The sequence below is a fragment of the Malaclemys terrapin genome, chromosome 23 (genome assembly GCF_027887155.1).
Source record: "Malaclemys terrapin pileata isolate rMalTer1 chromosome 23, rMalTer1.hap1, whole genome shotgun sequence".
Taxonomy (NCBI): Eukaryota; Metazoa; Chordata; order Testudines; family Emydidae; genus Malaclemys; species Malaclemys terrapin.
Genome location: NC_071527.1, coordinates 17,522,637 through 17,589,703, shown reverse-complemented (window position 1 = coordinate 17,589,703; position 67,067 = coordinate 17,522,637). Strand labels below are relative to the sequence as shown.

Below are 67,067 nucleotides of genomic sequence, written 5' to 3'. Positions count from 1 at the left end.
AAAGCCATTGGAATGCAATAGTGTGGTCTAGTGGGTAGCGCAGCGTAGGGGGAGACAGGACACCCGCGTGGGAAGCTGGGTGAGCGGGGCCTCCGTTTTCTCCCACCTTGGGGGACTTTAGATTGTAAACTCTGTGGGGCAGAGACTGCCTCCCACTGTCTCCCACCCCACAGAACGGGGGCATCGATGCAGCGCCTGGCATAATGGGAGCCAAGTTCTCGGTTAGGGTCTCCAGCACCATTGTAATGGCTATAAAACCGACCACTGGCAAGGCCCATGTAACAGATCGATAGCAGATGATCGATAGAAAATAACTCCGCGAGGGGATGGAAGCCAGCTGGGTTCTGGCAGGGGCATGTGACCAGTCCTGTGGGGAAGGAGCTCCTTCTTAACTCAGACAGGGGTCTGTGCTGAAATGTCCCGGGGTGGCTGGCGCAAGAGTGTCACCTTTCTGATTCATTATTAGGTGTTTTACGGTAGCACCAAGGAGCCCAGACATAGCCCAGGACCCCATTGTGCTGGGTGCTGTACATTATGTATTAGGTGTTTTACGGTAGCACCTAGGAGCCCAGACCTGGAGCCAGGCTGTTCTAAATGCCATAAAGCTGAGGCCGGATCCTGCTCTGTTCCCCTCCGTAGGGATCATTAGTTACTAGCTGTCCATGTCCCCGTTCAGCTGGGGAGTCCCTGTTATTGCAGCCCGCCCAGGTCACACCCACTGGCCTTTGAGATACCCCCGGTTTGACCCTAGATGTCACATGCTCTGGGGCGACCCAGGCTGAGCGAAAGGTGTTCCCGCCAGCATGCTCACCTCTGGCCATGTGTCAGGAAGAGAGAGGCACCCCACAGCCGACCCTGGGCTGAGGGAGGTCAGGCAGGTGAAGGATGTGGGCCTGGCAGCGTGGCCTAGTTGGGGGCAGGGCTGGAAGCCAGGACGCCTGGGTTCTATTAGCAATGGAATCGGTGCGCCCTGCTCTTACAGGCATTTTCGGTGCACCATCGTTGTAGGATTGAGTCACCGTTCTGGTGCTCAGCTGTTGAGTCACAGATGCCCCTCATTCCTGACCCCCAGCTCCCCATTATTCCACCCCCGGACACCCCAAACACACTCGCAACCCACAGCCCCCTGCTATCCCTGCCCTGGGCTCCCACAGCCCCCCCTCTGCCAGTGCCCCTCACTCCCAACCCGCAGCCCCCTGCTATCCCTGTCCTGGGCTCCCACAGCCCCCCCTCTGCCAGTGCCCCTCACTCCCAACCCGCAGCCCCCTGCTATCCCTGCCCTGGGCTCCCACAGCCCCCCCTCTGCCAGTGCCCCTCACTCCCAACCCGCAGCCCCCTGCTATCCCTGTCCTGGGCTCCCACAGTCCCCCCTCTGCCAGTGCCCCTCACTCCTGACCGCAGCCCCCTGCTATCCCCGTCCTGGGCCTCCTGAACAGAGACAGCCAGTCCTGCCCTACTCTGACCTTCCCTCTTCTCAGTTTCCCATTCATCCTTCTCTGCAGCCAGGCAGCATTTGGCGCAGACCAGGACTCTAGAGCAGAGAGCCGCGGGGGAAGAGGAGGCCCCAGCGCTGGGCTTGGGTGCCGGTCCTGGCTCGAGGGAGCACAGGGCCCGGTCAGGTCCATCGCAGGCCCAGCTGGGAGGGGCCCCAGGAGCTCGTATTGTTTGATACATACGAATAAAAACTAGCTCTGACAGGATGGCTGGAAACAGCCGAACGCCCAGGGCCCCACCCTGCTGAGACAGGGTTTCCGGAGCTGCCACTTAATCTCAGTGCTTTCTAAAATCTATTTTTAGGGTCATCTTTAACTGCTCCAGAATCAAGAGGCCGGCAGTCCTGGGGCGAGAGGGGAAGGGGAGGGCTGAGTCCAGGGGGTGGCTGGGGGGGGCTGAGTCCAGGGGGTGGCTCCCAGGGCTCCTGGTCTCAGAGCAGACTCAGCTCCAGGGGAATCTTCCCAAGGAGGCTGGGGTTTAGGTGAGGGGGCTTGGGATGATGTGTGTGGGGGGGTGCTGATCAGATGGGGTGTCTGATTGGATGGAGCAGGAGGGATCTCTGATCAGGTGGGGGTCTCTGATTGGATGGGGTCTCTGGATGGAGCAGGAGGGTTCTCTGATCTGATGGGGCTCTCCCATTGGAGCAGGAGGGGGTTCTCGGATTGGATGGGGGTCTCTTATTGGATGGAGCAGGAGAGAGGTCTCTGATCGGGGGGGTTCTCTGATTGGATGAAGCGGGGGGGTCTCTGATCAGGTGGGGGGGTCTCTGATTGGATGGAGCGGGGGGGGGTCTCTGATCAGGTGGGGGGGGTCTCTGATTGGATGGAGCAGGGGGGTCTCTGATCAGGTGGGGGGGTCTCTGATTGGATGGAGCAGGGGGGTCTCTGATCAGGTGGGAGGGTCTCTGATTGGATGGAGCGGGGGGGGGGTCTCTGATCAGGTGGGGGGGTCTCTGATTGGATGGAGCGGGGGGGTCTCTGATCAGGTGGGGGTCTCTGATTGGATGAGGGGGCAGGGGAGAGTCACTGATCAGATGGGCAGCCGCTCACCTTGCCTTCCCTTCCTCCCAGCAGGTGTAGGTGGATTTGCCCCCTGGGGACCTGACCTGACGCGGTGAATTCAGAAGAGACGGGGCACCCCCTGCTCCTCCAGACAGTGTCCGTGTCCCTGTTCGGCTGGTGAGTCCCTGGTACTGCAGCCCTGCTCCCCCCAGATCACACCCACTGGCCTTTGAGATGCAGGCTGGGTGCCCCAGTGATTGGCAGCCAGTGCCGCTCCTCTAACTAGCCACGGGGGGGCGGGGAGCGATGCTGAGAGGGCTGCTGCCTGGGGCCTGAGCTGCCTGGGGGCTGAGTAGCTGAGACTGGACTTGCACCCAGCTCCCCCATGTAGCAAATCGTTGCCTCCTGTCTCCGTAGGCACCAGGAACAGGGAAACAGCTGCCCCAGGGTGGGATGAGCAATCCCCAGGCAGCATTGCTGTGTTGTGATGAAAACAGCTGCCACGCCTTACCCCAGAGGCAGCTGCATCTCAGCCCGGGGGCAAGGGATCCCTATGTGAACAGCCCCCGCGCCGCGCCACACCCCAGAGGTGGCTGCGTTTCTGTGGCGGGTGCGTGTTCTCCATGTACAGACTGGAAAAGGCTTTGGGACAGAAGGACTTGCCACTGGGCGATTTCTTCCCCACCCCCAGCTGAGACATGACCAGGCTGTGGATTTGCGTGGCTGAAGGAGTGCGCTGGGGGATGGGAATGCAGGATGATGGGCAATGTGGCTGGGCACGGAGGAGGAAAGGGTTAAGCCCGCAGCGCTGCCGGGCGGAGGGGGATGGGCTTGTGGTTTGACGGGCGGGCGCCGGCTTCTAGGAAACAGCGTCAGCCCAGCGCAGCAGGCGCAAAGTCACTTCCTCACGGTGGGCACAACTGCGAACTTCCCCTTGGCGCCCGGCCCAGCCGGGTCGTGGGGCTAGCCGGGTCTTCAGCAGGGAAGGGGCACTGTCCCCACTGCCCATTCCCTCTGCTCAGCGTCTGTACCCGCTGTGCACGCCAGCCCCCCACTCCCACTGGCCATGGCGGTCCTCCCTGGCCACGGGGCCGTGTGTGAGAGCGTGCGTGCGACACTGTGTGCGTGCAAGACGAAGCACGGGTTTGAGTGGGTGTGCCCGTGTGAGTGAGTGTGGGTGTGATTTCTGCGTTTGCGGCTGGGAGCTGCCTGGGGCGGGGCGGGTTTGGCTGGATACGCGTGGGGCAGTGTGATGAGCGTGGGGGCAGCTGGGATCTGCCTGGGGGGCGGCGGGTTTGGCTGGATGCACCTGGGGCAGTGTGATGAGCGTGGGGGCGGCTGGGATCTGCCTGGGGGGCGGCGGGTTTGGCTGGGGTGCCTGGGGCAGTGTGATGAGCGTGGGGGTGGCTGGGATCTGCCTGGGGGCGGCGGGTTTGGCTGGATGCGCCTGGGGCAGTGTGATGAGCGTGGGGGCGGCTGGGATCTCCCTGGGGCGGGCGGGTTTGGCTGGATGCGCCTGGGGCAGTGTGATGAGCGTGGGGGCGGCTGGGATCTCCCTGGGGGGCGGCGGGTTTGGCTGGATGCGCCTGGGGCAGTGTGATGAGCTTGGGAGCGGCTGGGATCTCTCTGGGGGGCGGTGGGTTTGGCTGGATGCGCGTGGGGCAGTGTGATGAGCGTGGGAGCGGCTGGGATCTCTCTGGGGGGCGGTGGGTTTGGCTGGATGCGCGTGGGGCAGTGTGATGAGCTTGGGGGCGGCTGGGATCTGCCTGGGGGGTGGCAGGTTTGGCGTGGGTGTGTGTGGGGCAGTGTGATGAGCGTGGGGGCGGCTGGGATCTGCCTGGGGGGCGGCGGGTTTGGCTGTATGCGCCTGGGGCAGTGTGATGAGCGTGGGGGCGGCTGGGATCTGCCTGGGGGGCGGCGGGTTTGGCTGGATGCGCCTGGGGCAGTGTGATGAGCTTGGGGGCGGCTGGGATCTGCCTGGGGGGTGGCAGGTTTGGCGTGGGTGTGTGTGGGGCAGTGTGATGAGCGTGGGGGCGGCTGGGATCTGCCTGGGGGGCGGCGGGTTTGGCTGTATGCGCCTGGGGCAGTGTGATGAGCGTGGGGGCGGCTGGGATCTGCCTGGGGGGCGGCGGGTTTGGCTGGATGCGCCTGGGGCAGTGTGATGAGCGTGGGGGCGGCTGGGATCTCCCTGGGGGGCGGCGGGTTTGGCTGGATGCGCCTGGGGCAGTGTGATGAGCGTGGGGGCGGCTGGGATCTCCCTGGGGGGCGGCGGGTTTGGCGTGGGTGTGTGTGGGGCAGTGTGATGAGCGTGGGGGCGGCTGGGATCTGCCTGGGGGGTGGCAGGTTTGGCGTGGGTGTGTGGGGGGCAGTGTGATGAGCATGGGGGCGGCTGGGATCTCCCTGGGGGGCGGCGGGGTTGGCGTGGGTGTGTGTGGGGCAGTGTGATGAGCGTGGGGGCGGCTGGGATCTCTCTGGGGGGCGGCGGGTTTGGCGTGGGTGTGTGGGGGGCAGTGTGATGAGCGTGGGGGCGGCTGGGATCTCTCTGTGGGGCGGCGGGTTTGGCGTGGGTGTGTGGGGGGCAGTGTGATGAGCGTGGGGGCGGCTGGGATCTCTCTGGGGGTCGGCGGGTTTGGATGGATGTTCCTGGGGCAGTGTGATGAGCGTGGGGGCGGCCGGGATCTCCCTGGGGGGCGGCGGGTTTGGCTGGATGCGCCTGGGGCAGTGTGATGAGCGTGGGGGCGGCTGGGATCTCTCTGGGGGGCGGCGGGTTTGGCGTGGGTGTGGTTTCTGTATGCGTGTGCATGTCACGAAGCGCAGGTGTGAGTGACGTGTGTGCCTACGAGGAAGCCCGGTGCAGTCACCTGCCAGCTGCCGGAGAGCCGTGGTGTGCAGCAGCGCCCCGTGCCCCAGGCCTGCAGCACTCGCTGCTCTCTGGCCTCGCAATCTGGGGCAGCCGGGTCGGGGCTCCTTCGAGCCCCCCTCCCACTCTAGCAGGCCCTGGCCGTTTCCCGCCTCCCTGGGGCTGCCTGGTGTCCGAGATCCTCCCGCCCCACCCCAGGATGCTCAGACACAGCCCCCCTTCTGCTGCGGAGGCTCAGAGGCCCAGCTGGCGCAGAACCCAGCCAGATTTCACAGCTGCTTGAATGAAAACCAGAAGCATCCTCCTCTTTACCCTCCTTGATCTCTCCTCTCCCCGCCCCCCAGCCCTAAGGACATTCAGCATGTCAGGCACTGCAGTGGGGGCATTGGGTCTGCGCCCCTGTTAGGGAGGGGGGCAATTTCCCAGCCAAGAGAGATGCAAACCCTGGCCTGGGGCCTGATTGGTAGCGAGTCCGTTCCCAAGGTTGAGGCAGGAGGAGATGAGGAGGGAGAAACTTGGAGCCACCCTTTTGCTCCCGGTATCCTGGGGGATCTTGCCAGCTCCAGGCATAAGTCAGAGCAGCCTTGGCCCCCATGGCCCCTGGGAGGTAGCGAATGGCCAGCGTTCACCGGCCTTGTCCCCAGGCCCGTCTGCAGCCGGCGCGGGGAGGCCCCCTGTCCGAAGGGTTCGCAGAGGGCTGTTTCCCCTGAGTTTAAGCTGTAAGGAGCAGGCATGCGCCTCGCTGTCAGTGCTCCACTAGGGGGCGCTGTGCTGCATGGAGGTGTGCCAGGCGAGGGATCCCTGTATAAAAAGCCCCCACCCCAGAGGCAGCTGCATCTCAGCTCTGGGCGCGGGATCCCTGTGTGAACAGTCCCCGTGCCCCACCCCAGAGGTGACTGCAGCTGAGCATAGGGCGCAGTGCTGGGGGATGGAGCTGTGTACCTGACCTGCTCTTCGCTCCGCAATCACAGGTGCCAGCGTAATGTTGACCAGAGACTCCAGGACACCTCCCCAGATGCTGACTCCTTCCTCTCTTGTCTTTTCAGCAGCTGGATGGGGTGTGGGGTCCCCCCAGCCTCTCCCACCCAGCGGGGACAGCAGCCATGCCAGCTTCTCCTGCCCCTGCCAGCTGGGGTTCCTGGTGATGCGATTTTTATCCTACCACCCAAAATCACATTGCCAGGGATTTCCAACGGGCAGCGGGCCACAGCGCCCAGGAGACCGACTGGCTAAGGGGGGGGCCCGCCGCCCTCTGCCGCCAGTTGCATGAGCCCAGAGATGAAGAGGATCCGAGCCCCCCGTCACGGTAACACAGCTCAGCGCCAGGTATGGGGGATTCGGGGCCGGGACGGGGCGCTGAGGGCAAGCAGCGGGGTCCAGGGCAAAGGAGGAGGAGCTGTGGGAAGGGGGGGAGCAGAAGCTGGGGAGGAAGCTGAGGCTGGGGGGGTGGAGCCAATCCCCCCCAGCGCTGCCCAGCGCCCGCCCGACACCGGGGTGCAGGGCTTAGCTCACCTGTGAACAGAGTTCGCATCCGTATCGTGTTCACAGTGGCTAAGTTCCGCCCCCCGGGGTCCATTCCCTGGGGCTCGGAACCTCCTCAGCCACTGGGCTCCGCCCGCAGGGGTCCCCAGGTGCTTAGCACGGGGGGGGTCAGGACTCCTGGGTTCCGTTCCCAGCCGGCTGCTGTCTCCTGGGGGCCCTGCCGCGCTCCCGGGCTCTGCCTCCCGTGCCTACTGAGCTGATACTCAGTCGCTTTGCTTAAACTGGCTCAGTTCAGCAGGAACAGGAGTCGGGCTCCAGCCTCACGCCGGCCAGAGCCCCCGCTGCCGGGAGAGGGTCCCCCGCTGCCGGGAGAGGGGCCCGCGCTGCCCCAGCACAGCACGGGGAGCCCCGAGCCTCGGGGGAGATCACCAGCACCAGCTGATTCCTCCACAGCCAAGGGTGGGGAGAATCCTGGGCCCCACCCCAGTTCCCACTCCTCCTCTGCGCTTTCCCCATTCCCTCCTTCCACTCCTCCTCTGTGCCTTCCCCATTCCCTCCTTCCACCTCCTCTGCGCCTTCCCCATTCCCTCCTTCCACTCCTCCTCTCCGCCTTCCCCATTCCCTCCTTCCACTCTTCCTCTGTGCTTTCCCCATTCCCTCCTTCCACCTCCTCTGCGCCTTCCCCATTCCCTCCTTCCACTCCTCCTCTGTGCCTTCCCCATTCCCTCCTTCCACTCCTCCTCTGCGCCTTCCCCATTCCCTCCTTCCTCCTCCTCTGCGCCTTCCCCATTCCCTCCTTCCACTCCTCCTCTGTGCCTTCCTCATTCCCTCCTTCCACTCCTCCCCTGCGCCTTCCCCATTCCCTCCTTCCACTCCGCTGTTGCTCCCAGTATGCCTGGGCGACCCCATGGAATTGGCGTCAGTGGGGTGAAGTGCCCGGAGCGCCCCCTGTGGTGGGGGTGGGTATGTGGCTTTGTGTTGCTGTCTGCACTGGGGAAAGCTAAGAAGCTTTGAGCCCAGCCGGGTGCTCCCGGAATAAACGCTGCTGACCAGTCAGAGCCTCCGAACCATTTCTTTTCTTGCGGGAGGTCCTGGGGGGGCGAGGGCCGGGGGGGGGGGGGGGGAGTGGTGGAAGTGTCATGTGACCTCGTGGGTTGGGTGGGGAGGGGCTGGGAGCCAGGACTCCTGGGTTCTGATCCCAGGAGGGAGTAGGGTCTAGTGGTTAGAACGGAGGGGGTGGCGGATGGGAGTCCTGGCTTCTGGTCCCATCTCAGGAAGGGGAGTAGGGTCTAGTGGTTAGAACGGAGGGGGTGGGGGATGGGAGTCAGGCCACCTGGATTCTGTCCCAGTTCTGCCCTGTTTCTTTGTTCAGCAGAGCCTTGGGGGAAGGGCTCACGGCCCGACCGCCCAGCCAGCCGCAGAATTTAACTGGGGGGGGGAGTTCCCCTCCCTGCCAGGCAGCCGGGGCTGGAGGGTTGGTGTTTACAGGGACACTCACGTTATTACAAACACTGGGGGCTCTCTGCTGTCAGGGGGATGGGACCCAGCTGGCCCCCGCGTGGCTGCGACGGCCCCTGCTCAGAGCTCAGCACACGGCTCACCACCCCCACGGCCTTAGCAGAACACTGCCCAAGCCAAAGCTGTGGGGGCGCTCTCCCCTGGCAGCCAGGGCCGGGCCCCAGGGGGCACTAGGGGGCGCTGGGCTGCAGGGAGCAGGGTGGGGGCTCAGCAGGGGGCGCTCTCCCCTGGCAGCCAGGGCCAGGCCCCAGGGTGGCACTAGGGGGCGCTGTGCTGCGGGGGGGGGGCGCGCAATCTGGGTGCTCTCCCCTCTGAATCAATGCTAACCCAGGTGCCCAGCAGGGATGAAAGAGTTAACGACATGGCCATTTAAATGAACCTCTGAGTCCACCCCTCCCTGAGCTGAAGGCGGCAGGTTCCACCTCTCTGGGCCAGGCTCAGGCTCTCTGCAAACTCAGGCAGACCTGGGGGCCTTTCTGAGGTCGTCTCCACAAGCGGCGCAGCGGGAGGCTTCTTCCTGTCCTTTCTTTGGTGAGGAAAGCTGCGGTTCTGGAGAACACGCTGACACCGGCGCGCGCGGGGTCTCCGGGGGCTGACCCAGTCTGAGCGGTGGGCGCAGACCTCGTCTGTGCAGCCGAGCCGCGTGGTTTCGGAAGCCAATTCCCCACCTGAGCTCCAGCCCGTCCAACTGGGCCGAAGGCTGCGCCCATGGGGCCCCAGCCCTCATGTTGGGTGTTTCTCCAGCACCACTGCCACCTTCTCCCATGGAGCTGGGCGGAGAGGAGCCCCAGAAGGGCTGGGTTCCCTCTGCCCAGGGGCAGGATGAGGCGGGCGACAAGAACATCCCCAGAGGAGGGGCATGGCTGGGGATCCCCAGAGACCCACCTGCCACTGGCCCAGCGTGGCACTTGAATTGCTTGCCAGCCATCCTGCTCTTCCTAGCTGCCCAGGATAACGAGAAGGACCTGAGGGGTGTTTCCCATATCCCCCACAACCTGCCCCCCTGCAGGCCCTCAGCACCACAGCAAAGCCACAGCCCAGCAGTACGGCCCTGCATGCCGGGGGTGGGGAGGGGGGTATCGGTTCCTCCTTTGCAGCACTGTTAAGAAACCTGAGTGGTGGGAGGAAATGTGCGGTGGCCGTGTCCTTCTCCACCCTCCACATGAAGCCTGAGCGGAGGAGACGGTTGGGAGAACCACAGGCTTCCTGGAGTGGCCTCTTACGGGAACGTGGAGCCACAGGGCTATTGTGACACAGAGAGAGGGGGCGGGCAGCACCCATTGGATGGGGGGGCTCAAAGTGGGTAGGGACCACTTGCCCAGCACCAAGGTGCAGCTGGCTCTGGGGGGGAGACCACTTCATGCTGCAGGAGGAGTGCTCACCTGGCACTGAAATGCAGCCACCTCTGGGGTGAGGTACAGGGGCTCTTTATACAAGGATTGCTCACCCAGCGCTGAGATGCGGCCACCTCTGGGGCATGGGAGCTGCACTGCTGCATAGCTCTTTAGGACAGGAAGTGAAGGAAAAATCAGTCACGTCGTGAAAACACAGGGAAATGTAGGGAGGCAGAGCAGGTATTAGGCAAGGATGCGGTGGCTAACACACTGACCACGTGCCCTTGGGGGGCCAAGTCACACACCTCTCCCTTTGGTGCCTCAATTTCCCCCTCTGTAAAACAGGGGTGATGAGTCTGCCCCCGCTCAGCTGGCAAGCACTAGGGGCAGGGGGGGCCACCACTCAAATGCAGGAGTGCTCGACTCCCCGTGGGCTCTGACGCTGAACAACGTGACGCCCGGGATTGCAGGCGTGTGAAACAAGCCAGGACAGGGTGCTGCATTGACTGAGACGCACAACGCTGAGCCCTGTCCCCACCCCCCCAGCTCAGCCCCGGCCCACGCAGTCCCTCTGGGACAGCCCCATGGGCGAATTCCTGGCCCAGTGCGGCGCAAAGGAACGTTTCTCAGCAAGTCGAGGCCTCCTGGGCAATTAGCGGATTAAGGGGATCCGATCCCACCCACTCTGAGTCACGGGCTGGTTGGCGCCTAGACCAGTCTGGCCTGCCCCCCGCGCGAGGCAGGAGGTGGTGGGGCTGGAATGCTCACACACAGGATGTCGAGACGATGTGGGGGTGGGGGGCACATGCCAGGCGAGCAGGTGACCATGTGGCCTCGCCCGCTAACACATGGCGCCGTGGCTCGCTGGGGGAGCGGGGTATGGAACCTGTTGCCGCTGGTTCAAAGCCGGGCCAAGTCCCAGGCTCACGAGCCCTGCCTGGCTGGTCGCTGCCCCCTCTGCCCTGCATGGAGTGAGTTTGATGCAGGACACGTGCCCACGTTATAAAGCTGACCCCAGCCAATGCCACGGCACCGCAGCTCCCCTCCCCCCATCCCTGGAGGGAGTATGGCTGGGGCGGGGGGTGGGGGGCACTTGCAGCGCTGTGCCTGAGACGCCCAGAGCCTGAATTCAATCACTCTTGGTGCTGCCTGAGAACTTTGCTTGGGAGTAGGTACCAGCCCCACGGACAGAGGGGAAACTGAGGCATGGCAAGGGGAAGGGACTTCCAGGCGTCCTGACTCCCACGCCCCTCCCAGAGCTGGGACTGGGACTAGGACCCAGGTGTCCAGACACTCAGGTGTCCAGACACTCAGGCCCCGCTGCTCTAAGTACTAGCCCCAATGCCCACAGCTGGGGCTAGAACCCAGGCATCCTGCCTCTTGGACACCACACCCCTGCGCCCACTCAAGTCCCATCCCTCCCAAAGCTGTCCCCCCCGCGGTGCATCTGCACCCATCCGCTTCCTGCCCGTCTGCGTTCCTTTCCCACCACCCCTCCCACCCACGGAGCGGGGGGCACCCAGTTATAAAGGGGTGTTTGAGTGTGTGCAAAGTATTAGCTACGACACACACCCCTCAGCAGCTGGTAGGTTGGGGGAGCTGAGTGGGGGGGCTGCGGGGGTCACTCTCCAGCCGTTGCTAAAGGCCTGTCAGGAAGTCATCGTCTGTCTGGGCCGCTTTGATCTGAAATGTCAGCTGGAAATAGCAGTGGAACCTGGTCAGTCCCCCACGCCCACCCGGTCTCAAATCCCAGTCAGTCACCGCGTGCGCCTGCCAAGAGCCCATGGCCTGGGCGACGGAGGAAGTGTGTGTGTGTGGGGGGGGGGGGGGGGGGTTGGCGTAGGATGGGCCTGGACGCCTGGGGGCTATTCCCAGCTCTAGGAAGGGCGTGGGGGGGAGTCAGGCCTCTGGGTTAGACGCTCTGGCCTGTGTCTCCAGCAGGTCCGACTGGCTGAGCAGTATAATCCCGGTCTCACTTTACCGGCTATGAAAAGTTCCCCAGAGTCTCCCGGCACAGACAAGGCCGGAATAGCCAGTTTGGGGGGGGGCCTGGGGGTGTGTATGGGGGGGAGGAGAACTCAACATCGCCTGCTTCCTCCCTGCATCGAAACCAGACCCAGCCCTACTAGCACCCCCCCGGCGCCCACATGCCAGTTTGGGTCAGGCTGCTTTAGGGCTGTTCTAGCAGCATCTGCCTGGGTGGAGCCGCTCCAGTGCAACCCCCCCGGCCAGCCAGGCAAAGCCGCCAGGGGAAAAACCCGCTTACACCCTGGCATGGCTGGGGGGGGCCCCGCTCCAGCCAATGGCCCATTGGAGCCAGCCCCAGCCTGCGCCCCCCTGCCCCCCCTACCCCATCTAATCCAGCTTCCCAGCCAGGGGGGAGCCCAATGCCTATTATTAGGTATATTACGGTAGCACCGGGCAGGGCACAGACCCTGACGGATGCCCCATTGCGCCAGGCGCTGCCCAGCCACAGGGGTGAGCGAGTCCCTCCCGCGCGCACAGCAGCCAATGGCAGGCTCATTCGCTCCATTGTACAGATGGGGAAACTGAGGCACAGCGCGTGCGTGCGCATGAGGACGTGAGTTGCTCGAGATCACCCACAGCCACACCCAGGCACCCCACACTCCCCTCCCCCCCCACCCCCGGCGCCCATCCCCCTGCCCTGGGCGCTGCGCCGCCCACAGCCCAGGCCCCGGGTAATTACGGGCCGGCCGCGCTTCTCCCCGTGATGCGGCCACAGGAATCGGTCACGTGACCCTTCTGCCGCCTCGTGGCGTTTCTGGCCCCGTCCCCGGCTCGGCAGCGGCCGCACGTGGGCCGGAAGGGGAAACTGAGGCACGGGGCCCGGGTGGGGTGGGAAGGGCAGAGTCCCGGCTCCCAGCCCGTAGGGGGCCGGCGGGGCTGCGTGGGCCGGCGGGGCAGGCTCCGAGAACAGCCCCGGAGCGAAGCCCGGCCGCCGCCGCACGTAGCTCACGGGGCTGGGCGCTGCCGGGCGCCCGCGGGCTGGTCGGTGGGCGGCGGGCGCCCCCTAGCGGGGCACGCGGGGAACGAGCCGCAGGCGGCAGCGGGGCTGGGCAGAGGCGGCCACGGCCAGGCTCACAGGAGGCTACACAGGCCGGCATAGAGAACCCAGGCGTCCTGACCCCTCCCCCCATCTAACCCCCCCACTGTCCTCCCACAGCTGGGCATAGAACCCAGGCGTCCTGACCCCCACCCCCCCATCTAACCACTACCCTCCATCTAACCCCCCACTGTCCTCCCACAGCTGGGCACAGAACCCAGGCGTCCTGACCCCCACCCCCCCATCTAACCACTGGGCACAGAACCCAGGCTCCTGCCACCCCCCCCCCACACCCAATCTAGGGTGACCAGACAGCAAATGTGAAAAATCGGGACAAGGGAGGTAATAGGAGCCTATATAAGAAAAAGACCCAAAAATTGGGACTGTCCCTATAAAATCGGGACATCTGGTCACCCTACCCCAATCTAACCCCCCCCCCCAGCTGGGCATAGAACCCAGGCACCCTGACTCCCACTCTCCTACCCCCGATCTAACCCCACCCCCACTTCCCTCCCAGAGCTGGGGATAGACCCCAGGAGTCTTGACTCTCAGCCCCCCTGGCATAGAACCCAGGAGTCCTGACCACCTCCTCCACCCAAAGCATGGTCCTGGGGGAAGGTCATTGGGTCTCCGACAACCTAGTTCTTAATCCTCAGCTCTGCCTGGTCACGTCGCTTCCTCGTCCAGTGCTCCCGGGGGCAGGTAATTAAGTTTTTTAGCACCACGCCTGTTAGTGACCCCCCTACCAGCACACTGCTCCCCCCCATCGCAGCCTGGGGCAGGGCAGTGCCCGGCTCAAGTGGCAGCAGGTGCCGGAGGCTAATGCCACATTGGTGAAAAATGTGTTTCCTTTGATCAGTTTTGAATTTGCCCCCCCAGTTTCCTTCACCAGCCCCACTCATATGGAGGCCGGGACTCTCCCCCCCCCCCATGATCCCTGCAGCAGGGCCAGGCCTAGTCTGCACAGCCTTGTCCCGGTGCCAGGCGGCCATGTGCGTAACCAGCCCCCTTGGCTCAGCACAGCCTGGCCCCCGCTGCTCCCCGCAGAGGCTGTTCCACATTCGTCCCCCTCCGCCAGAGAAAACCCTTCTTCTCAATTCCCATCCTCCAGCGTGAAAAGACTCAACCGCCCCCACCGCTGGCACCAAGAAGAAACCAAAAAAGTCGTGTTTTTAATGTTAAAACTTTTACAAAAAATACAATACAATAAACAATTCAATAAATAGAAAAAAATTACAAAATTACATGATTTTTTTGTTGTTTTTTGTAATATAGGCAGGGAAACAAACAAACCAACAATGACCGGTAAGGAACAAACCAGATGTGGAGGGCTCCTCACCCGAGCTGTGCAATATAGAAGAATATCGTCTGCCCCTTCTCGGCTCTCAAGGGACATGGAGCATCAAAATCAAACAGCCCCCCCCCCCCCCCCCAGGTCATCTCAGACCCTCTCTTCATATATATTAATCTCTTTTAGATTATCTCATCTTCACAATAATCGAGTTTGTAACGTGCCCGGGCGTCTTTCCTGAGTAGAATTTAGCCAGAGGAAAATGGAGTTTTGGAGAGGGGGGAGGGCACCCTCTGGCGGGGACTGAGAAATTACCACCCCCACCCCCAGGGTAGAAAAAAAACCAAAAAACCCTCCAGTCTCCTAGTCTTGCTCTGGCCTGAAGCAGGGGGAGGGTTGAGGTATGAAACGAGCACTGCTACGAACCAGGAAAGCTTTCCGCCCCCCTGAGCCTTGCGCTGGGAGAGACCAGATTAGGAATCCTTCACTTGGGGGTGTCTGCAGAACAGATCACACCCCCAGCCCCACAGGGGTGCAATACAGGCTGGATCAGGGCCCTCCCCCCTTCTTTGCTGGGATCGATTTAGCGCGTGCCCCCTCCCCGCACCTGGGTCCTGGATTCATCTACATCTTCCCTCTCCCCCCCCCCCCCCCCCGGTTAGAGCAGAAATACTGGGGGAAGACAGGACCAGATAAGGGGGGGTTGGTCCCTAAATAGTCACCTGGAAAGAACCCCCACCAGCTGGAAAAGAACCACAGGAAATCCACCAGGCTGGTGGCTTGGGGCTGGGAGCACCAGACGGGCAGGCAGGCGCTTGTTCCCCTCGCCCGGCTGCCCCGTGCTGGGAGAGAGGCAGCCCCAGAGGTCGGAGGTTGCAGGTGGTGGGCACAGGGATCAGGGCCAGAGCCACCCGTTCCTGGAGATTTCCATAAAAATGTTTTTGGGAGGTAGCGCGGGAACGGTCAGGCTAGAAATAAGGGCAAACGAGCCCTGCAGCTTGGCCTCTCCCAGATCTGAACGAGGGCTGGTCCGACTCCCTTCTCGCTGCAGAGCCGCTCAGAGACCAGGGGGATGGGCACTGCAGAAAGACCCAGGTCCCCTCTGGCTTCCAACCTTTGCCAGCGGCAGACAGCGACCGGGGCTGCTTCAGAAGGGGTCCTTTAGCCCTTCGAAAGGCTGGGGCTGGGTAGGGCCAAAGGAGCCGAGGGCCTGGCCAGGCCCCTCCCAGGGGTTAAGTCTTCGGCTCCTCGCCGTTGCAAGATGCCAGCAGGGAAAACAACTCAGGTATTGGCACAGGGGGATGGAGGAGCCGGAGCATGGGGCCCACGCCCTGCTTCCCCCCACTTTACTGCTGGGGGGGAGAGGTAGGACAGGTCGGGGCTTCTGCTGTCACAGGTTCAAATTCCCAAGAGGGAATTTATGGGCAAAAATGGTACTGACTCCGGGAGAGCTGGGGTGGAGACAGGGCTTCTTTCCAAGAATTACGGATCCCCCACCTTGCTGAAGAGCAGCAGGAAACCAGCAATGCCCCCAAGGTACTGGCTAAAATCACACCAGCTCACAGCTGCCGCCAAGCCCAGGCCCCTGATGCCCTAGGATCGGGCCCCCAGGCTGGCCCCATCAAACCCAGGCTGGCCCCACCGCCACCTGCTTCTGCCCAGCTCCGACCCCCGGGCTCGGCTCCTTCAAGGCAGACAGCCGGTGGTAATACTGAAATCTGCGACTCCTACAACCCCACCATGAGTCCGCCCCCCAACTATAAATTAAACACTGGAGAGAAACGGGGTCCTTCAAAAGGGTACAGAGGCCTCCCCCATTGACCAAATCCTAGCCCAGGGACCCCCAGTCAGATGAGGCCCCCCCGTCAAACCAACCCACCCTCAGGGGGCAGTGATGTGGGGGTTCCCCAGCTGAATCCATAGACCCTAAGGGGGGGAGGGAAGAGGATCAGGCCGTGGCCCCGCCCCCTAGCCAAATCGCTCCCGCACCAGGAGCATGAGTTTCTTCTTGCCCTTGTAGGTCTGTTTGAGGTTGTCGAGGAACTGGCCGAACTGCAGGTGCCCGTCGGGGGCCAGCAGGAAGGTCTCGCGGGCCTTGCACAGGAACTCGATGAACTCGCTGTAGTGCCGGGGGCTGATGTGGGTGAGGCGGGAGTGGGTGGTGCTGACATAGGCGGCGATGGCCGCCTCCAGCAGCTGGCACAGGGGGGCTTTGTCCAGGCCGGGGGCGGCGGTGGGCTTGGCGGCGTGGCGGCGGCCGGAGAGGGCGGCTAGGCCCGGCGGGGGCAGGCTCCAGCGGCGCAGGATGTCGGAGAGCATGGGGGCGCACTGCACGCTCTGGATGATGAGGGGCACGATGGCCGAGAGCTGGCTCTTGCCCAGGGAGTGGCTGAGCGAGCAGGCCCAGAGCACGTCGTTCACGGCCGGGTGCGTGTCCTGGTTGAAGGCGATGCTGAGGTGGGAGAAGGCCAGGGTGGCTAGTTTGTAGGCGCGGAGGGGCAGCCCCCGGTGCTCCATGTACCGGGCCACGGTGAAGAGGTGGGAGTGGCCCATGCCGGCCGCGGCGGCCGAGTCCAGCACGATCTGGTAGGCGGCCTCGAAGGCGGCGTGGTCCTTCTCGCACAGGGTCAGGGCCGGCAGCGAGCAGTTCTGCGGGTCCTTCATGGCGCACTGCAGGGCCACGGCCCGGGCCCGGGCACACAGCTCGTCCCGCTGCCCAAAGGCCAGGTTGAGACGCAGCAGGGTGGCCGGGGTGGTACCCGTCACGGCCACGATGGTGGTGGCTTCGATGGGGGTGAAGAGGCTGTACCAGTTCTGCATGATGTTCATCAGCGCCTGCACTCCTGCGGGGAGGGGAGGGGTGGCGTCAGGGCAGCTCATGGGTCTCCCCCCGCCCACCCAGCCTGCAAACCCCCACAGCAGGCAGGGATCTCCCCATCCAAAGAGACAGCATCTTGCCCAACTCCAGCTGGGACGAGAACCCAGGAGTCCGGGAGCCCTACCCGTCCCCTGCTCTCACCACTAGACCCCACTCCCCTCCCAGGGGTGGGACGAGAAGCCAGGCGTCCTGGCTCCCAGCCATGCTGGGTTGGTAGACCCATGCTATGCACCAGGTGCTCCTGGTGCCATGTTAGAGGGGTGGGGGAGGTCACCTGGGCCAAGGGCCATTCATGGGGTATCACTACGGGGGGGGGCGCCAATGCTCCCCCCAGCTCCCCCACTCACCGATCTCCGTGGCACAGCTCACCAGCCAGCGCACCATCTCCCTCCGGCGCCAGGTCATGGTATTCAGAGTCATCCGCATCACCTGGGGGAGGGGGCAGGGGGGACACACAGCTCGTGACAGTGGCCGGGCCATGGCCCCCACAAGACAGAGCCCCCACGGCAGGGAGCCCGTGTACAGCTGCCGTGCGCTCGGATTAGAGCTCGTACGGAGCCTTGCACCAGAGGGGCTGAGAGCACGCGGGGAGGGGTCACAGCACAGAAAGGGAAACTGAGGCACAACAGAGAACGGGACTGGCCCAAGGTGTCTCAGTGAATCTGTGGTAGAGCTCGGAGCAGAACCCAGGAAACCTGACTCCTAGCCCACCCCCGCTCTAACCACTAGATGCCACCCCCTTCCCACCGCGTGCTGTTAAGCAGCCGCTGCACCCCACCCCAGAGGTGGCTGCATGTCAGTGCTGGGCAAGCGACCACAGCAATCGGGTCTGTCAAGATCTTCACTCTCCTCCCGTGGGGACAAAGCCGTCGTTCCCCCCGCCCCATACCTGCAAGCCGAGCTCCAGGGAGATGTTGAGCAGCGTGGTGTCCGGCGGGGCGCTGGCCGGTGTCGCAGTCTTACAGGCGTCCTGGGCCAGTTTGAACAGGAGGGCAGGGGAGTGGATGTTCTGCTGGATGGACCCCAGGACCGTGTGCAGCCACTTGGGGTCTCCTAGACCAGGGATGGGGGGCAGAGATTAGCCCCAGGGGTGGCTGGGATGCCCAGGGGAAGAGGATCTGCAAAGCTGCAGGACTAGGAACTGGGGGAGCCCAACTCGAGCCCCCGCGGGCCTGGTTCCCAGAGGGGCTGACGCCCGCAGCTTCTGGGCCCAGCTTCTGAGCCTCAGGAAGGGGCTACAAAGACTTCCCCATGTAGGGGGCGCCAGCTCCCATCTGGCAGCAGAGTGGGGACTGGCTGGCCCAGGGGGGGCAGGAATGGGGCACGGGGCCTTCCCCCTCTAGGGGGCGCTGGCTCTGATCCGGCCCCAGGCTGAGATTTCACGTCCTTTCCCATGTGAAGGGGATTGGGGGGGCCCCGCCTGGCCCAGAGGAACAAGCATCTATCACAGAAGCTCAGGGCTCCGCGGTCTCCTCGTCCTCCCATGGGATCAGCATGGGGCCATGCCAGGGACTTGACCTGGGCACTCAGTCAGGGGCAGAGAAGGGATTAGATCCCAAGAGACCTAGTGCCCAACTCTACCCCTCTGCACTGTGATGATTAGACCCCACTCCACTCCCAGCCCTGGGGCAGAACCCCAGAGTCCTGGCTCCCGGCCCCCCTGCTCTGACCACAGGGCCCCGCTCCCCTCCCGGAGCTGGTGATAGAACCCAGGAGTCCTGGCTCCCAGCCCCACCATCCCGGTCTAACCACAGGGCCCCGCTCCCCTCCCAGAGCTGGTGATAGAACCCAGGAGTCCTGGCTCCCAGCCCCACCATCCCGGTCTAACCACAGGGCCCCACTCCCCTCCCAGAGCTGGGGATAGAACCCAGGAGTCCTGGCTCCCAGCCCCACCATCCCGGTCTAACCACAGGGCCCCGTTCCCCTCCCGGAGCTGGGGATAGAATCCAGGAGTCCTGGCTCCCATCCCCACCATCCCGGTCTAACCACAGGGCCCCGTTCCCCTCCCGGAGCTGGGGATAGAACCCAGGAGTCCTGGCTCCCAGCCCCACCATCCCGGTCTAACCACAGGGCCCTGCTCCCCTCCCGGAGCTGGGATAGAACCCAGGAGTCCTGGCTCCCCGGCCCCACCATCCCGGTCTAACCACAGGGCCCCGCTCCCCTCCCGGAGCTGGGGCAGAACCCAGGAGTCCTGGCTCCCCGGCCCCACCATCCCGGTCTAACCACAGGGCCCCGTTCCCTTCCCGGAGCTGGGGATAGAACCCAGGGGTCCTGGCTCCCAGCCCCACCATCCCGGTCTAACCACAGGGCCCCGCTCCCCTCCCGGAGCTGGGGATAGAACCCAGGAGTCCTGGCTCCCAGCCCCACCATCCCGGTCTAACCACAGGGCCCCGCTCCCCCTCCCGGAGCTGGGGATAGAACCCAGGAGTCCTGGCTCCCAGCCCCACCATCCCGGTCTAACCACAGGGCCCCGCTCCCCCTCCCGGAGCTGGGGATAGAACCCAGGAGTCCTGGCGCCCAGCCCCACCATCCCAGTCTAACCACAGGGCCCCGCTCCCCTCCCAAAGCTGGGGCAGAACCCAGGAGTCCTGGCTCCCAGCCCCACCATCCCAGTCTAACCACAGGGCCCTGCTCCCCTCCCAGAGCTGGGGCAGAACCCAGGAGTCCTGGCTCCCCGGCCCCACCATCCCGGTCTAACCACAGGGCCCCGCTCCCCTCCCGGAGCTGGGATAGAACCCAGGAGTCCTGGCTCCCAGCCCCACCATCCCGGTCTAACCACAGGGCCCTGCTCCCCTCCCGGAGCTGGGATAGAACCCAGGAGTCCTGGCTCCCCGGCCCCACCATCCCGGTCTAACCACAGGGCCCCGCTCCCCTCCCGGAGCTGGGGCAGAACCCAGGAGTCCTGGCTCCCCGGCCCCACCATCCCGGTCTAACCACAGGGCCCCGTTCCCTTCCCGGAGCTGGGGATAGAACCCAGGAGTCCTGGCTCCCCGCCCGTGCTCCAAGCACTGGCCCAGCGTCTGGCTTCACCTTTGGCTGCGGTGAGCATGGCCGATGCCAGCTCGCACTGGCGCGTCTCCAGGTGGCCCAGGATGAACCAGCGGGGAAAGCGATTGGCCATCATGGAGTCCAGTGGGTTCTGGTGGAGGATGTCCCCGGCTGGCATCACCGTCTCCAGCACGGGGAGCCTGTGGATGGGAGAAGGGGGCTGGTCAGGGGAGCTCCCCCAAGCCCGGGCTCGGCGGAATAGCCAGTAAAAGAACCAGGAGTCCTGGCCCCCAGCCCCCCCGGCTCTAACCGAGCGAGGGCTGGGACTGTAACAGGGTTTACGAGAACTGGATACATTCATGGAGGTTAAGTCCATTAAAGGCTATTAGCCAGGACGGGTAAGGAATGGTGTCCCTAGACTCTGTCTGTCAGAGGGTGGAGATGGACGGCAGGAGAGAGATCACTTGATCATTACCAGTTAGGTTCACTCCCTCTGGGCACCTTGCATTGGCCACTGTCGGCATACAGGACACTGAGCGAGATGGACCTTTGGTCTGACCCAGTACGGCCGGTCTTATGTTAACCACCAGACCCCACCCCCCATCCCAAAGCCAGGGAGAGAACCCAGGAGTCCCAGCCCCTCCCTGACCCCAAAGGTGACAGGAGGGGAGACGCACTGGATATCGCCCCCCACACCCTCCCCTCAGGGGAGCGGCTCGTTCAATGGGGGGGCGGGGGGAGAGGGATCATCTCGGGGGTGGTGGATGGGCCCCTCCCCACATGTCTCTGTGCCCCTGGCCAGGTGGCTCACAGGCATGGGGTTTGGGTGGGGGGGTACCCGTTGCAGCCACTGCCTGGGCTCTCCTCGGGCCCCTAGGAGCAGGTTTGGGGGGAGACAGCACCTCAGACCCAGGGAGGGGAGGGGAGGAACAGCTGGGGGTACCCAGGCTGCGCTGCAGAGGGGGGGAGGTGGCTCGGAGAGCTGGGGGGGAGCGGCTGGGGGTACCCCAGGCTGCACTGCAGGGTTGGGGGAACGTGGCTCGGAGAGGTGGGGGGGAGTGGCTGGGGGTACCCCAGGCTGCGCTGCAGGGTGGGGGGGGGGGAGGTGGCTCGGAGAGGTGGCGAGGGGGGAGAGGCTGGGGGTACCCAGCCTACGCTGCAGGATGGGGGGGGTTGAGCACCGAAGCAGGGATTGGGGCAGCCCGGTTAGGTAGCTGATGCCGGGGCTGGCTGGAGGGCAGAGCCCCCCCCCCCCGGTACATACCTCATGGCTCTCAGCGCCAGGCGATAGGCCAGGTCGGCGTCGTGGGGCAGCAGGGCGGAGAAGAGGTAGCGGGCGAAGGTGTGCATGGGCACGCTCTCCCGGAACACCACCTCCCCAAAGCCGCTGAACGGGCCGCCTGGCAGGGGACAGACGCCAGGGTGAGGGGCTGGCCGGGCCAGGCGCCCTCCCCACCCCACCGGAATCCCAGAGCGCAGCTGGGCAGCGCATCAGCCAATCGCAGCACAGCCTGCCCTGAGGGGCAGCCCCCCCCCCGATGGAGCTGAGCCCCTCTCCTCACAGGGAGGGCAGGGTCCCCCCCAGCTGGCCATGGGGCCCTGGATCCCCTGCCCAGCCCGGTACCTTCCAGCAGCAGCGCTGCCTGCTTGCGCAGCACCTGCACCAGCCTCTCGTCCGGCTCCATCTCGTCCAGCAGGGCGATGAGCTGCTCCTCGCTTCGCACCACCTTGTCCTGGGCGTAGAGCCCCTCGGGCATGGCCCGCTGCTGCCCCAGCCCCGCCAGCGCCACCTCCAGAGCTAGCGCCACGTACGACTCGCCCGAGCCGGGGCTGGAGGGGACGGGCACGTGCTGGTACAGCACCTTCTTCTTCCCATCCGCCGCCGCGTCTGCAAAGGGGGAGGGAGGGTAGTCAGCCATGGCCGGTGTGCCCCCCTGGTGTGGGAGGAGATTGGGGGGGGGTCAGCCATGGCCGGTGTGCCCCCCCGGTGTGGGAGGAGATGGGGGGGGGTCAGCCATGGCCGGTGTGCCCCCCTGGTGTGGGAGGAGATTGGGGGGGGGTCAGCCATGGCCGGTGTGCCCCCTGGTGTGGGAGGAGATTGGGGGGGGGGTCAGCCATGGCCGGTGTGCCCCCCTGGTGTGGGAGGAGATTGGGGGGGGGTCAGCCATGGCCGGTGTGCCCCCCCCGGGTGCGGGAGGAGATGGGAGAACCCTGGACTGAGCCAGGAGTACAGACACCGATGCAAACCCCACAGTCTGTGCCATCCCCCCACTCCCCCAGTGCAAGTCCCCATTGCCAAGGGGGGGGGGGGGGGTCACCAGGATCTCGGCTTGCAACTCCTTCCCTCCCTCCCCCCCACCTGTCACAGAGCATGGTACATCCCGCCCCGTACCTGGATAGAGCGACAGCCCCTCCTGGTCCGTGCGGCAGGGCTCCAGGAGGGTCCGGCACAGGCAGCCGATGGGGTCCAGGGGGTGGCCCACCCAGCCCTCCAGGTTGGTGATGGATGTGCTGCCCTTGTGCAATATCTCTGTGGGGAGGGGGAAGGCCCATGAGACGCTGGCTCCCACCCCACAGCTGAGACCGGCCGCGCTCGCTGCATGGGGGCCCCTCCCGGCCCAGAGCCCCCTGCTCCTCCACACCTGAGTCAGGGAGCCCCCGGCTGGCGCTGGCAGGTCCATCTCCCACTGTTAGACGCTAAAGCCATGAGCAGAGCAAGGAACCCAGGCGTCCTGGCTTCCAGCTGGCTCCGCCCACTAGACCCTCCCACCCCCCACCCCAGGACTGGGAATAGAACCCAGGCGTCCTGCCTCCCAGCCCCTCCCCCACCTTTCTTCTGCTGCTTGTAGCTCTCGAGCTGGTGGCGCCGCTGCAGACGCATGGTGTTGCCGAGGGCGGCGGCCAGGCGCAGGGCCTCGCGGGGGTAGCCGTGGGAGCGCAGGGCGTCCACGCGGGCGCAGGCCGTGGGGAAGGGGTCGCCCAGCCAGAGCGGGCGGCCCTGGGGGTCGAAGCAGAGCTTGTCGCCGCCTGTCTTCATGCCCAGGCCGTAGCCGTCGCTGCCGAGGATCTTCTGCAGGTGGCAGTCGCCCCAGCGCAGCTCCCCGGCCTTGATGGCGCGGCCGAAGACGGTCTGGCGGGCGCCCGCTGAGGGGATAAAGCCGGAGTCAGGGCTAGGGGGCGCCAGCTCGGATCCGGCCCCAGGGCAGGGGCCTGGCTGGCTCGGGGCCTTTCCCCTGTAGGGGGATGTGAGCCATGGGGAGTAGATCCCCCCACACTGCCCTGGGGTCCAGGGAATGGGGAACTGCTCCCGGCTCCATCCATCCCTGCCCCTCCAGCCTATCCCCTACATCTCCGCTCCAAGTTCCCACGCCTGTCCCCCACAAGGGGCCTGGATTCTGTCCCCCCCCATACCTGCACTGGGGACTGAGGGGAGCTGCAGGGCCGCGGTGGCTCCAGGCACATCAAAGGAATAGTTTCCCTCCTCCAAGGGGCAGACATCCAGCTTGTTCCACTTCTTCAGCAACGCCAGCCACAGGGCGCGCTCCTCCGGCTTGCAATGGGGGTTCAGGACCACGCACACCCACAGGGCCCCTGCAGCAGGGAGAAGGGGGTGACGCAGGCGCCAGGCAAACCACACTTCACCCAGGCTGCAGGTGCGGAGTGAGGGGCACAAGCAGAGCTGGGGGTGGAAGGCCCCGGACTGGGACAGCAGGGGCTGCGGGTCGGGAGTGAGGGGCACCGGCAGGGCTGTGAGCCCAGCGCTGGCATAGCGGGGGGCTGCGGGTCGGGAGTGAGGGGCACAAGCAGAGCTGGGGGTGGAAGGCCCCGGACTGGCACAGCGGGGGGCTGCGGGTCGGGAGTGAGGGGCACCAGCAGATTAGCCTGGGAGGTGCTAGTCTAAGAGGCTCCCTCCTTTACCCAGCTCGTCCCACAGCTGCCGGCACTTGTCCGTCATGCCGGCTCCCTGCTGCCTCCACAGGGCCAGGCGCGGGTCCTCCAGGAACTGCTCCGTCATCAGGATCAGCATGCGGGCGCCGTTGGAGTCCCGCATCCGCAGCATCTCGCGCACCTGGGGGGGTGGGAGAGATTCAGGGGGGCTTGCAACCGCTGCGGCCCGAGGCAGATGGAGCCAGAGCCCAGGGGGGTGGGGGGAGCCCAGGAGTCCCCCGTCCCCCCCAGCCCAGGGTTGCTCCCCCCTTAGCTACAGCAGAGACCCCCGCACTGCAGGGCAAAGGGGGCAGGCAGTGACATGCCCCCTCCACGGGCAGTGGGGCCTGAGCCAGCTCCAGCCAAGAGGCTGGGGGAGAGTGATCAGCAGGGACCCCTGTTCTGGGGGAAGCCATGGGGGAGACAGGACCCAACCTGGGGGGCAGAAGGGAGGGGACACAGCCAGGCCGGGGGGCGGGGAGCTTGTGGCCCTGCTGAGGCGGGGGAGTGGGGGCAGGAGTGACCTTGTTGAACATGGACTGCAGCTGCTTGCTGGCTCCGTAGTAGCCGCCGTTGGACAGGAGCTGCCTGACCTGCTCCTGGATCTGCTCCTCGTCCAGGTGCCAGCAATTGGCGTCCTCGATGCCGGCGCCAGCCGTGGGGTCTGGGGCACCTGGGGGGGAACAAAATCAGCAGGCTAGAACCCCTGCTCCCCTGGGACTCCACCTCCCCTCTTGGGCACAGGGACGGAGGCTCCTGCTCTGCGGCCAATCAGGGGCAGGGCCTGGGCTCTAGAGCAACTTAGGGGCCCCGCCCAGCAGCCAATGGGGGGAGGCAGAGTCCCCCCACTCCATAGCCAATGGGAGGGGGATCCCAGGGCCAAGAGCCACCCAGGGGTCTCCCACTCCATAGCCAATGGGAGGGGGATCCCAGGGCCGAGAGCGACCCAGGGATCTCCCACTCCATAGCCAATGGGAGGGGGATCCCAGGGCCGAGAGCGACCCAGGGGTCTCCCACTCCATAGCCAATGGGAGGCGGCCCCCCCCGTACCGTGCACCCGGTTGATCTCGGAGCCCAGCAGGAGGATCTCGTCGGCCAGCCGCTGGGCGGTGGGCAGCACCTCGGTGTGGTGGGCGCTGATCAGGTACTGGACGAACTTCTGCAGCTGGTCACGGTTCATCTGGGAGAGGGTCTCGGAGATGGGCAGGCGCAGTTCCACCTGCCGGGCGTTGCGAATGCGGTAGAGCGACAGCGCCACCACGTGGGCGCAGTAGAAGATGTCCCGGTTGTCGCAGGCGCAGCTCACCGACGTGATCTTGCAGCGGTCAAAGCTGATGGAGACATGGAAGCTCCGCTCCGGCTCGCTGGGGCCGGCCGGCTCCGTCACGGTCCCACTCAGGTGGAAGCCTGGGGGCAGGAGGGGACAGGGTTGCTGTGGGAAGGGGGAGGTGGTCCCCTGCTCCAGCCACTAGACCCCACTCCCCTCCCAGAGCTGGGGGCAGACCCCAGGAGTTATGGGTCCCAGACCCCCTGCTCTAACCACTAGACACCTCCTGCCCATTGTCTATGGAGACTGGGAGCTCTCTGGGGGAGGGAGCATCTCTCCCGTGTGTCTGGCAGCACCTGGCGCAGTGGGGCCCCCGATCTCAGTCGGAGCCTGCACAGGGCCTGGCCTAACATGGCCCCCGATCCTGGGCCGCGGAGCTGCCGTGGGGAATCTGCGCAGTGCTTGGCACAACGAAGGCCCCAGTCTCAGCTGAGGTCTCTAGGCGCTGCCCGGGAGTCGGCCCCCAGCTTCCTCCCTCAGCTTCAATGTCCCAGATTCACCAGGTCGGTCGGGAAGACACCTCATGAGGTCACCACCTCCAGCCCCCCTGCACCCAGGCAGGCCAAGGAAACCTCGACTGGCTCTGAAACGCTCCAGTGATGGGGATCCCGCAGCCCCCCTTGGACACCTGGCCCTGAGAGTTAGACGGTTCCCCTAATATCCAGCCAAAATCTCCCCTGCTGCAGATGAAGCCCTGGGCTTCTTGTCCTGCCTCCAGCGGCCCCGGAGAACAATCCATCCCTGTCCTCTGGCTAACCGAGTTTCCAGCCTGCAGGAGACCAAGAGCTCCAGGGCACGTGCCGAAGCCACGCCGGCAATTCCTCCATGCCCTATTTTCACCCCTTTCCTCGCAGGCCAAGGCTCTCCTCCGGACTCTCCCCGACTTCCCTCCAGTGCGGCCCCCCAACACCGACCTCCGGGCCTGACACACCCCACGCCTGTGACCTCGCCCCACTTTGTGCAACCGCATCCCATTGCTGGCCCATATTCAATTTGTGATCCACCATCACCCCACCCAGTGGGCTCTGCCGATCAGCGTCTCCCCCTCTGCGCCTACCGCCTGCCAGGGATCAGCTGTTTCGTGGCGTCAGGAGGCGCTGGGGGGTGTGTGTGTGAGGGCGCAGATCACTTGGGGGAGGGGGCGGAACTTGGTGGGGAAGAGGCGGGGTGGGGCCTTGGGGGAAGAGGTTGACTGAGGGTGGGGCCTGGGCAGAGCCGGGGGAGGAAGGACGCCCTGGCAGATTAGAAACTCTGCACCTCTGTCCTGGGCCCTGCATCCCCTAGGGACGGCCTTGTCCCCGTCCTGTAGCTCTGCCTTTTGCTTTTTCCTTCCTTAGCGTGGGATTTTCCTCTTCTCTTTACCGAACTGCATCTTGCTGATTTCAGACCCATTCTCTGATCTGTCACAGTTGTCCTGAATTCGAATCCTGCCTCCAAAGCGCGGCCAGCCCCTCGCCGCCTGGTGCCATCTGCCGATTTTATCAGCGGCCCCTCCATCATCCGCGTCATTAACGAAAGCGGCAAATGGTGCCGGACCCGGGACTCAGCCCTGTGGGACCCCACCAGATACATCCTCCCCCCTGGAGGCCAAACCACGAAGAACGATTCTGAGCACAGTCATTCAAGCCGCTGTGCACCCACCTAATCGTAATTCCATCTAGACCACATCCCCCACGTCTGCTCACGAGAACGTCACGTGGGACTGGGTCAAAAGCATAAAATCAAGATACATCACGGCTACTGCCCACCCCACCCCCCAGGCCAGGAACGTGCTCAAGGGAGGACATGAGGTTGGTCTGCCTTTGACAGATGCTGGCTACCCCTTAACTGTTTGTTTGTTCCAGTATCTTTCCTGCTAACAGGGTCAGGCTGACTGGTCTCTCGTTCCCAGGCCACCTCCTTCCCCTTTTTAAAAGGCACGTTTGCCCGGCTCCGGGCCCTCACCCGGCCTCCGGGAGTTCTCCAACGGTTCACACTGCTTCAGCTGGTCCCATAAGGACCCAGGACGAACGCACCGGGCCCTGCCGATTTGCATACAGCTAATTGCTCCAAGTCTCCTTGCACCTTTCTCGGGGCTGAGCACCTGGTCGCCATTAACCCTTGTAGCGCTGACCAAAGCAAAACAGGCATTAAACACCTCAGCCCTCGTGGGGTCATCAGCGATCAGCTCTCTGGCCCTGCTGAGTAGTGGCCCGGCTCGTCCCTTCGCCTTTCTCTTGTTCCTGCTGCATTTAAGCAATCTCTGGGGAATGCGGCTTGTGTCCCTCGCCAGGGACAGCTCGTTTTGGGCCTTAGCCGGTCTCAGCCGGCCCGTGCTGCTCTTTCGCGCTCCTTCTTAGCACTTGTTCCCACGTTTGGCAGGAGCCCTTTCGGAGTTTCAAGTCATTAAAAGCCCTTCCCCTCCCCTCCCCGGGTCACCTGCAGTCCCTCCCCCGGCCAGGAGCAGGTGTTGGCGGGTGAATCCCCGTGAGGCTGGGCTGACGAGTGCTGGCTTGCCCGGAGGAAGGGGCAGGGGAGGTCAGCCCGTGTGGCACACACCCAGCGGGTGAATCACACAGGTGAGCCGGGTATTGGGGAGGTGGGAGGGGGTGACACAGACACCCTGATGGAACCAGTTCCCCCTCCCCCCGTGTCATAGCATGCGTGGCAGGTGCTGACGTCTGACCGAGACTGGCCCGGGGCCAGGCGGAGACTCACGGTGACACAGCTGGGGGTGGAACCCGCGGCTGCCGGCTCACATCACCGCACGCCACAGGCTGGGCCGGAGCCAGCGGCACACACGGGAGGCGCTAGAACTAGAAAGAGGAACAGGCAGTGGGAACGGCGGGTGCCGGGAAGGACGGGGTCAGGGACACAGCAGCCACCCAGGCCACCCTCCCCTGACTGAGACTGCGGGGAGTAAAACAGACGCCGTTACCACCCAGGGACTGTGCTTCTGCCCCGCTGGAGTCCCCACAACCCAGAGGGGCCCCGTCCCCCCCCAGGCCAGAGAGAAAGCTAGGCATTTCACCCACCCCCCACGGAGAGAGAGAGACACCACCCAAAGTCCGGGGCTGGGGTCCCGCGCGGCTGGCTCGGAAGGCCGGGCGGGGTGGTGGTGAAGGAGCTGGGCTCGGGGAGATCCATGCTCAGTTCCCAGCTCTGCCAGACTCTGGGTGTTGTCCAGCAAGTCAGTGTCAATCTGTGCCTCAGTTTCCCCCCTTTTCCCCCCTCCGATCTACTATGTCGGGATAATAATCCTCTACTGGGAGTGCGAGCTCTGTGGGGCAGGGACCGTCTCTCACTAGGGCATGGGGAGAGGGGGGCTGCAGGACCCAGAACCCCAGGGAGCCCTAGCACAGAGAACCAGAAACCAGAGTGGGGAACAAGCTTATAACCGTCACTGGGATGCAGGATTGTTCACTTCCTGTCTTAAGCGGGGGTGTGGCTTGCACACAGCTGCTGCACCCCGCCCCAGTGCTGCTGCATTTCAGGCAGGTGTAGCTTTGGCTAGGGCCTCTAACCACTGCCATTATAGAAATAAATGTTCAACTTTCCAGAGCTGTTCAACAATCCCCACTGGCCCTCAGCGCCCTCGGCTCCACCAGCAATAAAGTTCCTTCCTCAAAGACGGCGGCGTGAACCCCGGCGTTTGGGCTGGATTCGGACAAGCAGTTGCACTGCGATGGCCGCTCTCGTGCTGTTTTGGTACGATCCTCCCCCACCTCCCATCCTGACCTGTTGAGCAGCGCCGCTTTGCTCCACCCCAGAAGCGGCTGCATCTCAGGGGCAGGTGAGATTTAGATCGCGGGGTCCTTAGAGACGAAATACAGAAACAGACCCGAGAAGCCCCTGGTCGGAGATCTGGGGGGGGAGGAGAGCAGTACGACCCAGGGCGTTAGAAATACACAGCCCTGGCCGGAGGAGCCAGCCAAACTGAGCTACAACCAGGCTGATTTCAGCGAGCCCTATTAGGGATATTACGGTGGCCCTAGTCAAGACTGGGGCCCCATTGTGCCAGGTGCTGCACACACAGCGAGTCCCTGCCTTGAAGAGCTCACAGTCCAAAGAGACACAGGGTGGGAGGGGAAACTGAGGCGCGGGGTAGGGACATGGCAGAGCCAGGAAAAGAACCCTGGCATCCAGACTCCCAGCTGCCGCTGCTCCAGACCCGGCATCAAATCAGCAGTGGGAGTCGCCTCTCAGCGCCAGGTGCACTCGAAGCCGCACTGCCTCCGGCTTGGAGCAGGGGAGCGGAACAAGTGGAGTCCTGGCTATCAGGAGATATTTAGTCCAACCCCCTGCTCAACGCAGGACCAATCCCCAGGCAGATTTTTGCCCCAGATCCCTAAATGGCCCCCTCAAGGATTGAACTCAACCCTGGGTTTAGCAGGCCAATGCTCAAACCACTGAGCTATCCCTCCCCCCGCCCAATCTCGTGCTGCAAGACAGAGTCCCCGCAGCCAAACGCTCTTTAGCTCAGACATCTGCTAGCGTCTCTTTCCTTCCCTCTGGGAGCTTTTACACCAAGAACACACGAGGTTAAGCCACCCCACTGGCCCCAGCAGTAACCCTGCAGAACGAGGGCACAGCAGCGTCTTAGAGAAAGGCAGGATGGCTCTGGCCCCAGCTTTGCAAATTCAGCTAGTGGAGAAGGTGCTGGGTCTGGCACCCACCTGGATATTTCACATCAGCAAACCTGCCTTGAATGTAGGGATGGGCAGGTCAAGAGAGCTGGCAATGAAGGGCACGTGAGCCCTGCAGGTCCAGCTGCAGCCAGGTAGCTGGCGCCACATGGCTCTGTATTAGCGATGGGGCCCACCTGTGTGCTACGTGTCCCTGAGCAGATCAGGGCTGGATCACAGCCCAGAGACATGGCAAGGTCCGGTGCACACAAAATCACAACCGGGGGTTGGAAACGGGTCCTCTGCCACGGTGGCTGTATCGGCCTGTGTTTCTACCGTGTACGAACAACAGACCCCCAGTTCAGGGACCCTCAGCAGCACGTCTCAGAGCGCTTCACGAACCAGGTCAGAATGATTATCCCCGTTTTACATATGGGGAAACTGAGGCACAGAGCCAGGCCCTGACTTGCCCATTGTCACCCAGCAGGCCAACGGCAGAGCTGGGAACAGAACCCAGGACTCCTGCGTCCGCCCCCAGCCACGAGGTCACACTACAACCACCCCATTCAGCACCTTCCCCACCGCATTCCCACGTGTACGATGCCTACCAAATAAAATCTGCCTTTCCATTAGTAGCTCAGGGACACCGGACACACCATCGGGCCCGAATACAAAGCAGCGTCAGGAGCGGCACCTGGAGCCGGCTCCCTGCACACAGCTGCACGCACAGGCTCACAAGGCCTGAATTCCCAGGTCCGCCTGGGCCTTTCCCCAACAGAGGATTGCTGGCGTGATATAGCCAAGCGGGTGCCAGACCCAACGCCTTCCCAGGAGCTGCATTTGCAAAGCTGGGTGCTGGAGATGCTGCTGGGTCCTCATTCCGTGGAGATACTTCTGGGGACAACCGCCGTGGGGGCGAAAGCTTGCAGCCTCGTGGCACGCAACCCCCCAGCAAGAGACGTCGGAGCAAGACAGAGAGCCTTATGTCCATGGGTTTCTCACTGCAGGAACCCCAGAGGGCATCCCCTTGTACAACAATGGGACTCTGTTGAGCATTTTCAGACCCTCCAAGATCCAGTGAGGAGCAAATTTCAAATCCATCCCCAGGAAAATCCCACAGGAGCGTCTGAGTCTCAATGCACACAGGCAAAGCTGTGCTGTGGGTGCGCTTGTCCGTACCAGACTCGGCCAGTTTTGAGAGTCTATTCCCAGGCAATTCCCCTGGGGCAAGGGGAACTCATTGGGTTTATTTTCCCCACTGGGGTGAAGGGGATTGTTGTTGTCACCAGGGTCGGGGAGAAGAACCAGATTTCACACAACACCGACCCCAACTGGAACCACGTTTAAAAGAGACAAACAGACTTTTGTTGCCTAAATGAGAAGGGGACGGGAAGCCCTAGAAGTTGGCGGAGGAGTTGCTAGCGCAGGCACAGATACCCCCCACCCCCAGCTGCCTACAGTTTCTCCTGTAGGGCCTGGAACAGCCCTTGGGGCGGGATAGAGTCGAATGGGGAGAGAGCTCACAGGCAAAGCAGCCAGGTCCAGGAGGCGCCACACTAGAGACAGGGAGTGGCCGGTCCACAGCAGGGAGGTGAGAGCAGGACATGGGGCTTCGCCCACAGACCTGGCCGGTGCTGATCTGAAGGGGCTAGGGCCGGGGACGTTGCAAGCCGGACGGGACCCAGCCCTGGGGAACGGGACCCAGCCCTGGGGAACGGGACCCAGCCCTGGGGAACGGGACCCAGAGAGCAATGCTGGCTGGGTGAGAGGACTGGATCCCAGGGTGCGGGCCCGTCCCATCTCAGCAGCTGAGACTCAGCCCAGTCCTTAGGGCAGCAATTGTCCGGGTCACAAACCCCAGCCGTGCTCAGCCCCGGAGTCCCAACTGATCGGGGTCCCTGTTGTACCAGGCGCTGTGCAGTCACTCACAAATTAACCCTTGATCCCAATTAGGGGCCTGTTCTGGGTGCTGCACAGACACCCCTGACGTGTGGGTCCCTGTCGTTCTGGGTGCCACATGGAGTCCCCTGTCCATGACTGGGGGGCCCCTGTCATGCCAAATGCCACACAGGTGCACCCCCCAACCATGATGCGAGCCCCCTCATGCCAGGCACCACACAGATCCTCCCCCCTCCAGCTAGCATGGGCTGCACAGACACAGAACGACAGCTAAATAGAGACCACAGAGGAAGGATCAGCCCCTGTTTTAGATCTGGGGAAACTGAGGCCCAGAGAGACGCAGCGACTTGCCCAAGGAGTCCGTGGCAGAGCCAGGCAGGGGAACTCCGGTCCCAATCCCTCTCTCGGGCAGGCTGAGCAGAAGGACTGAGGGGTTCCCTGCCGATGCCCTCGCAGCGAGAATCATCCTATGCAGCAGCTTTGGCCAGCCCCAACTGCCCTCTGCCCCAGCCCCCACCCTGCCCCGCTCCCAAGCCCCCAGCAGGCGACACTCACCCACTTGCAGCACCCGGTCGACGGCCCCAGATTGCAGCAGGTGCAGGCCGCGGTTGAAGGGCACCCGGGAATCTCGCTCGCCTTCGGGGGGGTGGCAGCCGAGGGACGAGTACATGCAGATCTCGCGCTCGCTGCGCGGGAAGGACCAGAACACGATGCGCTTCTGCACAGGCTCCGGGACGCGGGAGAATCGCTCCTCTACCTGCAGCACACGGGGGCAGGGGAGGAAGGGACACGGCATCAGGCACCCACCTGGTCTCAGCCAGCGACTCGAGCTCTTCCTCCCCTAGGCGGACAAAGGCCAGCGGAAACTTATAGGCCAAAAATCTTCCAAGTGCACCAGAGTAGCAGGTATCAGGGGGTATTTTTGCAGAGTAGCAGGGATGCTCCAGTCACTGGCCTGGCCCAGCCGCTGGCTAGGATGAGCCCGCACCTGGGAGCCAAGGCTGATGAGATGCCCCCTTGGGGAGCCAGTTTGGTCGAGCAGGGAGGCAGCTCGGCTGCTGTTCCCTAGACACCCTCCTGAGCGAGGTGCACATGGGGCGTCTCTGAAGCGTGATGGGAGGGAAGTGGGGTCTAGTGGCTAGAGCAGGGGACGACTCTTAGATCCTGTGGAATAATCCCATCACTACAAGTCCGACCCAGTGGCCGTTGGCTAAAACGGCCACCGTGGTTCTGCTGGCTTGAAAGACTCAACGGGGAACAGAGACAAGGTGTGTGGGGAGCAAGGACCACGACACCAACCCAGGCCCTGGAGAGGCACCAGGCCAGGGAATAAAACGGCACCTCAGCAATGAGCCGTCCGTTTCCTCTCGGTGAGATTGTCCAATCTGACCAGCGTTCTCGTAGCCGGGCTGACACCAGCGCCCCACCGCCCCAGGATGAAGGGCCCTCCCTGCCCCACACATCGCAACAGACACACAAGGGAAGGATCGTGGCCCCCCCACTTCACAGAGGAGGAAAACAGAACTGCAGAGAGGGGCAGCAACTTATCTGAGGCCACACAGGGGGAGGCTGGGTCCAGCACGCCACTCACACAGCCCCTAGACCCAATCTTCCCCCGTCCCCCTGTGATCAAGGAGCTCGTTTCTCACGGTGGGTCCAATCCTACAATTTTTTTACATGATCTCGTTGGCCTTAAACAGGCAAAGCTCCTGGGAGCTTCCCCCCAGCGAGGGGTGCAGGATCAGGGGTCCTTGCGACCAGCCCTTGATCCGTGCATTGGAAGGCAGCGCTACTCAATTACATTCAAGCCCCATAGTGTGTTATTTTCAAGGACCGCCTGCGGTCTATTTCCCCCCACCAGGGAAATGTCAGGGGTCAGAAATTAGTTACAGACGAGGTTCTAAAAGGACAGATTTAGGTCTCCATGACGCAGGGGCTCAGAGCAAAGAGAAAAAAAAGCCACTGTCAGTTTCACCACAGAAAACAACCGGCTGCCCTCGTTTGCATGTTTTCCTCTGTCAACCCCCTCAAAGCAGAGCAATCGGTGACTGGGGGGAGGAGGTAGCGGGGGGCTGGATTCAGCTGAGCGGCCCCCGCAAACAAGGAGCCAGCCAGTGTTAAGAAGCAGAGACTTGAACAAGAAAGTGCTTGCACCTTAAAAATAAACCGCGTTCTGGAACTGGGGAGCAGCCCGGCCATCACACAGACAGACAGAGCCCCGATAGAGTCCTTAGACACCAGCACTGATACGTAAGGTGTGAAATACACCCTGGGGTAGGGGGTGTCTATTTTATGTGAGGGCCTCGCAATCTTTACTGTATTTATCCTCACCCCTCCCCCGCGAGACAGGGCAGAACTAGCACCCCCAAGGGACAGAGGGGAAACTGAGGCACGGAGCAGCGCTGGAACTTGTTCCCAGCAAGGGGCGTCTGTAGCAGAGCAAGCGATGGACCCCAGCTCTTGGCTCGTGCACTCACTACTTTCCTCTCCCTCAGCACACAGACCCCAAGCTGGGCAGGCCCCTAAGGTCCGGGGCTAGGAGGAACGGGGCAAGAGGTGCATTTAGGATCTCGCAGTCAGGTGTGGACCCTCAGAGTCAAAAAAATGACTAGGGCACCGTCTGCCACTAGAGGATTGCGCCTTTCCGGGGACGTTCTCCGCCACCGGGATCTCTCTCTACCTCTGCCACCAGCCCCTCACCACCCTCAGCCAGCAATGGGAAAGGGCACCACCTGACACCTAGGACAAGAACAGATGATCTAAGGGTTGGAGGGACCAAGTCTCTGCAAGGCAAAAATCTCACCCACTGGTGGGTCTTTACACCAGACCCTCAGCACCGCCCCTCTCCAGCAGAAGGGTAAAACTAGGCAGCACCAAGAACACAGCTGAGGTCTGAACGGCCTTTATTTTTAGCAGGTCCTGTCAGGCCCCTGCTAAATGCGTCTCTGGGGCTGATCCTTGGATGAAAGGAAGCTGCCCTTTTTTAAAGCCACCTCTCTCACCTGTTCCAGAGCACGAAGTCTCAGCATGTCCTGGTGGCGGGGGCTAGCGGGGAAGGGTTCATTCATCTCGGGGAGGGGTGTCATGACAGGAGACTCCCGTCTGACAAGCTTCCCAGCCTGACTCGAAACCAAATCCCTTCCCTGGGAGAGGATCATCCCAGCAGCCTGGATTCTCGGGGGCCGGGGGGGTTAAACACTGGTTTGGAGGGTGGGGGAGTCAGGCCCACGTTCAGACAAGCAGGGAGATGGGGAGACACACCCCAAGTCTGCTCCCCAGCCGTTTGCCAAGGCTCCCTCCGGGGGTCACGTCTCCAGGGCTTTGCCCAGACTAGTTTCGAAGTCCCAAGCAACGGGGCGGGCGCCCGTCTGTTCCCAGCTCTCGCTCTCAGCACATATTTCCCTGGTACCCAGCTCGAACGCAGGAATCTAGGGCGGACAGGGGCCTCCTGGGTCATTGCCTCCAGTCCCAGAGGCACCCCCTGAAATTCCCCTTTGGCTATTGGGGAGGATGGCAGCTGAGCAAACAGCCCCCTCCCCACCAGTGCTCCCCGCTGGGGCAGCCGGAGGAGGGGCTGAGCCGGGATTGCCTGTCACCCCAAAAGGAGGTCAAAGAGCCACCCAGCAATTTAAAGAGGGCTGGTCTGGCCTGGGTGTGAGTAACCACTTCCTCTGACCCCAACCAGTATCGCCCTGCCCGCAGGGCAGGCACAAGCTACGGGGCAGGGGAGGAGGAGTGGGTGGCAAGAGGCCGCTCAGCCGGTGGGGTGCGGGGGCTGATCCTGGCGCAGAAGCCGTGGGGGAGGGTGGGGGGTGAGAAGGACAGTGGGGGGTGCCCTAGTGACTGACACCTGCTGTAGGAGCATCCCACGGCGAGGACCGGGGAAGAGGATCAGGTGGGGCCACCCCAAGGGAAGAGATTGGGGGAAATGCCCCAGTGGGGTTATTGGGGCAGCCCTCAGAACCCAGGGGGTGACAGGAGATTTGGGGGGGGAGAGACAAGGGATAGAAAAATGGGTGGGCACTAGGGTACCCCCAGGAGAGCTGACGGGGGGACTCTGGGGACGGGAAGATGGGATACCCCCGGGGCTCCCCGAGGAGGGCGGACACGGGGGAAGGGAGGGGGACACCCCCGGGAGGACTGACACAGGGGGGAAGTGGGACGCCCCCAGGAGGACTGACAGGGAGGAGGGAGGGGGACACCCCCGGGGCTCCCCCAGGAGGGGGACACCCCCGGGGACACGTGGCGGGCCGGGGATCCCCGCCGGGCCCGGCCCCCCTCACCTGCTCGAAGGCCCACGTCTCCGCCACCCGCTTGGCGCTGAGATCCAGCAGCGTCTCGGCCCGGCCGCCTCCTCCGCCCTCCGCGGCGGCCCCGGCCCCGGGCCCCTCGGGCCCCCGCCCGCCGCCGGGGGGGCCGCAGCGCCGCTTGGCGGCCGGGTGCTCCATGGGCTCGGGCTCCCCGCGGCCCAGCGCTCGGGCTCGATCCCCGGGCTCGCCCGGGCGCCTCCCCGGGCCCCGCGCTCGGCGGCTCCCGCGCTCGGCCGCTCCCTCGGGCCCGGGCCGCTCTCGCCGCGCGGATCCCCCGCCGCGTCCCCCGGCCCCGCGATGCGGCCCCTTTAAGAAGCTCCACAACAATGAGCTCGACGGCTGCTTGATCCCCGGCTTCCCCTCCCCCTGCCGGGCCCCCATTGGCCGCCGGGAGGCAGCCCCCGCTTGCCAATGGCTGTCCCCGCCGTCAATCAGCGGCTGGGCCCCCTCCCCCACGTGGGAAGTCTGGGGAGAGCCGTCAATCAGGGCGGGAGGCCCACCAATCAGGGAGCGCGGGACCGGGAGGTGGTGCCCATATATGGGGAAGGTGGGCGTGGCCGCCGAGCCTTCATTCACAACATTCGAAAGAGGCTGGAAATGGCAACAATGTAGCAACCGGGAGGTTGCGGTGGGTTCTGGCCCAGGACTCAGGAGGCAGGCTCCGCCCCCTCCCCGCCCAGCTCCTCCCCCTTCATCTATCAGTCCCTTCCAGGGACCCCCCCCAGGCTAGCTCCTCCCCCCTCCGTCTCCCAGCCCAGGGACCCCCAGCTCTTCCCCCCGCCCCGCGTCTCCCAGCCAGGTAGACCCCGCCCCCAGTTTCTCCTCCTCCCGCATGCCCCACACCATGGACACTTCATCTTCCAGACTAGGGGGTCCCTCGGCCCCACCTGGATCCTTCTTCTGCTGCAGTTCCCACTTCCAGCCAAGCACCTCCCCTATTCCTCCTGCTGCAAGCGGATCACCCACCCCATGTGCAGGTTCCACCCAGGACCACGTACCTCCCACCCCAGGGCAGCACGTTCCCACCTGTTCTCCCATCCCATGCAAACCAGAGCGATGCATGCAAATCCCCTTGCCCCGTGGAAGGACCCAAAAAGCTGCTGTTTACAAAGGGCTCCGGTTAATTTTACGGGACTTAGGGGGGTGGATAATATCCAGAGCCTATGAAGACAAAAGCGGGAGGGATGCTAGTCAGTGAGGTGGGGCAGCATCCCTAAGAGCAGGGGTTTGCCCAAGTGTCCCCCCCTTTCTCTGTTACTATCCGCTGTCACTCCCCTCCCCAGAGGTGGCTGCATTTCAGTAGGTTCAGAAGGTTCCTCAGCTCAGACAAGAGGAGGCTTCTTGTGATTCTGCTGGCACAGGGCAGAAACTAGGCCCGTGCTTGGGGAAGCCCAGGGAAACTGAGTTTAGGAAGCCCAGGTAGCCATTCCCCTGAGGGGCAACACACTTTATATTGGGGGGTGTCTGAGACAGTAAGAGGCACCACTCCACCCACAGGACATCTGAGCGCTGCCCCTCTCTTCCCGGAGAGAGGGTACATACGGCCAGTTCCACGCCATGCTCTGCGGTGGGAGTACCAATGGGGGGTTCAGGTGTTGGTTATCCCACCCTTTCCATACCTTACCAGGGGAGGTTATAGCAGATAGGGATCCCTGATCTAACAAGAGATGGCTTCTCACCAGAAGATCTTCCTGCTTTGTAGAAAAGGCCAGGATCGTGATCTCCTTTTGTAGATGGGGAAACTGAGGTACAGAGGTGGTGTGACTTACTCAAGGTCCCCAGTCAGAGCTAAGAATAGAACCCAAGTCTCCTGGGTCAGTGCTCAAGCCGCCTTCATTGACATGGTGCGACTGAATGTACAGGACAAGCGATGAGTGTGGAACTCTCACACTTACCGTGTCATAGCTTAAATTCAGACTTGGATTACTTAATGATGATTAATGATTGCTTGCAGGAAAGTAGCCAACTGCAATGCAATTTTGCATTGTATTAAACACCTCATTTTGCATTTTTCTAAGACCCAGTCAGGAGCCAGATAATCAGGAACCCTGTTCAAAGGAGTTCTTGCTAAAACTTGTTCCAAATCTCAATGCTCGTTGGGTCTGAGCCTGCTAAGAAACCACAGTGCAGCCTAGATTCAAGGTAGGATTTGGAAGCGTCCGTGCCTTTCTTGGACAAACAGGTGCTTGTGTACAGGGGACATTGGCTATGATGTGATTGTCCCACCGATTCTCCCCCCCCCTAAAAATGATTAAAAGTCAACTTGGTTTCTCTTTAGAGCCATGTGGTCTGGTGGATAAAGCACTGGTCAGGGACTTGGGAGACCAGCGTTTTATTTCTGGCTCTGCCACTGAGTGACATTGGGCAAGTCACTTTGCCTTTCCGTGCCTCAGTTCCCCCCTCTGTAAAATGGGGATAACGATGCCGACCTCCTTTGTAAAGTGCTTTGAGAGCTGCTGATGAAAAGCGGTAGATAGGAACTAGGGATTGTTATTAATCTATTGCCGTGCAGATGCAACTAAGGCGTGTGCTCCAGAAATCCAGACCTGATTCAGGTGTGACTAGTAGCTGTTGGAAGTTGTCTCCCATTGTAAGAGCCAGGGGTGTGCTCCTGCAGGGACACAGCTGGCACGCTCTGCCGGGATGCCAAGAAGGGATCCAGGCACTCTTCATTCCAATAGTGGCTCTCCCCAAAGAGCAATAATGATAGTACCTTGGTGTGTCCCCAACTCTCGTGAGGCTCCATTCATAATGAGATTCCCCCAAATCCTGCAAAGCAGTGGGCAGTAACATTAGCCCCATTTTACAGGTAGGGAAAGTGAGGCACGGGGGGAAGTGACTTGCTCAAGGTCACCCAGCAAGTCAGTGGCAGGGCTGGGACTAGAACCCAGGTGTCCTCCATCTCCTCTAACCACTAGGCCACAGACCTTCTAGAGCTGGGAGCAGATTCCAGATCACCTGGCTCCCATCCTTTTGCTTTGACCACTCGACCATTCTTCAAGCAAGGGGCAGGGTTGCAGTGAAGGGGCAGGGGCCTGGGAAAGGAGAGAGGCCCTGCTGCCAAATCTCCAGGGCTGGAGTCTCTCACCAACATGAAACATCTTGTGCACAAACATCTCCTTGAGTGGCCCCCTTTGCATTTGAGGTGTCGGCAATCCTACTCACACCTGCGCCCCTCCAACCCCCGCTTCCTTCCCTGTTCAGCATCTGGGGAGTGTGGTTCCAGCTCTGACCTCAACCGAATCCACCCACCCCCTTGCTGTTGCTGGGAGCAGGGGGCTCCTAGGAGCCGGGAGGAACGAACACCCCGGGACGAAGCAAGGTGCATAAGGAGGCAGATTCTGGGGTAGAGTAACCCTGACGCCCTTTTGCCCCTTCTCTGGCACCTTGGGATCTCAAAGCACTTGGTGAACATGGACCCACCAGCCCTGGAGGCACAGGCCTGCGGTATCTCCGCTTTACAGAATGAGAAACTGGGGCCCAGCTGGAGGAAGTGATCGGGTCTGAGGTCACAGAATGAAGCAGAAGTAAAGCCAGGAATAGAATCCAGATCCCCCAATCTGCTGCTTTAGCCACTAGACCACATTCCCCTGCCAGAGCTCAGAATAGAACTCAGGAGTCCTGGACCAAGTCTGCTGCAGCCACAAGACCCCACTCCCTTCCTGGAGCCAGGAATAGAACCCAGGAGTCCTGGCTCCAGTGCCCCTCTCCTAGCCACTAACCTGCACTTTCCCCCAGGGCTAAATCCACTGTATAAATAAAGCCCCTGAAAGAGGTTTAAGCTGCTTCCCCCAGCGGTGAGGTCTGGGAGCTGGGTTAGCGGGGCACACAGCATGGGGGTCCCTCCTTTCGGTTGCTTCCAGCATCAGAACAGCCTTGAACTGGCCCCTGCGGAATCCCCATTGTTCCCTGCAGACAATTGGGGGCTGATGGGGGTCCCCCAGCCCAGGATAATCCCCATTCCCTTGGAGGTCTACAGTTCTCTGGGCAGCCCATTGCCGGAGGCCTCTTACTTCAAACAGAGCCGGCTTCGGAGATCACTTGGAATCCGCATCCCCACTGGAACCTGGAGGTTCCTCCCACACGTGAAGAGTTAGCACAGGAAAGATGGGACCTTGCTGAATGCCCCACAGGCTTGGCACGGGTGGGGAATTGTCTGTGCTAAATGATGGAGCATCAAGAAATAACTGAGCGTGGGGCCCAGTGGCGAGAGCAGGGGGACTGGGAGCCAGGATTCCTGGGTTCTCTCCCCGGCTCTGTGAGGGGAGTGGGGACTAGTGGGTTAGAGCAGGGGAGGCTGGGTGCAGGACTCCTGGGTTCTATCCCCAACTCCTGCCCCCCTGCCACTTTGCTCAATTTGCTTCTAATCTCTGTTCCTGAGTTTCCTCCTCTGCTCCCCAAAGAACTGGGCTGGGAGTCATCAAATACACTGCAGCCAGGCACGGTAGAAGTATCAGAGGGGAGGGGATTGGAAGTTCAGCTCCTGCTGCAAAGGGCTCCAGCCCCATCACCCCTCCCGCCTGTCCCATCTGATTAGAAACGAGGCCCAGGCTTAGCAGAGCCGATTATCCGCAGGGAAGGGGGCTGACACAGCTCCAACAGATCAAAGACCAGGCCAGGTCCAGCAGGAGCAGATGAAAACCTCCTTCCTTCCCAGCGCTGGGCTGTTAGCACGTGCAAGTGACAAAGGCTGGCAGGGGTGAAGGATTCATCGCACTGAGACCCAGTGTTTTTAGTCTCCATTCATTCTGCCCCCTTCTAATCCCTCTGTCCCACTCCCAGGGAAGATGCTTTGATCTATCTCCCTCAACCCCCCCCCCCCGGGGCTCACTACGCCTCCCCCCATGACCTCCAGCAGCCAGGATCATCTCCCCCATGCCCCTGAAACGAAAACACTCCATCACCAGCCACCTGGATGGGAGTTAATCAGGTTAAGGCACTGAGCTGGGCCTTGGAGAGTGAGAACAGGCCAGTCAAGCACATGGGCGGGGGAGCCAGCACCAGGAAATGCACAAGCCACATCTACACTGCAGCTGGCTGGTGCACAGCTCTGGCCAGCGGGGGCCCTGGCCGACAGCCAGCAGAAGAACCTAGCGTCGCTGGTTTTGCTCGTAAGCCAGACCCGTACACAGCACGGCTCTGCCAGCGCCCACGCTCGCCGGCTCTCCTGGCGTAGCATACCGGGACAGCGCTCGTCGACATGGAAAAGTTAAACCAACACAGGTGTGAAAATCCCCCCCGCCCGCAAAGCACCGGGGGCGTGTGGCCAGAACTCCCAGCGCAGACACTGCTAGGTCAATGGCAAAACGCTGCCGTCGCTTGGGGTGTAGACGCAGCCTTCGTGTGGACCAGGCCTCAGTAGCGCCGAATCCGTGTCCCGGGGTTTGAGCGCCGGCACTCACCCGGGAGCAGTCATCGGTTAAGGCTGAAGGGGCTATTGCGATCATCCGGCCCAGACTCCTGCAGAACACAAACCGGAGACCCCCCCCCAGCCTCCTGCAGGCTGGAGAATCCCCCCAGTAGCCCAGAGCGCATGGCCGAGCTAGAGCACGGCCTTACCAAAAGACGGCCCCTGGCTGAAGACACTACTGTACCCTTAATTCCCCCGGTGAGGGCCACAGCAGGTAGGATGGCCCAGTGGTTAGGGCAGTAACCTGGGAATTGGGATCCCTGGGGTCTGCTACAGCACTCCTTGAGTGACCAGGCCAAGTCACTTAGGCCCAGGTCCTCCGAGGCATTCGGCACCCACTGAGTTCCCTGGGAGTTCGGTGCCTAACTGCTCTGAGGGGCTGGATCTCGGCCCCTCTGCACCTCAGGCCCCCTGCTTCTGAAGTGGGGCATTAGCCCTGCCCGACAGACAGCATGTGAGGTGCTCACACATCATGGTGATGGGGCCAGATGAGGACATGAGATACAGCCATATAGGGAGTCACGGACGCAGATCCCTCACAGGGTGGAAGTCCTGCAGGGACCAGATTTCACACAACACAGTTTTTTTCACAACACACTGTTAACCTGTGCAACTCCTTGCCAGAGGATGTTGTGAAGGTCAAAACGATAACAGGGTTCAAAAAAGAACTAGATAAGTTCACAGAGGATAGGTCCATCAATGGCTATTAGCCAGGATGGATAGGGATGATGTCCCTCACCTCTGTTTGCCAGAAGCTGGGAATGGGCGACAGGGGATGGATCACTTGATGATTCCCTGTTCTGTTCATTCCCTCTGGGGCACCTGGCACTGGTCATTGTCAGCAGACAGGATACTGGGCTACATGGACCTTTGGTCTGACCCAATAGGGCCCTTCTTATGTTCAGATCCACCACCGCCCCCCCCTGCTAGCCAAGCCAAGGGGAACCTCCCCCATACTGTCCTGAGCACAGAAGACTTTGGGGGTGGTTAGCTTACAAGGACCATATGGATCCTGTATCCAAGCCCCCAGGGCAGGGGCCTTCAGCTATCCTAATTTTACAGTCCCCAAGGAGGTGGAACAGAGGAGTTACAGGAGAGGACGTTCCCCCCAGTATATTTTATTAAAGCAGCGGAGGACGGTCAGGGGAGGAAGACACCCCAGCAGCTCGTCCCTTCCCCCAGGTGTTTTCAGAGACCAATCTGCGCGGCTGGAGTCAGTCAAGGGAGCTGGTAAGAGAACACGAGATTTAGCATCTCAGCTCAACAGGCCCAAGGTGCTCCTCTTCCACTCACAGCAAATAAGTTTAGCCCCAGGTGCGTAATTCACACAGGCAGGTTTTCCTAGGTGCTGCCACAAACTCCCCCAGGGCTCTCAGGCTTGGGAGGAGAGGGCCCATAGCCAGCAATTCACCAGCCAACAAAAGCCTTGAGACGGTTCTTGCTAACTCTTCCGTGGCTGCACCAGCTCCTGCCCGCGGAAACACCCTTCCCGACTCTGCAGTGGGAGACCTGCGGACAGCAGAGGGAGCACAGGCCTCAGTCACTTTCCTGCCATAGGGAAGGGACGGAGAATCCCTCGCAGGGGGCCTGGCGGAGAACCACCGAGTTGCCCTGCCCCGGTCAGCCTCGGCATCCTCCGAGGTGACAAGACGGGCTTCGCTTGTGCCCTTTCTGGCACGAGGCAGGTTAACCACGTAGGCTTAAGCCGCCCCCCATCCCCAGCTACAAGGCATGGAACAGGCCATGGGGGAATATGAACCATGGGAGACAGAGGAGGAAGAACAAGTCCAAGGAGGCAGCTACAAAAGCGCTTGTGTTCAGGGACACACAGCGGCCCCCGTCCCTCCGTTCCGACACAGGGCTCCAAGCTGAGCAGCGCAGGTTACAGGGGAGACTTGCTGGACTGGCCCTTCTTCTTGGCTCCCTTCTCTGGTGCTTTGAGCACGGTCAGCTTCTTGGCCATGCTGGTGCTGGCTTTCATCATCACCTCGTGTTCAATCTTCTTCTGGATGCCGACTTCCAAGGTCTGGGGAGGAAGGAGCCGTGAGGCAAATTAACCCAGCAGCAGCCATCTAAGCAGGGGCCCCCTGGGGAGGAGCTGGGGGCCCTCTAGTCCCTGCCCAGCCCCCACCTCTCACCTCCCTTCACCACTTTACCAGCGAGTGCAACGGAATGGGTCTCTGCCTGAGCAGGTGAGACACCTCTGGAAATCACAGCACTGGAAGGGACCTCGAGAGGTCGTCTAGTACACTCCCCGGCACTCCTGACAGGAATGAGTATTAACTAGACCATCCCTGACAGGTGTTTATCTAACCTGTTCTTAAAAGTCTCCAGTGATGGAGATTCCACAACCATGGTCTGCACACAGAGAGAACTCGAATTGTGTTCCCACACAGGGTTCCAGGCTAACATCACCCATGTCTAGCATGGTTCCAGTCAAGTTTTTGTTAGGGCTGTCAAGCCATTAAAACAATCCATCATCAGCACAGAGGCATGTCCTCTGGAATGGTGGCCGAGGCATACAAATGTTTAGCATATCTGGTATTTAATACAATGTCACCTGAAAGTGAGAACAGGCGTTCGCATGGCACTTTTGTTCTCACTTTCAGGTGACATTGTAAATAAGAAGCCGGCAGCATTATCTCCCGTAAATGTAAACAAACTTGTTTGTCTGAGCGATTGGCTGAACAAGAAGTAGGACCGAGTGGACTTGTAGGTCCTAAAGTTTTACATTGTTGTGTTATTGAGTGCAGTTATATAACAAAAACCAACATTTGTAAGTTGCACTTTCACGCTAAAGAGATTGCACTACAGTACTTGTATGAGTTGAATTGAAAAATACTATTTCGTCATTTTTACAATGCAAATATTTGTAATCAAAAGTAATAAAGTGAGCACTGTACACTTGGTATTCTGTTGTAATTGAAATCTATATATTTGAAAATGTAGAAACAAATATTATTCTATTATTGTTTAACAGTGTGATTAAAACTGCAATTCATTTCTTTAATTGCAATTAATTTTTTTGAGTTAATCACATGAGTTAACTGTGATTAAATTGACAGCCCTCGTTTTTACTGGTTAGCTGTACTAAAGTAGTGGCTAGGAGCTCCTGTCGCAGACCAGGACCCCGCTATGCTAAGTGATGTACAAACACAGAACAGACAATTTTCACCGTCGCAGAATTTACTATCAAAGGCAAGAGACAACAGATGATACAGGCCGACTGACAGATGAGCACAAGGAAACAACGAGGAAAAAAATATCTATATATTGGTCACTCCGATATGTTCAGGTATGGCCCTTGTGAAGTAGATAAGGCAGATTGGAGTGAATTATCAGCTTTGATTTACAACACAGAATTTAAATCCCGTCTAGTCTCCGCAGGTTGATTTGTAAGGACTGCAGGAGGTTTTGATGTTACCAACTTCGGCAGGGAGTACAGCGATTCACAGCAGTATGTTGTGCTGAAAATTGAATGAGTCGCACACTGATCTTCTTGGTTGAAGATACTTCGTTCCTGGCACTTGCTTCCAGAACTCGATTGCAGACTGTGATTTATGCATCATCTTTAGAGCCTGGTCCTCCTGGAGTTCCATTTCTATAGTAAGGGTTTCCGTAAGCATGGTTTTGGGAATTGGACAGCCATCGTTGATCACATCAACCATGAATGGGGTTACAAGAAAGGTGAAGCAGGATCTTAACTTCTGCAAGTCTTCAAACCTGGCCAGAAAGTCACCAAGCAGTCCTTGAAATTTACCTCTGAATTCCTCGAGTTTGTGATCTTCTACTTTGATTTCGGGGAATATGTTTACCCTCCTCTTGAGGTGGGGAAAGTGGTTGAAGTCTCTTGACACTATGTCTCTTTGCAGAAGCTTTAACTTGTTCTGGAAGATGAAGACTGTCTGAGTAAGCTCAGAAATAATCTTATCCTTCCACGGAAACGTAGCAAACAAATATCGCTAGTTGGGGTTTATCTTGTATATCTGTGGATTTGTCAAGAGCTAGGCTGAATGCTAGAGAATTCTTTAGATCGTTTTGCTTCTTGCTTGCAACATTTAGCACTGATCTGGGAAGATACGCGTCTCCATAGTGTGGCACGAAATCGGAATCTGTTTTATTAGTCGTTGAAGTTGTGTGTTATTTGGATCTAAAATTGCAACCACTTCCACAATATTCTTCATCAGAATATGGATGTTTAGCACGAGCGATATTCCATGACATAATAAAACTGGCTTCAGTCGTTGTGTCAGCTTCCTTACTGAATGCTGAAAGCAGCGTCTGCTGACTGTTTAGGTGTAATTTTAAAGCGGTTAGCTTGTTTTTCCTTAATTCTGATTCAGGAGGGTATTTAGATGAAAGTTATTGTGATTTGTTTCATAGCGATGTTTCAAGTTGCTCGCTTCGTAGTGAACGAGCGATGCATTGCAGATAAGGCACAGAGGTTTGCCACTTTTAACAGTAAATGCAAACTCTTCCTCCCATTCTGGCTTAAAACTTCGGTTTTCTTCTTCATACTTGCATTTCTTACAAGTTGAAGATGATATTGTCATTCATGAAATTAACGTAGGGTTAACACAAACCTAAAAGCTATTCAAATGCAACTTATGAACAATAAACACAGCCTGTATTCTGCAGAATGCAGAGATCGCGAGCACACCAGGTCTGTACAGAACAAAGTCTAAATACAGAAAGACAAAATTTCCTGAAATTTCTCTGCAAGCCCTGCACTTTAACGAGAAGAACGGCACTGTGGCTCACCAACTGCTGCTTGGCCATACCTGCCCTATAACTAGGTCTCTACCGAATTCATGGTCCATTTTGGTCAATGTCACAGCCATAGGATTTTAAAAATAGTAAATATCATGATTTCAACAATTTAAATCTGAAATTTCACAGGGTTATAATTGTAGGAATCCTGACCCAAAAAGGAGTTTGGGGCGGGGGGGTGGGGGGTGTCACAAGGATAGTGTGTGTGTGTGTGTGTGTGGGGGGGGGTTTGCAGTACTGCTACCCTTACTTCTGTGCCGCTGCTGGTGGCTCTGCCTTCAGAGCTGGGTGCCTGGCCAACAGCGGCCGCTCTCCGGCCACCCAGCTCTGAAGGCAGTGTAGAAGTGGCAATACCGCAACCCCCCTAAAATAACTTTGCAACCCCCCTGCAACTTCCTTTTGGGCGAGGACCCCCAATTTGAGACAAGCCAGTCTCCCTTGTGAAATCTGTCTAGTATAGGGTAAAGGGACACACAAGACCAGACTTCATGGTCAGTGACACATTTTTCATGGCCACGAATTTGGTGGGGGCCCGCCTGTAACACACGGCGCTATAAACGCTGCTGCGGGGGGCTGTTTGTTTTTCACACCCCACCTCACCTTTTTCAGTTTCTGCTGCTGGATCACCCGGGCTTTCTTGGGAGCAATTATCCGGCCTGGAAGAGAGACGGGGGAGAGAAGCCTTTGGACCCAGGGAAGCAGCCGAAGGGCCCCAGGGTGGGGATCCCCAGCCTGTGGGGCCAGAGCGCTCCTGGGAGGGGCCTGGGGGAGAAGAGTGGGGGGGGGGGGAACAGCCTCTCCCTGGGACTGCAGACGAATGGGGCTGCTGGGGCCCTCGGAAGTGTGGAGAACAAACAGGTCACTTACCCCCCCCCCCGCCGCCCCGGGGCCCCGCCAAACCCCCCCCGCCGTGCCCCGCTAACCCCCCCCCCCCGCCGCCCCGGGGCCCCGCCAAACCCCCCCCGCCGTGCCCCGCTAACCCCCCCCCCCCGCCGCCCCGGGGCCCGGCTAACCCCCCCCCCCGCCGCCCCGGGGCCCCGCTACCCCCCCCCCCCGCCGCCCCGGGGCCCCGCTACCCCCCCCCCGCCGCCGTGCCCCCGCTAACCCCCCCCCCCGCCGTGCCCGGGGCCCCGCCAAACCCCCCCCCCCGCCGTGCCCGGGGCCCCGCCAAACCCCCCCCCCGCCGTGCCCGGGGCCCCGCCAAACCCCCCCCCGCCGCCCCGGGGCCCGGCTAACCCCCCCCCCCCCGCCGTGCCCGGGAGCCGGGGCCCTGCACGGGGTCAGCTGGGCCTGGCCCCGCCCCCAGGCCGCTCACCTCCCTTGCGGGGTCCCCGGACCCCCTGGGGGGCCGCCGCCTTCTTCCCCCCGCCCGGCTTCTGGGCCTGGAACTTCTGCTTCCCCTGAGCCATGAGGCGGCCTCCACATCCGGCAGAGCCCCAGGGCACGCCGGGATACAGCGGGGCGGGAGAAACGTCACGTCCGGTGCATGCCGGGATACAGAGGGGCACACCACGCGCCCAGCGCATGCCAGGAGAAACGTCACGTCCGGTGCATGCCGGGATACAGAGGGGCACACCACGCGCCCAGCGCATGCCGGGAGAAACGTCACGTCCGGTGCATGCCGGGATACAGAGGGGCACACCACGCGCCCAGCGCATGCCGGGAGAAACTTCACGTCCGGTGCATGCCGGGATACAGAGAGGCACGCCATGCGCCCAGTGCACGCCGGGATACAGAGGGGCGGGTGCAAAGCACGCTCCCAGGGCAACCTTGCCAGGATATACAGAGAGGCACACTAACCCCAGTGCATGCCGGGATACAGAAGGGCACACTAACCCCAGTGCATGCCGGGATACAGAAGGGCACACTAACCCCAGTGCATGCCGGGATACAGAAGGGCACACTAACCCCAGTGCATGCCGGGATACAGAAGGGCACACTAACCCCAGTGCATGCTGGGATACAGAAGGCCCTGGGGGGCAGTGAAAGCACCCCACCCAATTCCAGATACCCTTATCCCCCCTCCCCCCATGCAAAGCTCTGAGGGTGCCGGGGCCTCCTGGGGAAGCTCCCTCTGCCCCCCGTTTGCTGGGGCAGGTTCTGCCAGGCCACGTGGGCGCTTCCCCCTGTGCCATTCAGAACATCCAGTGAGCCCAAAGCACCAAGCCCAGCCCCAGGAGCAAAGGGAGAATCTCCCCGGGCAGCAGAGGGGCTATGATACACAGGGAGGGAGGGGGTCGTCAGACTCCCTCCAGTAGAGGACACCCAGCTCATTAAAGCCCTGCTCATTTAGTCAGCTACAGGCATCAGCCCACACGGACAAGTGGTGGTGGCAAAAGGCGATGGGGATTTATTAACAGCGTGTAAAACAGAGCCAGGCACGGGGTGTATTACCCCCACCCACAGTCTCGGTCTCTGCGGAGGGAAAGCCGGGTCTCTCTCCACCCCCTCGCCGCCCGAGTCAGGGCAGTTATTGGCCCGAGGGGTTCACTCTCCTTTCTCTGCCCGGGTGAGGGCCTCTCGGAGCTCTTCAGGGCGGAAGACACCAAGCTCCGTGATGATGCCTCCAGTGATGAGCTCGTGCGGCGTGACGTCGAAAGCCGGGTTCCAAACACCGATCCCTTGGCAGGAGAAAAACAGAGACACCGTGAGCCACTCAACAACGTGACATAAATATCCAACCAAGAATTCCCCCTTTGGCCCAATATCGCTGCCTCCTCTTGCACCAAGACAGCCTGCTGGTCCACAATACTGTTCGGGGACGCACCCCCACTGCAGTACCTGGCGCTGCGATCCTCACTCCATTGACGTCCGTCAGTTCCTGGCTCGGCCGCTCCTCAATCACGATTTCAGCCCCTTCTGCCAAGCTCAGGTCACATGAGGTGCTAGGGGCCGCCACGTAGAAGGGGATCCCATGATGCTTTGCAGCGATGGCCAGCTGGTAGGTGCCCACTTTGTTGGCCGTGTCGCCGTTGGCCACCACCCGGTCGGCTCCCACGACAACAGCTGGGCGAGAGAATGCAACGTTTAAAGTCCTGGAGGGGCGATTCCCGTGCCACATGACCACCAAGGAGTCAGCATTGAGATGGCCACCTTAGTATTTGTGAGATCCTATCGCGGTCCCCTCCTCCCGCCCCCTCCCTACTGCTGGGTCAGTCTTGTGGCTGGCAGACCCCAATCCTCCCGCACCACCCAGGGACTGCACAGGGCCCCAACAAAGCAGTTCTATGGAGCACCCAGCATGATTCTCCGAGAGGCAGTGATGTCCAGGGGAAAGGACACCATGCTGGAAGAACACTGGGATTTTATTCCTGAAGCCATCACCCCTCTCTATGCCTCAGCGTGTCCACCCCCCTCATAGACGGGGGACAATGCTACTAATACACCGGACTTGTGTAAAGTCCTGTGAGCTCCGGGGATGAAGTGCCCTACGTGTGTCAGCCATGTGCAAGGCAGAGCTGGTGCTGGCTCCTGTAGGTGTCATGATGCTGGATGAGAGGGATCTACTGATGTATTGACTCCTGTGAGCGTGCACCCCAAAGACTCAACCAAGATGGGGCCCCATCGCACTGGGCACGGCACAGACGTCTCCCCTCTGACCGAGACACTATTGTGCGTGATGCTGCACAGGCCCCGGCCGAGATCGGGGCTTCATCCTGCCGCTTTGCAGGTGCTCACCCTTGACTGAGATCAGGGCTCTATCATGCCAGACTCCAGGATGGCCCCTGCCTTGAAGAGTTCACCGGCTGAACTCCACATCTCCTAACAAGGCCAGCTGGTGCCTGTGGCGGTGGGGTTCACTCACCCGACACGCCCTTCTCCTTCATGGCCACAGAGACCATGCTATCCGCAATGAGCGTGGCCGGGATGTGCTCATACACCAGCTCGTAGGCCGTCAGCCGCGCCCCCTGGTTGTACGGCCGCGTCTCCGTGCAGTAGACGTGCTCCAGACAACCCAGGGCGTGCAAAGAGCGGATGACACCTGCAAGGCGAGAGGGGGATCATGAATGGTGAGGGCAAGGGGTTAGTGAGTTGGAGAGCGCGGGTTAGTGGTCACAGCAGGGTAGCAGGACCCCTTGGGTGAATTCCCCTGACCTGGGAGGGGAATGGGGTCTAGTTCTCAAAACAAAGGTTGGGAGTCAGGACTCCTGGGTTCTACTCCCTGGGTCTAAGTAGGGGGGTGGAAGGTGGACTAGTGGTTAAAGCAGAGGGAACTGGAAGTCAGGACTCCTGGGTTCTCTGGCTCTGGGTGGGGTCTAGTGGTAAGACCCGACTCTACTTTGCAGTCCTGGCGGAACCCCCCCTCTTCCCCCAACCCAATCTTTACAGGCAATGTGGCTCCCCCTGGTGTGGGCAGATTGCGCCCCCTCCAGCCCCACATACCCAGCGCGGTGCCATAGCCGGCGGTGGCCAGGGAGCCGGTGTTGCAGTGGGTCAGCACCGTCACCTTGTCCTGCGGTGACGCCTGGAGCAGGTGGCGCGCCCCGTGCTCCCCGATGCTCCTGTTGTCCCGCAGATCTTTCTCTAGCATGGCCTCTGCCCACTGGATGACGCTGGGGGGTGGGGGGAAGGTTAGGGCACGGCTCCCTCGACCCCGGGGAAGGGAAGGGGCCGTGGGCCTGGCTCTCACCTCTCCCGCAGGCTCTCGGCTGTGGCCCCCTCACGCTGGGCCTCCTGGGAAGCAAAAGCCCCCAGCTCCTCGGCTGCCCGCGCCATGTTCACCGCCGTGGGGCGCGCGGTCACCAGGTAGCGGAGGGAGTCATGGATGAATGTCTCCAGGCCGGCCTTGCCCTGCCCCATGCCGGCCCCACCGTGCAGCTCCACCGCCAGGCTCAGGCACCCCACAATGGCAATGGCAGGGGCACCCCGCACCTGGGAGACAGGGGGCACTGTCAGGGTGGAGGGGGATCCCAGGACGCTGTGGGAAGCTTTAGGGGGTGGGGTGGAGAAATCCTGCAGGGGAGGAGCTGCCACCCCAGGTCCGAACAATAGCCCAGCGAGGCCTGTCCCCGGGGCAGCCCCGACCCAGTCCCCACCCCATGTCTCCATGCCCATATCCAGCCCTTTGCCCCCCTCTCCACGCCTCTATGCCCAGCCCCGCACCCCCCCATCGCTCCCTCATATCCAGCCCTGACCCTGTGCCCCCCTCTCCACACCTCCATACCCAGCCCTGCACCCCCCATCGCTCCCTCATATCCAGCCCAGACCCGGTCCCCACCCCATGTCTCCATGCCCATATCCAGCCCTTTGCCCCCCTCTCCACGCCTCTATGCCCAGACCTGCACCCCCCACCCCTCCATACCCAGCCCTGCACCCCCCATCGCTCCCTCATATCCAGCCCTGACCCTGTACCCACCTCTCCACACCTCTATGCCCAGCCCTGCACCCCCCATCGCTCCCTCATATCCAGCCCTGACTCTGTGCCCCCCTCTCCACACCTCCATACCCAGCCCTGCACCCCCCATCGCTCCCTCATAACCAGCCCAGACCCTGTACCCCCCGCTCCACACCCAGCCCCACACCCACCCACTGCCCCCTTCCGTGCCCTGCCGCAGCTCGCCGCTGCTCTGAGCGCCCCTGTCTCCCCGGGGTGCCGCCCCACCTGCATGGCGCGGATGGCCTCCCAGCCCTGGCGCACGCTGCCGATCTCCGCGTAGCAGCTGCGCTGGGGCAGCAGCAGCTGGTTGAGGACGCGCAGCGAGCCGCGGCGGTAGCGCAGCGCCTCCAGGCTCATGGCCCCGCCGGGAGGGACTCGGGCTTCGGGCGCTGCCAGCCCGGGACGGCGCTGGGCCACGGGGCTCCGCCGAGGGGCTGGCTGGGTCCTAGCGCCGCCGCGTGCCGGGCTGGGCTCTGCCCCTGTGAAAGCGGGATTAGAACCCGGCAGGGGGACCCGCGTAAAACCCCACGTGTCCGGCCAGCCCCTGCCCTAACCACTAGACCCCCCCTCAGCTAGGGGGAGAACCCAGGAGTCCTGGCTCCCAGCCCCCTGCCCTAACCACTAGACCCCACTCTGCTCCTGGAGCCAGGGAGAGAACCCAGGAGTCCTGGTGCCCAGCCCCCTGCTCTAACCACTAGACCCCACTGCCCTCCCTGAGCTAGGGGGAGAACCCAGGCCCCTGCTCTAACCACTAGATCCCCCCGCACTCCCACAGCTAGGGAGAGAACCCAGGCGTCCTGGCTCCCAACTCGGGTGACCAGACAGCAAATGTGAAAAATCAGGACGGAGGTGGGGGGTAATAGGAACCTATATAAGAAAAAAGACCCCAAAATCGGGACTGTCCCTATAAAATCGGGACATCTGGTCACCCTACTCCCAGCCCCCCAGTTCTAACCACTAGATACCACTCTCCTCCCAGAGCTAGGGAGAGAACCCAGCAGTCCTGAGCAGCCCCGGCTCTAACCACTAGACCCCACTACCCTCCCAGAGTTAGGGATAGAACCCAGGCATCCTAGCACACCCACAGTAACCACTAGACCCACCTGCCCTCCCAGAGCTAGGATTGCCAACACTCCAGGATTGTCCTGTAGTTTCCAGGAACTAAAAATTAATCTTTAATTAAAGATTAGTTCATATGATGAAACCTCCAGGAATACATCCAACCCAAACTGACAACCCTAGATAGAAGCCAAGAGCTGACCTCTCCCCCACTGCTCTCCCCGAGCTGGGGATAGAACCCAGGGGTCCTGACTCCCGACCCCAATCCACTGACCATGCTGTCTCTAGAACCTAGTGGACATAAGACTGGCCACACTGGGTGAGACCAATGGTCCATCGAGCTCAGGATCCCCCGACAGTGGCTGGAGCCACAGATGGAACGAACAGAACAGGGTAATTATTGAGTGAGCCAGCCTGTCGTCCAGTCCCAGCTTCTGACAATCAGAACACCCAGAGCATGGGGCTGTGTCCCTGCCCACCTTGGCCAATAGCCACTGAGGGACCTACCCTCCATGAACATATCTAGTTCTTTTTGGATCCCAGTTATACTTTTGGCCTTCACATATCACATGGCAAGGAGTTCCACAGGTTGACTGTGCATTGTGTGACAAAAGCACAGCCTTAGGTTTGTTTTAAACTTTTTGCCTATGGATTTCACTGAGTGACCCCCCGTTCTTGAGTTAGGTGAAGAGGTAAATAATACTTCCTTAGTCACTTTCTCCACCCCAGTCATGATTCTGCAGACCTTTTCTATCCCCCACCCCATCATTCCCCCCCCATCCCTGCTGTTATAAAAGGTGCCTTCTAAAGTGTATTCCCTTTCCCAAATAGGAATAATTACACTGGAATAACACTGTCAACCCCGGGGGAGGGGGCGGTGTACCAGTTTTAACTAGCCCAGTGTAGTTAAAACTTGGTACAATCTGTGTGTGTTTGGACAAGCCCTTAGTCTCATTGAACATCAACAGGGCAAGTTCTACAGTTTTAATGATCTCAGTAGAGAAATGGCAGTCCTGGCAGACAGTCCCATAAACCAGACCTGAGGGGCTAGGTCAGTTCTGAAAACGGGACGTAGGTTCTCCCGTGTTTGAAAATGTCCCCTGTAGACAAGGCCCTTGGCAGCCCTGCATGTAGCAGGTTTAATATAGCAGCAGCTTGCGAGGGTTTCCATTTCAGTGATTCCCTTCCCTGCGCAGTCCCAGCTAACTGGTTTCCTCTCCTGCCGTTCTTCAGTCTTGTTGCTATGAAGCAGGAGAGACACGAAGGTTCATCACAACCAGCCGGGTGTGTGCTGTCAGCGAACCATACGGTTAATCAGCTGGGGCCAGCGTTTAATGGAGGCTTATTTTAGTCTGTCCTTTCCTATGTACAGAGGACTAATGGAGCAGATACAGGGGACGAGGGGAGGGGCAGATGTGAATCCACACTAGAGGAGGCTGCCTGCAATCCTGGGGGGAGGAATCTCATATACACGGGGTACAGGCTCTGCCTTTCCAGAGTCACACCAGGAAGGGTATCAACAGCGCTGATACGGGGTGTTTGAAGGCCTGTCTCGCTGGGAGCGCTGTGGAGAAGGCAGGATCACCGCTGTGGCGTGGAGGAGCAGGAGTTCTTGCTGGGTCTATGGCTTAGAGTCATTGAAACAATGCGGGCCCCCTAAGTCCAGCCCTACGGGGGTGTGTGTGTGTGTGTCAGTCCACTTCAGAATCAGAGCTGGAGTTTGAATAGTCTGCCACGAGAGAGGAGCTGAGGCTGGCGGAGCAGGAGGTGCTGGCAGTGCCCTCCGCAGGGAGGACGTCGCCGTTGGCCACGGGGGAGCTCTGCTGGGGCGTCCCATGGGCTGCGCTGTCGCGGCTCTGCCCGCCAGGTTGTGCCCCGTGCTCCATGCTCTCTCCCGGGCTGCGCAGGCTCTCGGGCCCCTCCCTGGATTTGCGGCGCACAATGCCCAAGTGGCCGATTGTGATGTGTGAGCCGCCAGTGAGCGCCTTTGGGGGCACGGCTTTCCCGGCGAGCCCCAGCTTCTTAAGCATGTCGGTGGCTTTGCCAGCTGGAGCCTGAGCAGGGGGGAACCAGGAGCGGCCAGAGATCTCTGTTCGTTTCAGCTTCTGTTTGTCCTCATAAGCTGGAAGGAGAGGGAGGGGCAGCAGGGTAGTGACGAGTAGCCAGAGGGCACCTGGAAGCTTCAATATCATTGGGAGCATTGGCTCAGGGCTCCTGCCTTGGGACCAGCACACACTGATCTATGGGGCTCATAGACCCCCCGACCTGAATGCCACTCCCCTCAGAGCCCACCCCCAATCACACCTCAGTGAGCAGCAAAGCCAGGACTAGAACCCAGGAGTCCTGGCTCCCACTCCTCCCCCCCCGGCCCCAACGCTGGGAATAGAACCCAGGAGTCCTGCTCTAACCACTAGACCCTACCCCTCCAAAGCCAGAACTAGAACCCAGGAGTCCTGGCTCCCACTCTCCCCCCCCCCCCCCCTCCCAACGCTGGGAATAGAACCCAGGAGTCCTGCTCTAACCACTAGACCCTACCCCTCCAAAGCCAGAACTAGAACCCAGGAGTCCTGGCTCCCCCGGTTTGTTCATCCCCAATGTAAATCACATCCAACTGACTACGGTTGGTACGGTCAGTGGGGACCGTAACCCTATGCTGCCCACATTCCTCAGGCCAAGACAGGGCCCGGAATCCCTCTGTGCACAGGGCCCCCCAGAAGACCCGAGGCAGCCCCCACCCACAGCCCCAGAAGGCAGCACGTACAGTCCAGGCTGTGGTACTTGAGCAGAGCTGCCAGGCGCCGGTCCTCCTCCGTCTCCTGCACCAGAGGGATGCTCAGGTTGGCCTTGGTCTGCAGAGCCAGGTCCTTCTCTTCTTCCTCCTGGAGAATCTTCTTCTCCTCCTAAACAGGGGAAGGACAGGACGGTGAGAGAAAGGGCCCAGCCAGCAGCATCTACGGTAAGCCATTGAAGCTCAGCCGTGGTGTAAGGAGAGGGGGTAAATCCCATTGGCTTCAGCAGAGCTGTGCCTGCTTACGCCAGGGTTAGACTTGGCCCCTGATCTAGTGCCCACGAGACTGATGCTGCAAGGACTGTCCAGGACAGAGAATCATGGAGACACATCACTGAGCTGCCACAATGTCTAGGGAAAAGGGCAGTCTCAGCAAGTCCTTCCTCCAGCCCAGCACCACCCCCAGCACCTTCCATCCACAGATCGTCAAGCACTGTATAAAGGAGCTCAATATCATTATCCCCATTTTACAGATGAGGAAACTGAGGAATGGGGAGGGGACCTGTCCAAGATCACCCAGCAGAGCCCAGGTCTCCCAAGTCCCAGTCCTGTGCTCCATCCATGAGGTCATGCTGCCCCCCAGAAGGCCAGGAGGGTCCCAGCTAGGAGCAATGCGCAATCCACATGGCTCTCAGTCCCCGCTCACCCTGAACTTCCTGCGCAGCATGCTGTTGATGGCGAAGTCGTCCTTCCAGGCACTCTGGGCCTCCTGGATGTTGGACAAGGTGGGGATGGCTCTCTGCAGCTTGCTCTGGTCCACGGTGCCATGCTCTAGCCGGTACATGGCATCAGTCTCCAGCTTCTTCTTCTCCTCGTGTTCTGGAGGCAGAGGGACAGACACACGGACTCACCGGTGGGGTCTGTCCGGCCAGCCGCTGGAAGGAGCAGGGCCTGCTGCTCCCTGGGCTCACCTGTGGTCAGGATCTGCTCGTTGTCCTGCATATCCCAGCGTTCCTCCTTGCGCTGGGCCCCGCTCACGATGACGTAGTCACAGTTCGCCGGGTCCGTCTGCATCTCGATGTAATTAACGCACAGGTGGCACTTCATCCGAAACCTGGCACCCAAGGGGACAGGCTGCAGTCACGGCTGGGGGGTTATTTCCTGGCCACCTCCTTGAAGCCCCAGCCAGACTCCAGCTCTCTGGCCTTTGTGCCTGTCCCCTGCTAGAGGGATCTTACGCCGGCTCCTGAAGTCTTGGGCACGTGATCCCATCAGAGACAGACACCTACTTCGCCTCTCAGTATTATCCACCCGGTAGATGTGTGTGTGTGGGGGGGGAATCGAGCATGGGAGGGGGAGAGAGAGCAAGGACTCATCCAATTGAGTGGCAAAGCCGGGAATCGTCTCCCCCACTCTAACCACTAGACCCCACTCCCCTCCCGGAGCTGGGAAAAGATCCCGGGAGTCCTGGCTCCCAGCCCTGTGCTCTAACCACTAGACCCCACTCCCCTCCCGGAGCTGGGAAGAGATCCCGGGAGTCCTGGCTCCCAGCCCTGTGCTCTAACCACAGGCGCGTCCCCGGGGAGCAGGCGGGGGCTCTGGGGCCCATTCTAACCCTGACTGCTTTGCCGGGGGAGGCCGTTTGGGGCCAGTGACAATGGTGGGATTCTGCGATGTGGCCCCCCCAGACTCAGCTCACTGCTCTGCACAGGCTCAGAGCCTGGGAGGTGAGACAGGGAGGAGCCTGTGCTTCCCGCACCCACCTGTAGATGGGGGTAGTGTAGTAATTCCCAACTTTCTTCTTCTCCGCGTTGTACCGGACACCTGTGACAGACAGAGCTGAAGAGCCAACTCCACCCACATCCCGCATTTCCCTCCAGCCTGGCAAGGATGTCCTGTCTACCTGGGCTCTCAAGCTATGCTGGGAACAGGACCCAGGAGTCCTGGCTCTCAATCCCAGGGTTCATAGACACTCCACATTGTCAGTGGCAAGACTACACACTTTTGGACAAGTCCAGGTCACACAGCGAGTTGAGGTATGAGCTGGCAAGAGAACCCAGGAGTCCTGGCTCCCAAACCCGCCCTCCGCTGTCCTCCCACAGCTGGGAAGAAAACCCAGGAGTCCTGACCAGCCCCTGCTCTAATCACCATCACTCTCCCCTCCCAGAGCTGGGACCAGAACCCTGAAGAATCCCATCCAGAACTGGGAATAGGACCCAGGCATCCTCTCCTCCTAGCCCCCCTGTGCTGACCACTAGACCGTACTCTCTCAAGTGGCTGTTCTCTTGTACTACAAACCTTCTCTCCCCAGTCTCTCTTTCCTGCCTCATCATAAATTCCATCCTTTCAGCCCTTTGAGACGAGGGGACGTATCATCACCCCCATTTCACAGATGGGAAACGGAGGCATGGGGTAGATTAAGTGACTTGCCCAAGGACTCACAGGAAGCCCGTGTCTGAGCTGGGAACTGTACCCCGGTCCCCCAAGTCTGAATCCCATGCCCTACCCATCAGACCGCCTTCCTCACAGCTGCTGCTGGTCGAGCCATCGCCCCAGGTAGTGCACGGGACATGGGAGGGCCATATCTCCGTGGGGGAAGGGAGGGGTGTGTGTGCGGGGGGGTTATTCAGACAGGGCTCAGAGGCAACAGAGAGGACAGCACAATAGCAACCATCAGAGAGAGTAAATTAAAGCTGGGTTTGGTCCCTCCCCTAAAGTCAAGGAGCCAACCCCCTAAGGCATCCCCCACACACACCCTGGGACATCCCCTCTCCACCGTCTCAATCCTGTCATGACTCAGCCCGCACCATTGCTGGGAGCACAACTGCCTGGGCGTGGCACTGTGTGCCGAGCATCCGGAGGATGGAGACCCGAGCTCCGGTCGGGCTGTGCACACCCAGGGTGCTAGGTGAGCGCCATGCAGACCCCTGGGAGAGCGGGAGCTTACCCATTCCAATGTGATTCTTGCAGCCATCGCACCAGATGTTGTAGGGCATCTCGAACCTAGGACAGAGCAGCCAAGATGATGCCGGTCACCCTGGAACCCTGGCTAGAACCGCACGGCCTCCCCAGCCAACAACCGCTGAGCTGGAGCGAAGGGGCTAAGTGCATCTAGGAGCAGCTGAGTCGAGTCCACAAACAACCTGAATTCTGCCTCAGGCTGAACACGGGCAACAGAGGGGACCTGGCTCCTTTAACCACCGGCAGCCAAGCATCCCCAACACAGAGAGTTTGTGCCCGTCACTTCTAGGGGAGGCAACTGCACTGACCTCAGCTGGGGGCTAACCCCAATGTCCTCCCTAAAGCACCACTCAGTGTAGTTGTGAGAATAGAACCTAGGAGTCCTGGCCCCAGAAGCCCCCTGCTCAAAGCACTAGACCCCACTCTTAATCCAGAGCTGGGAATAGAACCCAGGAGGCCTGGCTTCCCAGTCCCCTGCTCTACCTACAAGCCAGCAACCCACGGGTTCCCTCGAGATGCATTCAGGAGTCCTGAGGGATGGTAAAGGAGCACAAGCTCTTACCTGATGATAAGGATGCCCTGGGAGAGCTTGCGGGCTCTCTCTCGCAGTGGGTGGCTGTTCCGGTATTTATTAAGGGAGACATGCTGTGCGGGAAAGAACAGAAAGGCAGCCGTTAACCCATAACAACAGGCCAACATCAGTTTGGTTCCTAGAACTGGAGCACCGGATCAGACCGACAGTCCCTCCAGCCCAGTATCCCATCTATGGCAGCAGCCAATGCTGGTTGGTTCAGAGGGAGGTGTAAACCCACCATAATATCCCATGGAGGAAATTTCATCCTGACCCCCAGCTGGAAGGCAGCTCGTACAAGGAAGAATGCGGACCTACAGCCCTTGTGAGCCTAGCCATGGCGGACTTCGTTCTTACCAATATCAACCTAATCCTGCTTTGAAATTTACTAAAATCCTGTAGCAGGGAGTTCCACATTTCCTTATAAAGTAAGTTACCCTTTATCCACTTAAATCTGCTGCTTTTGAATGTAATCAGCTGCCCTCACAGGAAAGGGGACAAAGTGAGGCCTGGCTGGCTTAATTCCCAGTTATTGGTTTCATTCCCAACTACAGTAGCAGGCTCAGAACTTTGTCCATGAGGCTGACTGGTAAACACAGTGTTCATGCTGGCAAGAGCAAATCCGGACACCAAGCATCAGTTGATGTGTCTATGACCAGGCCTTGCTGTTCAATCCCTGCTCTCACCTTTGCTGGATCGAAGTCAGGAGGGTAATACTTATTCACGCCTTTTCTTTCACCCTATAAGGAAACAAGCAAAAAAATAATAATCAAACTCCTACGTCAGGATGCAAGACTCAAGCAGCCGATTACTTATCTCGGGTGAGATTCAATTCTTTTTATCCATCTGTCTCAACGATTTCATGAGAATCTCAGCTTTCATTAAAAACAAAAAAGGCAGTTTCCTGCCTCTGAAAGTCATGAAGAAAAGCTTAGAAACTTGGGTTGAGTGACCTGAACAGCACAGAAGGCTAAGAAAAGGAACTCATGAAATCTCACGATTTTTAAAAACAATCTCATGATTTTTTGAGGCCTGACTTGTGATTTTTGAATACCCCAGGATGGCAACATTGGGATCAGCTCCACTCACCATTGTGAAAAGTCTCTAGCTCCAAGCACCTGGAACACACAGTCTGTGGGAAAGAAAAGGAGAGAGGATCATTTCTGGGACTAGAAATAACAACAACTTGCTTTTATAAAGCACTTTTCATCCGTAAATCTCAATGCACTTTACAAAGGAAGTCAGTATCATTATCCCCATATTACAGATGGGGAAACTGAGGCACACCGCAGGACGGGACTTGCCCAAGATCACCCAGAAGACTAGGGGCATCCCTCCTAAGTCCCAGTCCACTCAGCCACACTGCTTCTCTAGTTCTTTCGCTGCCTCTTAAACTGATCTCACAAGGGCGACCGCAAGCCGCTCCTGCTGGCTGGCTTAGCTCCCAGTTCCTATTGGCCTGGGGGGTGGGACAGACTTATAGCCCGCTGCCCCCCCCCAACATACTCAGAACAAGTTTTGGCTTAGTAGTGTAAACAGGCCCCATCCGTGGGCTAAGCATGTCCCCAAGCAGCAGGCTAGTCTCAGAGGCCACCAGACAGAGCTGTGATGGGGGCAGGGGGAAGGGGTGTTGCTACAGCCCCCCCCATCTCTCCCCCACCCCATAGCAGAGGCAAGGCCAAAGGGCCCTGAACAAGTCAGCGCCAGGGCAGTTCAGCCGGGATCTCTTGGGAACACAAGCCCAAGAGTGGGGCTGGTATCACCAGAAACACCCCCCCGCCCAGTAACCAACACCTGCGTGTGTGGTGGGGGGGGCAGGGCTGAGGCTTCCCCCTCTGCTTACACGGTGGGGGGGGGCAATAAGGGGCCTTTCTGGAAGCTGGGGACAGCTCAAGGGAACCCTTCACCCCCCCCCCAGATAAGGGGGGAGGGAGGGACACACAGACAGGGGCCCCTCCCCAGGGCGTGTGCGGGCCTGGGGGGGCCGAGTAAGGCCTCCCCCAGTGGGGGGGGCAGAGAAGGAGCCCTCCACTAACCACTATAGTGGTGGGGGGCAGAGAGCCCCCCCCAGTGTATGGGGACAATGTGTGGGAATGAGGGGGAGGGGACAGACAGTAATACCCCCCCCATAAGTATCTGGGCGGGGGGGGGGGACACCTGAGGTTTCCTTCCCCCAACACAAGAGCGATCACTAACCTCTTCCGCCCCTGCCTCCTCCTCTTCCTCCCTGTCATCAACAGCCGCCTTAGCTCGGCCCCTCCCCGGCCCGTGTGGCCCCGCCCACAGGGCCCCGCCCCCCCAGCTGCGGCAGTACCCACGTGGCGGGCTCTGGCTGGGCTGGGTGCCGCAGGGGGCGGGAGCCGGGCTTGCAATGGGGAGGTGGGTGGTGCCACCTAGCAGGGCCCGCGAGCCCCAGCAACCCCCCTGCCCCGGGGGGAGGGGAGTCCTTCCGTCCTAAATAACAAGGCGTAGGGTTGCCAACTTTGGTTGGAGGAATTCCTGGAGATTGCATCACATGCCATAATCTTTCACTAAAGATTAATCTTTAATTCTTGGAGACTGCAGGACACTCCTGGAGGGCTGGCAACCCTCAACAACCCAAAACTCCCCTGCCCTGTCTGCAACCCCCCCATGGGAGAGAAGAACCAGGTCTTGGCACTGGGGGAACAGGACCAAGGGGGATAGGGAGGCGGTGAATACTTCAGGCTCATGCTCCCTGCCCTGCAGGATTGGGAAATAACCCCCCAGCCCCTCTCAGCAGACAGAGGCATTGAAACCTGCTTTGGGATCAAGGGGTGATTTTGCACAATCGTAGGGGTGGTGAAATGGCCTCCCAAGCGCCCGAGCCTTTGCCAGGGCTCCCCCTGCATGCTGGGACTTGGGAGTCCTGGGCTTGCTTCCCAGCTCTGGGAGAGGAGCCTTAGCACGCGGGTTGAGAGGCAGGATGCCTGGTTTCTTTTCCCAGATCTGACACCACTGCTGAGATCTAAGGGCTAGAGCAGGTGATGAGGAGGCAGGACTCCTGGGTTTGGACACCAGATCTGGGCTGGGAGTGGAGTCCAGTGGCCACAGCTGGTAGTTGGGTAGCAGGACTCCTGGGTTCTATCCCTGACTCCGCCAATGAATCAGTGCACAATTGTGGGCACATCACATCCCCGTTCTATGCCTCAGTTTCCTCATCAGTAAACCAGGGGTAACAATACAGGTACATATTGATTAGGTAATTCTTAACACAGGGGATGAGGCATGCTTCCCCCCCGCCCACACACACACACACTAGGCAGGTATTATATTCCGTTATCAAGGGGGAAAATAGGCAGATATCAGGAAAAGGGACTGGCACAATGGACCTGAACCTAAAGTTGATTGGAGCTTTTAGGTGCTGCTGAAATACAAAGAATACGGTGACTTGGCTGAGCTGACCTAGTGCATCATGGTAAAGGTGGCAATGGAACCCAGGAGTATTGAGCCGAAACCCACTCTAGCCCCTGGACCACACTGCCTCTCTTCATAGCAGTCGCTGAGGAACAGAGCAAGCAGATTATGACAAATAAGGACTTTTGTAAGTGACTGGGACATTGGGAAGGGAAAATGGAAAATGCAGCTGCAGGGACACTAACATAATCCCACTCGGGGCCGCAAAACAGCCGAGAGCCCATTTGAAATGGGACACACGTGCAGGGAAGGGATTTAGGGTTATGACTCGGGCTGGCCACGTTTATAAAAGAAACATGGCAAACCCAAGATTAATGGGAATCAGCAGCAGAGTGCGAGGCAGAATATTTTCATTGCAACAGGGTTAGATCTGGGGACAATCAGGCTTGCGGGTCGGGTATCTTTCCAAGTAATAGGAAGAGGCTGCATGTGCCTGGATGAAGCTGGGTATGAGGACTCCTGGGTTCTATCCCCAGTTCTGGCAGGCGAGGGGGGCTGGCGTGGCGTGGGGAACTGAGTGGGAGCACGCCTTGATTGTTGTTCCCAGGCAGCTTGGCTAACTCAGTGGGTGACCTTTAGGGCAAGTCCCTTCCCCTCTCCCTCCCTCCCCCACTTTTCCCCTTTGTAAATCAAGGATCACAAGAGTTCCCCAGCCTTTGTAAAGCACTTTGAGATGAAGGGCGGAAAGTGGAACGGTTGTATTATTATTCCCCATTAAAAGAGGGCGAGTTCGGCCAGAGTTGTTCCATTTCAGAAAACTTTGTATTGAACATCTGCCTAAGGGGTCCACTGCTGAGCAGGTGACGGGGGGCCAGGACTCCTACATTCTAGTCCTGGCTCCCTCTTAATGCATGAGGAGCACCTCATAATCTTTACCATATTTATCCTCACCACCTCCCGAGGAGGTAGGGAAGAATCAACTCCACGTTGTAGCTGGGAGGTACAGGGACACCGAGCCCCAGATCCATGAAGCTATCGAGTCTCCTAACTAACAGAAGTCTAAATATTTTTATGGATCTGGGCTTTAGAGCAAGCTTTTTAAGGTATTTAGGTGTCTGAAGTTGCAGATAGGCACCAAAGTGGGATGTTTAAAAGTTCCCAGGTCTAAATGTATCTTTAGGCACCTAAATACATTTAAAAATGTGGGGGCCTAAGTGATTTGCACAAGCCCCCACAGTGAGGCTACGGTGGAGCTGTGGAGTGACCTCACCCCTGGACCACTTCCTCTTGTCTGGAATCACGGCCCAAGTGGGGACAGACTGAGAAAGGCAGAACACTACTGAGAGCAACTCAAAGAAGGCAGGGGTGCTAAGCATGGGCCCCTCGTTTATGCAGTTGCTGAAGCTCTACGACAATTTGGAAAAAAACTGAGGTTTAAGTGCTGATTGCCTTTAAACAGGGCATGCGTTCTCGGCTACGGTTATGCTGCCTAATCCACACCTAGGACTTAGCCTACATCTGTCACACGCGGTCATTGCAAAGAACAAAATGCAACCCAATGCCGCATAACTAGCTGAAGGCAAATGGGCCGTTCACCTCCAACTAGCTCTGCGTTAAGGATTGCCCTCAGTGGAGCTGCGGGGCACAGAGTAGCACGGAAGGTCGTGGACTCTAATCCAGGCTCCGCTGCTGACTTGCTGCGTGACTTTGATCAAGTCATGGCTCCGTGCCTCAGTTTCCACATCTGTAAACCAGAGGGATGACGGGAAGCTTAATAAAGAGTGCTTGGAACCAAGAGAGCACTCCAGGAGTTATACGTATTCATAGATCGTAAAGGCCAGAAGGGGCCGCTTTGATCTTCTAATCTGAGGCCTTGTCTATACTTACAACGCTATAGGAGCACCGTGTCAATGTAGACACTGCCTACACCGACAGGAGTGGTTCTCCCTTTGGCATAGGTAATCCACCTCCCCAAGAGGCAGTAGCTATGTCCACCCGATGACAGAATTCTTCCATCAACCCAGCACCGACTACATGGGGATTTGTTAGTTTAACACCACCTGGATTTTTCACACCACCCCTTACCGATGTCATTAAACCAACCTAATTTTCTAGTGTAGATCAGACCTGACCTTCTGTACAACCCAGGCCATAGGACTTCTCTGAATTAATTCCTGTGTGAACTAGAGCAAATCTTTTAGAAAAACATCTAATCTTGATTTTAAAATTGCCCTGTTTTAACAAGCTGCTCTGCCCCAGAGAGAATAAAAAGCCATTGTGTTTTAAAACAATGGAACAAGCACAACAAACCAATGTCTCATTAACGCGAATGCCACTTCGTATTGCAGTGGCTTTTCAACCTTTCTACTGGTGACCCCTTTCACATAGCAAGCCTCTGAGTGCGACCCCCCCCCGCCAAAATTAAAAACACCTTTTTATATATTTAACACCATTATAAATGCTGGAGGCAAAGTGGGGTTTGGGGTGGAGGTTGACAGCTCACGACCCCCCAGTTTGAGAATCTCTGTCTTATTATCAGGACATCAGCTGGCCAATCATAAGATTCTGCTCACTTTTAAAACATCCTTGCAACCCATTGGCAGTAGAAGTGAGGGCAGGGTTAGAAGGCACTGGGGGGGTAGGGGAGGGCAGGGTTAGTAAATCCCAGGGGGCGGGGTTACAGAGCAGCATGGGACGGGGATGCCGCATTTCCCTTAAAGCCCCAGTTCCTGGAGTCACAAGATTAAGTAAGAAATGGTTGAATATCCCTCCCAGCTCCTGTCAAAAAAATTCTAGACCTTACAGCTGCAGGGGAACTCCTGGAAATGTGCCTCTCAGCAAAGGTTCTGAAACCATGGACAGAACCCAACTTCTTTGACATTTTAAGCCAGTCTCATGGTTGGTGGGGGGACAGAATCAGAGTGAGTTTGCTATAAGAGGTGACATTTTTTACCCAGGTGGATTTTGAGTCACAGGGATAGTAGAAGATCTCCCCCTCTTTGGCGCTGCCCATCCACTCGCTCTGGCTTTGCTCTGGCCTCAGAGCCCGGGGAGCTTGACTCAAGGATAGGGTGTCACAACCTTTTCTGTGAGACACGTCAGAGCAATAAACCAGTTTGACAGCTTCTGAAATAGAAGGAGGGGGGGGGTAGGGGAAGAGATTGCCAAGAGCAGCAGCATGAAGGACGCCTTTGCCAGCTGGTCTGGGATTGCAGGAGACCACACAGGCCATGGAGTTCACATTCTCGACTAGAGTCTTGGGAGACCAGAGAATTAGCTCAGAACTAACAGGGCAGGCTAGTCGATTATTCTTAAAGGGCGATCCCTAGACCAGCTAATTTACAACTGGAAGCAACACGCGCTGTTGGCCAGTGCACAGGGCTTGGGCCAGGGCTGGTGGATGCTATTCCCAGCTCTGTCCCTCTCTAGGTTCTGGTTACTCCCACTGGGATCTGAGCAACTCACAAGATTATAAAGCAGGCATTTAATTTCTCTTGGCCCCAGCCTGGGGCGGCTCAGCCAGCTCATGTCCCCTGTCGGTGTGCCACAGTCTCCCCTTCTGAAAGTGAGGGATAATGGGACGTGTGTTTCCAAAGCGCTCTCAAGCCCTTGCACAAAGCGCTCTATAGGAAATGTGATATATTGTCAGAACCCCCAAGGATTTGACCAGGCTCCTATCAGATTGTATAACCTGCAGCGCAAGTCGTAGCCCTGGAAAACACTTGCAAAGCTCTTAATCTCTGCCAGCCGTTCCAAGACTGCTTTATTGCAGAGAGCAAGCTGCAGCCGCCGTGCTGGGTAGGGTGGGCGGAAGAGCCAGCCTGGCCCAGTGTCCCAGAGCAGGAGCTCTGCAGAACTTTACCCCACACCCACAAGAGAAGAGGCCCAGAGCAGAACTGCTGTACTGGCCAGGGGCCCTGATCTCACTACGGTGCGTCAAGTCTTTTCTCTAGGCAGGCTCTTGCTGGAGGAGAGGGGAAATAAAACGCCGCTGGATTGGTTTAATCATCTTCTGTATGGAACAGCCCGTTAAGGAACTTGCTCAAGATCAAGGCCCCTACGCAGAACAGCCGATCTGCTCCAATTCTCGGATAACAGCCTAGACAGCCACCAGTGAGTAGATGTCAAAGGCTCGGACTGCCCAAGGCCTGGACTGTTTGCTAACCGATAGTGCAAATCCCATCTATACTAGAAACCAGAACCGAGTAGTAACAAAGGGGGGGGGGGAGGGGCAGGTTCAAAGCAGGCAGCTCCATTGCTAGCTGTATCCTCCCCCCGTGTCCTAGCAGCCTGTCAAGAGCAGCTGAAGGCTACCCCTGAACTTGGTTCCCTTGCCCAGACTGTCCACCTGCCATGTAACAGCCACACCGAGCAGACAAGCTGCCTCGCAGGCATCCGTCCCTTCCTTCGAAGCACCAGACACTGGCAACAGGGAAAGGCAAAGTATCAGACTGACAAGAGCTCTGTCCCTGTGGCAGGCGAGATTCTAGATGTTCGGGATTGGGCCGTTCCCAAAATAATGAAAGGTCTAGAAAACCTGACCATTGAGGAAAGGTTAGAAAAACTGGGCATGTTTAGTCTTGAGAAAAGAAGCCTGAGGGGGGACCTGGGAACAGTCTTCAAATATGTAAGGGTGGTTATAAAGAGGATGGTGAGAGATTGTTCGCTGTGTCCACGGAAGGTAGGGCAGAAAGTAATCAGCAGCAAAGAGATTTAGGTTAGATGTTAGGAAAAACTTTGTAAGGACATTTAAGCACTGGAACAGGCTTCCAAGGGAGGCTGAGGAATCGCCATCACTGGAGGATTTTAAGAACAGGTTAAACAAACACCTGTCAGGGA

The 67,067-nt window shown here is 60.1% G+C and overlaps 4 protein-coding genes across 8 annotated transcripts; all 4 read right to left on the bottom strand.

Moving 5' to 3' along the window:
• Positions 1-14,040: 14,040 nt before the first annotated feature.
• Positions 14,041-36,199, bottom strand: ZSWIM4 (zinc finger SWIM-type containing 4). 2 transcript variants are annotated; one of them, XM_054013262.1, is made up of 14 exons: positions 35,951-36,199; positions 32,223-32,424; positions 24,888-25,244; positions 24,362-24,510; positions 23,829-23,979; positions 23,322-23,501; positions 22,740-23,054; positions 22,303-22,440; positions 21,535-21,798; positions 21,175-21,310; positions 19,953-20,110; positions 17,812-17,975; positions 17,270-17,351; positions 14,041-16,887 (listed from the first exon to the last, which is right to left on the bottom strand). In XM_054013262.1, the coding sequence occupies exons 1-14, from the start codon at positions 36,113-36,115 to the stop codon at positions 16,013-16,015; spliced, it is 3,336 nt and encodes a 1,111-aa protein (XP_053869237.1). In that variant the 5' UTR covers positions 36,116-36,199; the 3' UTR covers positions 14,041-16,012. The 2 variants fall into 2 exon arrangements, with proteins under 2 accessions (XP_053869237.1, XP_053869238.1); XM_054013263.1 differs by lacking the exon at positions 35,951-36,199 and adding an exon at positions 34,670-34,710.
• Positions 36,200-42,485: 6,286 nt separating this feature from the next.
• Positions 42,486-47,662, bottom strand: C23H19orf53 (chromosome 23 C19orf53 homolog). 2 transcript variants are annotated; one of them, XM_054012380.1, is made up of 3 exons: positions 47,473-47,622; positions 46,758-46,813; positions 42,486-43,413 (listed from the first exon to the last, which is right to left on the bottom strand). In XM_054012380.1, the coding sequence occupies exons 1-3, from the start codon at positions 47,564-47,566 to the stop codon at positions 43,270-43,272; spliced, it is 294 nt and encodes a 97-aa protein (XP_053868355.1). In that variant the 5' UTR covers positions 47,567-47,622; the 3' UTR covers positions 42,486-43,269. The 2 variants fall into 2 exon arrangements, with proteins under 2 accessions (XP_053868355.1, XP_053868354.1); XM_054012379.1 differs by lacking the exon at positions 42,486-43,413 and adding an exon at positions 44,556-45,913 and having other exon boundaries at positions 47,473-47,662.
• Positions 47,663-48,484: 822 nt separating this feature from the next.
• MRI1 (methylthioribose-1-phosphate isomerase 1) lies at positions 48,485-52,190 on the bottom strand. The gene is made up of 6 exons (XM_054012661.1): positions 51,760-52,190; positions 50,788-51,029; positions 50,541-50,710; positions 49,963-50,139; positions 48,939-49,163; positions 48,485-48,778 (listed from the first exon to the last, which is right to left on the bottom strand). The coding sequence occupies exons 1-6, from the start codon at positions 51,889-51,891 to the stop codon at positions 48,645-48,647; spliced, it is 1,080 nt and encodes a 359-aa protein (XP_053868636.1). The 5' UTR covers positions 51,892-52,190; the 3' UTR covers positions 48,485-48,644.
• Positions 52,191-53,563: 1,373 nt separating this feature from the next.
• On the bottom strand, positions 53,564-65,538 carry YJU2B (YJU2 splicing factor homolog B). 3 transcript variants are annotated; one of them, XM_054013188.1, is made up of 10 exons: positions 65,182-65,538; positions 59,943-59,985; positions 59,540-59,593; positions 58,845-58,927; positions 58,269-58,324; positions 57,085-57,145; positions 56,293-56,435; positions 56,028-56,200; positions 55,355-55,493; positions 53,564-54,715 (listed from the first exon to the last, which is right to left on the bottom strand). In XM_054013188.1, the coding sequence occupies exons 2-10, from the start codon at positions 59,943-59,945 to the stop codon at positions 54,285-54,287; spliced, it is 1,143 nt and encodes a 380-aa protein (XP_053869163.1). In that variant the 5' UTR covers positions 59,946-59,985; positions 65,182-65,538; the 3' UTR covers positions 53,564-54,284. The 3 variants fall into 3 exon arrangements, with proteins under 3 accessions (XP_053869163.1, XP_053869162.1, XP_053869164.1); XM_054013187.1 differs by lacking the exon at positions 65,182-65,538 and adding an exon at positions 61,050-61,094; XM_054013189.1 differs by lacking the exon at positions 65,182-65,538 and adding an exon at positions 60,360-60,516.
• Between the last annotated feature and the right edge of the window lie 1,529 nt (positions 65,539-67,067).

What these genes read in the sequence shown, in the direction of transcription:
- ZSWIM4 (XM_054013262.1), bottom strand. Translation starts at nt 36,115, where the DNA reads ATGGAGCACCCGGCCGCCAAGCGGCGCTGCGGCCCCCCCGGCGGCGGG. An exon ending in CCCTGGAGCTCGGCTTGCAG is followed by an intron (nt 17,352 to 17,811) that starts GTATGGGGCGGG and finishes CCCCTCCCCCAG; the next exon opens with GTGATGCGGATGACTCTGAA. An exon ending in GAGCTGTGCCACGGAGATCG is followed by an intron (nt 16,888 to 17,269) that starts GTGAGTGGGGGA and finishes CCCTCCCCGCAG; the next exon opens with GAGTGCAGGCGCTGATGAAC.
- MRI1 (XM_054012661.1), bottom strand. Translation starts at nt 51,891, where the DNA reads ATGAGCCTGGAGGCGCTGCGCTACCGCCGCGGCTCGCTGCGCGTCCTC. An exon ending in GCCGAGAGCCTGCGGGAGAG is followed by an intron (nt 50,711 to 50,787) that starts GTGAGAGCCAGG and finishes CCCACCCCCCAG; the next exon opens with CGTCATCCAGTGGGCAGAGG. An exon ending in AGTGAGGATCGCAGCGCCAG is followed by an intron (nt 48,779 to 48,938) that starts GTACTGCAGTGG and finishes TCTCCTGCCAAG; the next exon opens with GGATCGGTGTTTGGAACCCG.
- C23H19orf53 (XM_054012379.1), bottom strand. Translation starts at nt 47,566, where the DNA reads ATGGCTCAGGGGAAGCAGAAGTTCCAGGCCCAGAAGCCGGGCGGGGGG. An exon ending in CCGGGGACCCCGCAAGGGAG is followed by an intron (nt 46,814 to 47,472) that starts GTGAGCGGCCTG and finishes TCTCTCTTCCAG; the next exon opens with GCCGGATAATTGCTCCCAAG. An exon ending in AGCAGCAGAAACTGAAAAAG is followed by an intron (nt 45,914 to 46,757) that starts GTGAGGTGGGGT and finishes TCAACTTGTAAG; the next exon opens with AAATGCAAGTATGAAGAAGA.
- YJU2B (XM_054013188.1), bottom strand. An exon ending in CTGACTTCGATCCAGCAAAG is followed by an intron (nt 58,928 to 59,539) that starts GTGAGAGCAGGG and finishes TTTCCCGCACAG; the next exon opens with CATGTCTCCCTTAATAAATA. An exon ending in CGAGCAGATCCTGACCACAG is followed by an intron (nt 56,201 to 56,292) that starts GTGAGCCCAGGG and finishes CTCTGCCTCCAG; the next exon opens with AACACGAGGAGAAGAAGAAG.